The 72089-nt window shown below is 48.3% G+C and overlaps 2 protein-coding genes across 2 annotated transcripts in view; one reads left to right on the top strand and one right to left on the bottom strand.

Annotated features, from left to right (window-relative positions):
* The window catches only part of LOC135816940 (uncharacterized), a 5680-nt gene extending 271 nt beyond the window's left edge, over nt 1-5409 (top strand). Inside the window, exons 2-4 of the mRNA XM_065330045.1 lie at nt 2130-2414; nt 4308-4577; nt 5198-5409. Of these exons, the coding sequence (XP_065186117.1) occupies nt 2130-2414; nt 4308-4577; nt 5198-5409 (767 nt within the window). The remainder of the gene's footprint in view (nt 1-2129; nt 2415-4307; nt 4578-5197) is intronic.
* Nucleotides 5410-39378: 33969 nt separating this feature from the next.
* On the bottom strand, nt 39379-49380 carry LOC135816938 (uncharacterized). The gene is made up of 3 exons (XM_065330044.1): nt 47107-49380; nt 44039-46926; nt 39379-40150 (listed from the first exon to the last, which is right to left on the bottom strand). The coding sequence occupies exons 1-3, from the start codon at nt 49378-49380 to the stop codon at nt 39379-39381; spliced, it is 5934 nt and encodes a 1977-aa protein (XP_065186116.1).
* Between the last annotated feature and the right edge of the window lie 22709 nt (nt 49381-72089).

The raw sequence follows: 72089 nt of genomic DNA, 5'->3' as shown, positions 1-72089 counted from the left end.
TTTTTATAGGTATCTACAAGCCTCATTAACGGGCAAAAATTAACACAACGGATTAAAATGCAATAAAACAAACACTGGAGAAGAAATCAGAAAATGCATGTGTAAAATATAGATTTTTCAAACCCAAACCAAAAAACCTTCAACATAAAATGAAGGCTTTTATCTTTGGATTTTCGCTGTAGAGTGGTTTCACGTCTATCACGTTACCATGCAGGACAGCTACAGTGCTGGCAACTGAAATCCGATCCTCTGGGCAGTGCGTTCTCTTTCTAGCGGCCTCTATTTCGTAGTGTTACAATCCCATGCCGCGTCTTTGCGATGTTAGCGCACCGCTCAGGGGGTCGGATTTCAATTGCCAGCGCTGTATGTTGTTTTATTCAGGAAAATAATTATTCCCGTAGCTATGCAGAAGACGTTACTTCAGTAACGTCTGGCGCTAGCCAGGGTCCACACAGCTTTAATTTGGTATTTGTGTGTTTGTTTGTTTGTGTGTTTGTGTCACGCCTGGAGCTATCCCGTATCTGTCCCGTATCTGTCCCGTATCTGTGACTACAAAGGCTCTACAGGATTGTACATACCAGCTGGCCACAATAGTTGCTGGCTCTCGTATCTGTCCCGTACGGTACCGAATAGGTGATAGGATGCGTGAGCAAAAACATACTTTGGAAGAGAGATCCCGTCGTCTCCAAACTAAGCGTGAACGGGCGATTCAGTGCCGGTCACAGGAAACGTCGGAAGAGAGATCCCGTCGACTCCAGAGCGCCCGTGATTGGCAGAGTCAGCGCCAGTCCCAGGAAACGTCAGGACAGACATCCCGTCGACTCCAAAATAGTAATTTTTCTCTAATTTCGTCCACTTTTGGTTTGCTCCTTCTTTTCTTTTTCAAAACTCCAATCGGCCAAAGTGTAATGACGGTGAAAAGTTTCGTTTCGAGATCGGCCGAAGTTTCTCCTCATCCAAAATTTGTTGATTTACATTCTAAGGAGATAAAAAGAAAAGAAGGAGCAAACCAAAAGTGGATGAAATTAGAGAAAAATAACAATCCGCAGTAAATTCTGCAAATACTTTTGCCTAACTCATATTCAAACTTATTGAAACGTTTTTGCAATACAATGATGTGGCCAATCAACGGAAAAACACATTTCCATCAGTTCTATTATTAGCAGGATAATGGTGAGTCAAAATTTGTAGCAATTAGCACAGAACTGCCTGATGTTATACTGATATTCAACGACCTGATGCTCAGCAGGGTCACGTCTCGAATGCGTTAACCAGCAGCCTTCCAACTTGCAAGGCTCGAACATTAGAAACACCGTAGGAAAGGGGACGGCGAGCGCACTCAAGACGAAAACAAGCTAACCTTCACAGTGAACTAAGAATGTTAGCTATGACCATATCTTAAGAATGTTAGCTATGACCATATCTTAAGAATGGTAGCTATGACCATATCTTAAGAATGTTAGCTATGACCATATCTTAAGAATGTTAGCTATGACCATATCTTAAGAATGTTAGCTATGACCATATCTTAAGAATGTTAGCTATGACCATATCTTAAGAATGTTAGCTATGACCATATCTTAAGAATGTTAGCTATGACCATATCTTAAGAATGTTAGCTATGACCATATCTTAAGAATGTTAGCTATGACCATATCTTAAGAATGTTAGCTATGACCATATCTTAAGAATGTTAGCTATGACCATATCTTAAGAATGTTAGCTATGACCATATCTTAAGAATGTTAGCTATGACCATATCTTAAGAATGTTAGCTATGACCATATCTTAAGAATGTTAGCTATGACCATATCTTAAGAATGTTAGCTATGACCATATCTTAAGAATGTTAGCTATGACCATATCTTGCTTAAAATCGTTAGTGTTTTGACAAAACTGATAACTTTTAAAATTACTTGAACTCGGTTGGTGAGCCTTTGTAGTTATGATGAAGAAAGGAAAAGGACAAAATGTTACGAGTTATGACAAACTGTCCACAACGTAACCAGATCTTATACAGTCTGCGAGTGCGACAGAATGGCACAAAATTGCTTGCCACGAGATGATGATGCAATAAATAAATAAATAAATAATTCGATTTTCTTTTCCCGTCCTTCTATGCACTGTAGTTCTTAGGATGACAATACCGCATAACAACATCATCAACGGCTCCACCATCAATGTCACTTGTTCCAGCGACATCCCATTCACAGAACAGGTCAATTGGACCGTCCTACCAGCTCATCCCATGGAGGCCTTGTCGTTCTCTGGACCAATGGGCACCACGCTCACCATCTCTCCGATCACGGCTGACGTCGACAGAGACGTAGATGTTCGCCCCGTGTCTGTGGAGTGCAGGGCTAACGTTACGGGCAGATTAGGTCCAGGACTTGGCAATGCTACGCTCCCTATTTGTAAGTACAGTCTATTCCCGACAGTGGCTGTAGCTTAAGTGTATAGTGTCCCATCCTCAGGGTCGTCACAATGCCTTTCGAGGCCAAGGGGGTGCTCCCTGCGGAAAAGTCTCAAAAATCCAATCCTACCGCCATCGCGTCCGGACATTTTATTACTCCGATTGCTATCCCCGTTTGAAATAATGGATGCCTATATTTCTCGTGTTCAAGCACCCCAAGTAGTGTAAGGTTTAAAGCTTCACTGATGTCGATTGAGTAACAGAAACGAGAATAGGTTTAGTTCAGAGTAGAGCCTGCACGCTCTCTTCCATTAACACTGCAATAGTTCAACTCATTTCACAATAATCATTCCAACGTTTCGGCAAATTGACTTCATCAGGTTCACAAGAGAATAGTTATACTGACGTTGCGTGTTGATAGCATAGCCTGACACTCCCAGTCTCAACAAACTAGCCTTGTGCCTTTCTTGTCTCGTCCACAATGTAGTTAGGCTGATATTGGGAAACGTAAATCGTCGTGTTGAGCACTCTCCCTAAGTTGCTCTAGTGTTGCTGCATTACGCATCCTTCGCTATGTGCGTCTAGGTGGCTATGAAGTCGAGACCCCAGGTCGGCGGAGCTCCCTAAACCTCACCACCACTGCCATGATTCAGGTTGTGCGTGCTTCTCCTAGCTGCATCTCATGTTTGGCATTTAAGTGGTCATTGTAAAAAATAAAAAAATATAAAAAGTTTCGTAGCTTAGTTTACCGTCATTCCATGTTGACTTTTTTCGTACGTTCCCAGTATATTGGGGTTCTTTTGGACTCCAGGAACATTTTGCGTAGCATTCTTGCAAACTCTCCATTTTATGGATTTTTTTGGCCTGTTTTACCTTCCCATACACCAATGCTTTGACCGAATTGCATTTGTTGACAGCTCTGAAGTTTGAGAAGAGTGTGTTGCTCGCTACATGGGAGCTCGCGGTTTTCCTGCCGACTTGAATTCTCACTTGACTGACTCGCGACTGACTCACGACTGCCATCCAGAGCACACGAAAAAGTCCATCGAACCGTCCGCACTAAGCTCTGAAGTTTGTCGGGATTATTTGCAAGTTTGCAAAAAAAACACTCAAAACGTTCCTGGGGTCCAAGAGGACCCCAAATATACTGGGAACTTAGGAAAAAGGTCAACATGGAGTGAGGGATTATGGTTGCAGAAGAACATTGTCTTGTAGGGCCTCTTACTTAAGTGGATGTCATCCATGTATTCGGTAACCATGGAGATACCAAAACTATCGCAATTGTTGCATTTCCCTGTGTTCTATATTACTGGGGTCCATTTGTACCCCGCCCGCATTTTCCGTTAAATCCATCATGAACCTCTAACCCAGATTATTTATTTGAGCACGAGCGGACTGTCTCAGCTGTGCATGACGTTGGCGGATGTACATGTATGTCGAGGATCAAACTTGCAAGACCATCAGACAAAACAGTCGAGCCACAATTACAGGACGCACAGCCACATAGATGGTCTACCACTAAAGATTCGATTGGACGGGAAGGTATATGAACATGAATTGTGAGGAATCGAACGCCCCAGTACTACACTACACTAGTATAGTATTTCGATCAAGACATGGTCGTCGTGTGAAACTGCTGCTTGTTACTGTTTTCTTGTTACTGTTGCTTGTTACTGCTGCTTATTTTCCATCTAAATTGTCGCTACGCACACAGAGAAAAGGAAAGAGAGGATTTGTTCAGATTTGTTTTCTTGTTACATTCATCAGTGAATCTACGTAACAATGGACTGGGGAGTACTTGAAACTAGTTGAGGAAATTTAGGAAATGCTTATAGTGCAATTAGTCGTCCTTATAGCTATACTAATTATTTTTATTCTTGCTCTTTTTTCACAGTGTACGACGTTTGTGCTGATGCTGATGTGTGTCAACGAGTATTCTTGCATCCACCAGGCTCATCCGACTGCGTTTTTCCAACGTCTGGTACTCCGTTCTGCCAGTGTCGCCAGAACTCTGCCGGTAGAGGCTGCAGGATTGTGGATGGCTGCAGGGGTAATATTAGCTTCGCTGACGCATCGCGTTCCTCCTTACTCTTCTCATCGACCCTTTCGTCAGTAAAGGCTCTGGAGTGCATATTTGGAATGGGATGCAGCCTAAACGAAACTGGTTGGTATATTGTACAGTTTTATGAATCTCTCTCCCCGAGTGAACGAACAATATGTGTTATACATATACACAGTACGTTCTACAGCAACACACGTCATTACGATGACAACACCACCAACTTTTACACCACCACCATTTACACCACCACCAACAACACCACCACCACCACCACCACCACCACCACCACCACCACCACCACCACCACCACCACCACCACCACCACCACCACCACCACCACCACCACCACCACCACCACCACCACCACCACCACCACCACCACCACCACCACCACCACCACCACCACCACCAGCAGCACCACTACAGCCATGAATTTGTCTCCAACTCTTTCGTAAACTAACATTTCAGCATGACGATTGTTTCCTCACCTCACCCTCCTTAGCGTTTTCCTATCACAGCTTATTATGCAATTATTGTTTTTGTTTTTTTAAATAATATAAGCTTTCAATGTGTTGCTTGTACACGTGTATCCAAATGTAGCTATGGGCCACTCCATGCATTTCATGTTTTATCGGTTGCGTAGACAATCAACTGTCACCATCACTCGTATTGATATTGCTCTCTCTCTCTCTCTTCCTTTCTTTGTTCTTTTTCCTGTGCAGACCTAGTGTTCCAATGTACTGAATCGACCAGTAACACTGTCGCGCCCAACCTCACTGTCGCGCCCAACCTCACTGTCGTGCCCAGCCGCACTTCGTTGCCAGCAGGAGTGTTCCAATGTAGTGGGTCGGCCAGTAACGCTGTCGTGGTCAGCTTCAGCTCGTTGCTAATAGTGATGTTTGGCATGGTGGGCAGCAGACGACTCCTCATCTAATGCGCATCTACCCCAATTTCTCACGGTGTAAAACTTGTACTCGCCTACATTTGCAACTGACGAATCCTCACATACAACAGCATCCCTTTAGATTAGGGTTAGTTTAGGAAGCATCCCCTTTGCTTTCTTTTTTAGGGAAAAATTAGAGAAAGCCAATAAATTGTGTACTAGCACTACATGTACATGTATATGTATATAACGGGGATTAATTTTGCACTACACATTGTCCAATGCCCTTGTTCTACATGTACATATACATGTACCGGTAATTGCCTCAATTCCATTGGTTCCTGGTTCGATTTTAAGCCTAAAATGACCTGGAAGTGTACCTTTACTCTTTAGTTCAACAAAAGATTACTCGATTGTACTTGGTCCACATTACAATGTCACTATTATACATAAATATGTACATGTAAAAGAGGCCTAAAAAACAAAACAAAGAAAAAACAAAAAAACAAAAAAAACAAAAACAAAAAACAAAACATGTACATGTACATGCTTGTATTCTTTTGTTTTACTGCTGTGATTGGCTTTCACCCTTGTCTCAGTTTTACTAGCCGTCATCATGATGTGCCATGAGATAATGATATAAATACAAAAATAATGCAAACTAACTACAAATACAGACCATGGTTGTTTCCTTTTCAAATACATTTGACGATAATGCAGTCACTTCAACTTTGCTTTGTGGGTATACTTGCAAGTACATTGTATAAACCAGTACCGATCCAGATTTACTCATGACTGTTTCTAATGATCGCTAAGTGCGTGAAACTCAGACTTAAAACACTTTTCCGTCCTCTTATCGTTCATTATTTTTCCTTTTCCATGTATCAAATTGGCATTGCATTTAATTGGTCAGTGCACAAACAGTAGTCATTGTTTCTTCCCAGACGAGACTATAATGACCCTTGCAGACACTAGCACTATCACTAGCAGTTCACTAGTCCACAAGCACCACTTCACGACAGCTTCACATGTAATGTAGCTTCTCCTGAAAAGCTTGTTTCGCATTACAGATACAGTGCTGGCAACTGAAATCCGACCCCTGAGCGGTGCGCTCACATCGCAAAGACCCAACACGGGATTGAAAAACTACGAACTGGAGACCGCTAGAATGTGAATGCACCGCTCAGGGGTCGGATTTCAGTGGCCAGCAGTGTACATGTACATGTACAGTGCATACCATACTGGCGTGGGGCATGTACACGTACACGCAACACACTCACACATACATCTACATGTACATTGTAAACGTACATGTACATGTATATGCATGCCGAACCACCAGAAAGGGAATCATTTGGAATGGAGCTGTTTATGAGCACTACCAGACAGATAATATTAGAAGTGCTGATAGAATCACAAGGAGAAAGGGAGCTACCCAAAGTAGGTTACATTGTGTTGTAAAACAAACATGTCACAAACAATACTGAAGACTGAAGTGTTGAGAAAGCACACTGTGTAAATACCTGTACAGTTAACTAGGTGCAAAGTGGAAGTCAGGTGAGAGACAAAAATAACTTTTGGACGGCCATCTGAAAATTATTGCAAACGGAAGATGATGCATGGTGACTCTTGATGAGGTGCTAGAAAAGGCGAGAAGATGGGGAAGGCAGGATAGTAGACACATTTCACTCGAGCAGTACAATCATGTAAGTAAGGTTCTCCTCGCGCCTGCATCCCGAGGCAAGAGATGCGTGTAGGTAGCGTGAAACTACAGCCCTCTACTTAGAAGCTGCTCAGGCCGGTCCGCTAGGCAGGGTCTTGCATGCTGGACATACCTAGATGATGACATGTACAGTGTAAGATGTGACGAAACCGGTCACATTCAAACGTTCCAAGACGAATTTTGGGATAGGCGATATGCACCAAGTGCCTCGGAATCCTACAAATGACTATCCCCCAGCTACATGTATAATATTGATTGTTATGTAGCTGTTTTCTGATGATCGCTTAGTGCGTGAAACTCTGAGTAAAAACACTTCCTCTGTCCCCCTATTGTTTGTTATGTAGCCTATTGTAGGTGATTAAGGATGCGAACAGGGGCATCGTGTAATGTAACGTCCATTATTTTTATCGTACCGTCCTGGTTCTACTGCAGATATGGGTAGTGAGCCAATGTAAAAAGCCAATGGCCTCCAGTGAGGGATGCTGTTCATTCACTGTCTGAACAATAGTATAATTATTATGTGTCTTTTCTTGAAACAAGAAAACTGTGAACTGTATCCTATATTGTAGGATTTGATAGTTTAATAGATCTGCACTGACAGAAAGGCGGGCCACACAACAAGAGAAAGCACTTGAATGATAGATACAAATTATTAGGTTTTGACGACTGTCATTGTGAAGAGGACCATCGTCAAAACGTTACCAGAGCAGCATTAATCACTGAAGGTTTGCTTCTGTGGTGTGATTGGCCTATCTATCAGTGCAGATAGGCAGACAGGGATGGCAGACCGAACGACAGAAGGACGGAAAAGCAGACAAGCATCAAGCTAGTGCTGCACATGTGCTGGGTGTTGTCGTTGGGATATCATGCTTGTGCAAAACTATTCATCTGTCTGCCTGTCGTCTGTCTGTTTGTCTGTATCTCTCTACTTTTCGGTTTTGTGATCTTCTCTATCCACAGTGGAAGTTGCTCCTCGCAGGCTCTACACTCTTGGTTCAGGCTTCGCTAGCCTAACATGCGTCAGCAGTACTGGTAGCCCTATCGACCAAGAAGTGAACTGGCAGCTCGACGACCAACCTGCCGCTGTGACCTATGAGACTAAGGGCCAGTTCAACGAGACGATCATCCTCCAAATTAATGAAAGCTTGTTACGCCACGCATTTCAGATGCTCGATCTGGTCTGCTACATTGGTGCTTCTCCACCGGAAAATACCTTTTTTCATTCTTCTACCGTCTGCATGGGTAAGATTACTGAGGCACGTGTTTTCTTAGTACTGAAGTTTTCAACCATAGCATGCTATCATTAGGCGGCAATCAGAGGTACAATGTATTGATCTCGGTTCTGGACTGTTCAGCACCCTAGCTCACTGAAGACTATGGGGAGTCCTGCGGCTGCGCGCGATGAAATTAGAAAAGGAGAAGAGATGAAAACACTAGACAATGAATTACAGAGCAATGCAATCACAGCAAGATAAAGAATGCCTACGGCTCACCCAGTGAATAACAACGTCGTGTAGAACATGAAACCGCGAAGAACGACACTATCTCTCGGTGAACTAACCATTAATTTTAACACCTTACATGTAATCACCAAAAATAAAGACAACGGGCGAGTAACAGCGTTTTTTGATGCCAAAGCGAAGGGCGATAATTTCAAGGTTATTTTTGGGGGTTATGTTTCCAATTATGCCTGAAAGAAACAGGGAATGAGATGGGTGGGAAAGTGGGAATGAAAAATGGTGAGCAATATGTTGTTGGAATTGTATCAATGCAGACAAGGCCAGATAACAACAAGTTCGAGGAATTGTAAACAAATTTATTATCCAAAACCGATTTTTGCGTTCTGCTCGGTAGTGAATAGTATCGGAACACGGGGTAAGGTTTACGAAAAGAACATAAAATAAATTTATAGAAAAGACAAAAGACTTTTTGAAAATGGTGAACGGTACTATTTGGCCAATAAAATGTAAAGAACTCTTCCTCTCCCCTCCTTCATGCGCTCTCACAGCCGACTCACTGCTACCCTCGGTAGACATTACACACACACCAACAGCCATACATGGAAGGGTTGCAGCCTAGATACTGAAATTCCTCCTGGCAGCTGTTTCGCCTTCATAAAGCTCATCAGAGAAGGTGATATTGAATAAGATGAATTAGACAAAATACCATGGAACTAAAAGTTACGCTATATTGTCCACAAATACCTCCAGTTACTAAACAATCAGAAATTTTCGTTTCTATCAATTAATCCTTGGCTCTCGATCCGAGTCCATTCAAACATTAAAAAATTACTACCTATTTTAAGCGTGAGCAAATGGAGTGCTACAACATTACATAATAGGCGTCAGACTTGGTGCCAAAGTATAATTATTATTAAAATACTAACTTAGTCCAGCCACAAAGCATGGGGTGAGACAGTGCAAAATTACACAAAGTTTACGACTGATAACCAGCTGCTACTATAACAACTTAAACGCGACTACAATATAACATGCTTCCTTTGTTTACAAAGAACGGGATTACGCAAACGAATACGTACAGCTTCCAGACCCTACAACTACTTCTACATAACTTGCAAGGCACAAAACAGAAAAGTGAGAATCATCATAACCACTAAGACAATCTGGACGCGATAACAAAAGACAAAAATCAGTCACAAAATACAGCTCACATCGTTCTCTTTCTCCTCGTCCTGCTCCTTTTTTATTTTATGAGTTCCCGGCGCGCTTGTTAAGATGAACACGAGATAAGGAGAATGTGCTGCGATCAGGATTCTAAGACAATACTTCAAGTATTATAATTATAATTTACGTTCGAATTGTGTGTTGCTCACAACGTGGGAGCTTGCGCTATTCCTGCCGCCTTGAATTATCAATTTACTCACTCACGACTGACGAGCGGACGGTTCGATGGACTTCTTGTGTGCTCTGGGTGGCAGTCATGAGTCTGTCAAGTGAGAATTCAAGTCGGCAGGAAAAGCGCAACGTGGGGAGCAACACACAATTCCCCAAGTATCGCCGAAGTCGCACAAGCCTCTTCTTTATATCATTTATGTAGATAAAAGTTTGAGAGCCAAGGTCTAAAGTGAAAAACAAAGACCAAAGGAGAGTTTTTGTTGCACATTCTGAAACACCAATGCCTTGCTTATTGATAAATTTATTAGTGTTGGACACAAACAACGGATATAAACTGGTAAACCTTTATTTAGCCTTTATTTTTTCAATTTATGTGGAGGATCGACATTTTAGCGTTATATGGGATTATGGTGGCCAGGCATTTTGCTGTGCTTTGGCTGCTCGGGTTTGGCAAAGATGTGGCGGCATGGCTGGCCATAGTCTAGTTCAAGGTGTAGCCATTTACACGGCTGCCACTCGATGTAGAATATGGCCACAGATCCGCTTCCTGGAGCATATAATTGCCAGTATATGTCAGGCGTTGATTGGCTATTTTGTGCTGCTTAACCTTTTCCATGCACTCCATGTTGAATGTTCTTTGTCGGTTTGCCAACAACGTAGATCGGGACGAATGCAAGGATTCTCGTCGCATGTACATGTATTGCACAACCTACCACAACTATCCGGAGGGATCAGCGGCCTGCGCTGGCAGCACTTCCAATCATGAGCGTACTACTTACAACTGTACTTGTTTGACAGGCGATGCAGGCGCTCCTTGCAGGGAGGTGGTACGCGACTGTGTGCAGAGTGCGGTGACACCTATTGATGCGGCAAGGTACTGCGATCCGAGTTACCGGACTAGTAAGCCTTTTTTTTTTAATTTTACTTTTGTTTTCTCTATCGAGTTGCTTTATCGGTGGACTAACGAAAGGGGTTAGTAATGCAAAGTTGTTGCTAGGTATGGTAAACGCAAATCGCGTGAGACTACATGTACATATGCTTGCTATACTAGAATCCTCAGTCATAAGCTGAACAAGTTGCATCGCCGAAAGCTCCGCCGACTGATCAACATACACCACCCTAGCAAGATTTCGATTGCAGCATTATACCAGCGGACAAGCCGAGCATCCAGTCAGCACAGAATGCAAACTCCGTCGGCTGTTGTGGCTGGGCAATGTTGTACGCGAGGGTCCTGGAGCGGCCTCCCAAGAAGCCCTGAAATTGGCGTTTGACACATCTACGATCAAGTGGCCCAGCGGTCGTCCCCGAAAGCACTGGATTGATGTGGTCCACGACCACCTCAAGCCCTTGGGAACCTCTCTCGCCGACTGTATCTGTCTGGCAACAGACAAAGTTGTTTGGTTGGATGTTGTCAACGGATGGGTAAACCCCTATTAATTGGGTTGTATGCCAGCTGTTGTTACGCACGAGGTACACAAAAGGAAGTAAAATAGGGCTGTTTCGTTGTTACGCAGAGTTTCATAGCAAAATCCAGTCATCAGACAGCAGCTGTTGTTACTATTATTTGTTGCAGTATGTGCTACATTGTACGTCGAGATTTGTAAAGTCGCAAGTGCTCAGCGTACATACGCTGAGCACTTGCGACCTACATTATCTTACAATCATGATGGCACGACCCTTCACACACGGCGTCAGCTGTTTCATACCCATAGCGAGGCTTACTGTCTCTGCATGCAGACGATTACTGTGACGAGGGCCATCTTCTATTGTAAAAATGAAGTGAATTATCCTCTGCAGTGTAGATCGTGATTGTGACGAGTAAGGCCATCTTGCACTTAAAAAAAAGGAAAATATGGTTCGCTCATCCGCGTTACAACCTGCTATACAATTGCGTTGAGAAACACAACCAGCTTAGGAAGTTCCGCTTGTGCCAGGCCACCACCATGCCCGTGCTACCAGGGTGGCAGATGCAGCGCCTTCCGGCGAGGGCGAGGTGGTAACTCTCACAACCAATTCACATGTAATGTACTCAGTAAAAATGAAGTGTCCACGCGCAGTCGGGGTTTCGAGTTCGATGCACGTAAAGTAACAATCAAAGCATACTGACTTTACAGGCATGCTCGCGCGTGGGGCGAGAGTCGTTGCTTCCACGATAGGAGTGTAAGATGTGGCAATGAACGATTACCTCCTTCACGGAGGGCTACTGTCGTTCAGCGTCCGCACCGAAGTATAAAGGCGTTGGCTGGGACCACTACCCTTCGTTTCTGGATAGGCGAATCGACTGGGGTTAATTTTTTATTCTTTACGTTTTATAGTACTAGTCTTGTTAGTTCTTGAAAAGAGCACAATTATCTCTCTCCTGGATAAGCACACTAAAGTACAATTAGATTTTCGGATCCCTAGTTTTCACCCTCGACCGGTCCACATAGAAACTGCACTGAATTTGTCTTGATTCGTGTACGCGTGTGTTCATGTACGTGAGTGCTGCAATGGCCTTGCTGCTACTGCTGCGGGATCAGTCAACTGCCACTACTGTAAGGGGTGTAGTAGGTTGCGTGTATTGAGGCTCCCGTTTTTCCGTAGTTTTTAGGTAGCTTTTGGGGACTAGCCCCAACAGCCTGGGTGGGATGGCTAGCCCAGATCACACTGAGCAGCTGGTGAGCGCCGAACAGGTCCATACACAGCTTCGCTCATTGCCTGGCATCGAACACAATGTTGTAGAAGTGCTGAGAACTCTAGCTCGTCTTGAAAGCCAACTTCAGGACCAGGAGAAACGATATCAACGAAGGATTAGTGAATTGAGCTCCGAACTTTCCCAGCTGAGAGAGGACCTGGCCGACACTCGCCTTTGCCAAAATTTGGACATCGGCAATGTTACGTGTGCGTCTTGTAAATCAAACTCCTCCGCCATTGCAGACCAAGAGAGAGAGCAAGAAACAACCAGCCAGAGGCAGCGCCGAAATCGAAAGAAACGTAGTACAGGCACAGAAAGTCGTTCACAGTCCGCCGTACCCGTAGAGAGTTCACGACCCATTGATCCCGAGATGGACCTGACTAGCAGTGTCAGATCCGACGTTGACAGCTCAAACAACAAGCCGTCCAACTCCCGTACACATGGTACACCCGGACCCAGCTCGGAGTTGACCCCGCCACGTGTGGATCGCTTGCCGAAATTTGAAGAGATGAGTGAGGATTCGGACGCCACATGGCGACTCATCACCTCCACCAAACCCACAGCGAAGAAGAGAGTCCTGTTTGTCGGAAATCTGATGCATGCAATTACTGCAGACCAGCTGAAGGAGTTCATCGCAGCAAGAGCAGCTGAGGCTGACCACAATGTCCAAGTGTTTGACGTAAAAATATTTCAAAAAGAAAAATCCTCCACTGCGCGTATTGTTGCCAGTGCAGCGGACGAATCGTTTCTCAGCAACAAGCGCTTCTGGCCAAGGCCTGTGTACACAAGAGAGTGGAACTTCGATAAGTACACCCAGTCTGATGCCAGTGGAGATCAACAAACAGCGCAGAGCAGCACCACGACCACCAACAGCAGCAGCAGCCGAACGGACGACAGTAAGAGCGGACACGGCGTGGATTGCGATATCCTAGATGACACCTGTGGAGCACCGGCCCGGACTCCAGGCCAGAAATCACGGGGCTATCAGCGTGACTCGCCGCCCGAGACGCAAGCTGCGAAGTTTAGTGTCACTGTTGGCAACGCATTTGCATCTCTAAGTCAGGATGTGGATAATATATCTGTGCAATGACTGGAAGAAGATTAGGCAACGACCCTGCTGCTCATGAACTGAATATGCAAACGCAAACTCCAACAATTCGAATTTTACTGCTGAACATTAGGAGCCTGCGGAACAAAGTTGGAGAGCTGGCATGGCTTGCCGACCTTCACAGTCCTGACATCATCTGTGTCAACGAGACCTGGCTAGACGACACCGTGTCTGATGGAGAGATAGCTTTGGATGGCTTCAACATACTGCGCTCAGACAGAAAAGATCAGGCCGGTGGAGGAGTCTGCCTGTACTCCAAGGCATCCCTCCTGGTCAAGCCAAGAATGGACCTCACAGAATCGGCAATTGAGAGCTGCTGGGGAGAAATCCATTGCCAATCTGGAACTTGTTTGATAGGAACCATTTATCGACCTCCATCTGAGCCAGTTCGATACTGGGACTGCCTGGACGACCATCTCCATTCAGCTATAATGCCCGGGAAGAACGTGATTATTTGTGGCGACATCAACATAAACACCAATCCAACAGCACCTCCAGATCCACAGCTTCATTATCTATCTGACCTCGTGGCCAGCTACAGTTTATATCCCGGAGTTCACCAGCCGACTCGGTTCTCAGCAAACTCTGCACCAACCACACTGGATCAATTTTACAATACATTCGACCCTCTAAATATGGCTACTGTTATCCCCATCGCGTTCAGTGACCATGCAGCAGTTCTCAGTGAATTTCAACTCAGCCCAGTAAGAAGTACTGTAACTTCTGGGCTACGGCGACACTACCGAAACATAAATCATGACCAGTTCAAGGCAGATTTGGTCCAACAGGATTTTTGTGAAATTGACGGAAGCCCAACTGTCATGTGGACTGAGTGGGCCAGCCGCTTTCTACAAGTGTTAGACAGACATGCTCCTCTTGCACCAAGCCCTCGACGCAAGAAAAAATCAGTACCATGGATGAACCGCCAGTTATTACACCTCTTGACCAAGCGCAACCGGCTCCATAGGAGGTGGCTTAGTGATGGAACAGAACATTCCCACTCAGCTTTCAAGGCTGCCAGGCGGGAAGCTACCAGCTATAATAGGCAACAGAAAGAGACCTACTACCAATCCAAGTTTCGAGCTGCGTCTGGCAATACCAAACAGACATGGCACACGATCAAAGAATTGAGTGGTAAACATCGACAATCTCAGCCACCTCAATGTTCTGTTGATGCCATCCGAAACACCTTTGCAGAGATAGTAGAGGACGCCAGCCGCCCAGTGCATCTCTCATTTCCCTACGGGCCCGCCTCAAGCACTGATCTGACAGCCTTTGCGCCAGTGTCTATTGCCAGAGTGAGGAAGCTCCTCGAACGTTTAAATCCGGCCAAGTCCAGCGATGATGATGACATTTCTGCAGCCCTTCTCCGCGCACATGCAGACGTACTGGCGCCATCCCTGACTTTGATCTTTAACAAGTCCCTGAGAGAGGGCATATTTCCTGCCCAGATGAAAAGTGCTAGGATATCGCCACTCTTCAAAGGCGGAGATCCGAGCATGCCAAAGAATCATCGACCAGTGTCCTTGTTATCGATTGCATCCAAAGTGTTGGAAAGGATAGTCCACGAGCAACTCACACGATATCTAGTTCAGAGCAATTTATTCCCGCCAACTCAATTCGGCTACAGATCCCACCACTCTACATCCGACGCACTAGTGCTAGCTGTGGAAGGTATCTGTGAGGCCCGCATGAACAGACTCAACACAGGTGTAGCCTTTGTTGATATGTCAAAGGCATTCGATAAAGTGAAACATCAAACTCTTGTGCAAGATCTGTTCGAACTTGGCATCTGCGACACGGCACTCTGTTGGCTGGTGGATTACCTCTCTGATAGAGAACAGTACGTTCAGGTTGGCCAGACTAGAAGTCTCCCGTACACCAGTTACTCAGGTGTCCCCCAGGGGTCGGTACTGGGCCCACTGCTATTTATTGTCTATGCCCGCGGCATAGCAGAAGAACTATCACCGTTTAATGTGGGAGCAATCCAGTTTGCTGATGACATCTCTATACGATGTAGCAGGGAGTCTGCGGAAGCTGTTTCTGCACACCTTTCAGCTGCTGTTCAGCACCTGGCCACCTGGCTGAAGGGCCGTGGTTTAATTCTTAATGAAAGAAAGACACAGATATTGCCTATTCCCCCATCCCCATCTCAAGCACTTGAGCTGCATGTCATTTGTAATGGGCAGACGCTGCCTGTTGTGAAAACGGCCAAGTATCTTGGCCTACATTTCGACTCAGACATGAGCTGGAACACCATGACAAGCCATGTTGCACGCCGCGTTGCCGCTAAGATTGGGCTACTAAATCGAAGTGCAGCATGTTTGCCTTTTTCTTGCCGTGTTCAGTTTTTCAGGTCCTTTATACTATCAGAATTTGACTATGCATCTGCTGCCTATGCCCCTTTCTTATCGTCTTATCAGGATAAGCGCCTAAATAGTTTGTTCAAACGTGCGGCTCGCTCGGTGTGCAGGGCAGCCCCTCGCACTCACACGGCTCCCTTACTTGAACGCATGAATGCCCATACCCTCAGCATATACACCCACATGCACATCCTTGTATTCATTTGGCGCTGCCTGAACAAATCTTCAAGTACTCTGTTTGCAAGCTTTTTCACCCGTAGTCCCTCTCTCCGAACACGAGGAGGGAACAGCAAGTTACTCATCATTCCTGTCTCCCCCACTGCATCCTCAGCTAAGCGCATTAGCCATGCTGGAGCTATCCTGTGGAACCAGCTCCCAGACACAGCACGCCTCGAAAGAAAGCGCTCCACTTTCAAATCGCTAAGCCTGGCCTTTCTGTTAGGCAGTACCGTCAACTAGGATGAACTCATCTGCTTCACTACCTCTCTCTCTCTCTCTCTCTCTCTCTCTCTCTCTCTCTCTCTCTCTCTCTCTCTCTCTCTCTCTCTCTCTCTCTCTCTCTCTCACTCACTCACTCCTTTCTTCCCGGTTGCCGTGCTTGTGACTTTTTTTCCCCTGCTGCCGTGCTCATATTAGTTATCTAACTACAGCTGTATCTTCTTCTTGGTTCTGTTTGTCCGCTTATTATTATATTTTCTTTTCTCTTATTATCAGTGGGACCATTGTCATTAGGTTTAGGCCTGTTTTGGAACTCCACTTTAAATAAAGCCAAACAACAACAATCCGTACCTTCGAGCGGACACGAGCTCCACACAAAAACCTGCTTAGTGTGACCTTAGTACACTAAGTTGCTCACACCGTACGAACTTCGTTGCACTCTGCCATACGATTTTCCTTTCCCTGGCTGTGAAATCTGTCGCGGCAAAATCAAGGTGGGGCGCTCTCGCGGTACTTTACGGTATGTGCGCCTCTCTGTGTTCGGTGAATGATTTTGAATATTTGCGCACGACTTCAGGATAGTGCACATTGTGTGGATGTACCTGCGCATGTAATCCTTTCATGATTTAACCCTTTAAGAGCCACAGGAAAATTTCAAAATTCTGCATTTTTTCGTGTGCCTTGGATCATAGCTTCAGTTCTACTCACTCAATCCTCACAATCTAGGGCTTCCTGGAAAGGTCTCCGCGAGAGGAAGAGAATGAGGTCGATCTTGATCGCCAGCACACCGTCTATCCAGCGCTAGATCGCAGTGACAGTACGAAAAATGCCCCAAATGCGTCCAATTGCGTCCCGCTCCAGATATTTCATTTTGCTCGATCGTGGAGTTCCAATTTTTTCGCTGTGTACTCTTGACAATATCAACAGTGAAACCCGTGCAAATTCGAGTAAACCAGCGTGACGAAAAGTCTCAAAATTCTCAATACTAAAGTCGCACTGCGCGCTTTTGAAATTGCCGCGATCGCGGCTCAACTTACGAGTGATTTATCTCAGGAACCGTAGCTCGCTGCGCTTCGCGGATTGTTTTTCCCGACAGGTGAGAGTTTTCTCTTCGCCCTGGATATTTCGATCACTGGATTTGAGCGAGGTTGGACTGAGTTACGATCTTTTGATGTTTTGCATTTGAATGCGTCGTTTACGACGCATTCAAGTATGGGGCGGCTCTCAAAGGGTTAAAAATTAGGAGCCATGCTTCTCATCACCGTGGACAAGTAAATGTCAGCCAATTTCGTAGCGTTTGGAGACTTGCACAAGTACAGTTGCGTGTCAATTATGCGGCACCCGCGGAATAAAATGAATATTCTGGACGACTGAAGCTACAAAGCCATCTTGTGTTAACAGATCAAAAAGACAGTACTTCGAAGTACCTGTATTTATCACTAGTATTACCCTGAGACAGTCGTACTCATCTCTAGAGACTGGCTTGTATTTAACTCTACTTAATTGCAACTTTCATGATGCTGACTGTCTACATTTACTTGAAGTAGGACTATAAAATTAATACTAAATATAAGGTCTATAAGCTGTCAGTGCGATGCTGTTGGATACCCGACATGCCATGTGACTGACCGCCAGATAAACGACATGCGATTGTACCGGTCACAGTGTAGCTGGGTTTTCACGAAAAAATGAAACTTATACGATTGTGAGAAAAGTTCAGAAACCACACTTACACATACACACACGCACACACGCGCGCGCACACACACACACACACACACACACACACACACACACACATGCGCACACACGCACACACACACACACACACACACCTGTCCTGTTCTGTTGAGCCACTACCACAACTTCGCACAAGGATCGCATCGGCCCCAAAGGGGCAGTAGAGCGAAAGTGAGAGGTGTTGGCTTCGAGTTCACCTATCCCTACGGTGAACGCAACCTCGATCGAAAGTCATGCCGAACGGATTTATCTACCACGCGCGCGCGCGTGCGCGTATACAAAACGGAGGAAGGATTACTTACTCTCCCTGTATGATGTATCTGTTGTATTCGTGAACAATGTCATTGATGTTTTTCCATGCATGTTTTTGAATATGCGAGCATAACTTCCAACATCAAGCACATTCTTGCTTCTCATCAGCATGTACAAGTTTATGTTGGGCAGTTATGTAGCGTTTGTTTTACCGGCTGCGTTTGTTGGTGCTTGCAGGTCATTGGCATGCTGTCTGTTTCACAGAAGCTCGTGTAACAGGTTCACCGTACAGCTATGAATGCAATGTAGCGTGTCGAAGCCACTTCGGTATGACGTGATGCCTAATTCCCTGGTACCAAAATTGCGAGTATGCAAGTGATCGTCAAGCCTGTCCCCTGTACAGTAGCCGTCTTGCCTTGTTACGCCTGGTTCTGACTCTGCGTTCTCGTATACTCCATGCAATGTTACAAGAAATACTGCTCCCTTCTCAAACAATTCATTGGCAACAAAACGCTCGGCTATGCCGTGTAACTTTGCTGTGCGGTTTGTGCTTTGTCAATGTTGTGTACCAGTTCATGATCTGTGCTTGCTGGTCTGTTTGTTTTCTCTCGCACAATTGAGGCGCTGTAGCACAGTGTACAGTGTCGACTACCCTGCCCAGGCTCTGATCTCACGTACCACAGTACGGTTTCTCTTGTTGCTCACTGTAATGTGCATGATACAAGCTCCTTGGTACTCCATCATCACCTGGTGCTGTTGCTGCCATTGTTGGACCCTGCTGATATCCTTCTCGCAATGCCCGAACGTTGTTCCAACGAATGCACAACTCGCTCTTAGTTGTCACATTCGGTTTGGTCTCGTTCCAGTCTTTCGAATTGAGTGAGTGCGTAAACTTGTATGAAGTGGTGAAGCAAAAGCCGTGCGCCGGCAAACATTCAATGTCCGGGTGTAATGACGCACCAAGGCCCCGGGACTTGCGTCCAATTCCGGAGTGATTTTTGTGTGCCTAGCCTCTAGGTATCATACCATATTTGTTTGGTTCAACCGTTTTGGATGCCCACTGCAATACCATTCACTGTATTATGTGTGTACGTTATCGAAGAAATCTCCCATATTTTTGGGTGGACAAACCTCGCCATAAGTCAGTAACCTGGCATTTTGCACCAACAGAACTTCTAGGACATCAGCGCCGTCTCAGTACCTGGGGACAGTTGTAAAGAAAAAGAAAAAATACCCTTGGCCCACAATGCCCCACTAAATAATCCGAAGGGTGTCGCGAAGACGACAATTTCCTTACCTTTCTTTCGTGGACGAAAAAAGACACTTCGCTTCGTCCGTTGCGCATGAAACGAAACATGAGGGTAGTGTTTATCAATTAGAATGGGTATCATGCACGAAGGAATGGCGAAAAGGTACTATGCTCGAGCGCTGGTCGTCGTCTTGTTTGTCAATTTTGAGTCCCATTGAGAATTTTCTTCTCCAGACCTCTCAAATTTCCCGCGGTTGCAAACGAGAGAGCTTGGAAGCTCAGGGCCCTACGCTATGCTTTTATGCTTTTTTGCCTAGCTCATCGTACATGTTTTAAGAACTGATGGAAATGTCTTTTTCCGTTGATTGGCCACATCACTGTATTGCAAAAACGTTTCCACATTTCACGTCAAATTTGAAATCGATCGGTATTTTTGCTCTCACATGCATCCATTGCTCAATCATGCATCATTTGCCCATAATTATGACAAACTTTGGCCTGCGATTTACTTTGGCCGGTTGGTACCAAGCGGCGAAATCAGCGAAATTAAATCGCCAGCGAAAATGAGTTGATTTTAATACAGTAATCGGATTTTCTGGCCTTTTTGTAGTAACACATGTACATTGACCTGTTGAGCCAATGACGACGCCGAATGCATGGTTGCCTGTGGAGCACATTACATAACTTTACAGTCTCCTAAAATACGTATCCTGTCCGACGGCAAAAGAGGCTGCAGATTTAGTTTTTCTGCGCGTCGACGGGATGATTGCGACGCTAAAGTTCAGCTCGCGTTATTTGGCTCGCACGTCGAAAAATCAACGCGAGTGACCTGCTGCTCACGTCGAAAGTTGGACATTACATAACTTTACAGTCTCCTTAAATACGTATCCTGTCCGACGCCAAAGGAAGCTGCAGGTTTAGTTTTTCTGCGCGTCGACGGGATGTCTGTCCTGACGTTTACTGGGACCGGCGCTGACTCTGCCGATCACGGGCGTTCTGGACTCGACAGGATGTCTGTCCTGACGTTTCCTGGGACCGGCTTAGACTCTGCCGATCACGGGCGTTCTGGACTCAACGAGATGTCTGTCCTGATGTTGCCCGGGACCGGCGGACTCTGCCGATCACGGGCATTCTGGAGTCGACGGGATCTCTCTTCCGACGTTTCCTGTGACCTGCGCTGAATCGCTCGTTCACGCTTATTTTGGAGACGACGGGATCTCTCTTCCAAAGTATGTTTATGCTAACGCATCCTATCACCTATTCGGCGTCTATTCTAATTTAATTTCCTCCTCGTCTCCCTATTTCTTTCCAAATCTCCATCTACATCAGGGAGTCGTATACATAATACGACGAATATTGGTACGGTACGGGACAGATACAGGAGCCTGCAAATATTGTGGACAGCTGTAATGTACAATCCTGTAGAGCCTTTGTAGTCACAGATACGGGACAGATACGGGACAGATACGGGACAGATACGGGATAGCTCCAGCCGTGACACAAACAAACAAACAAACAAACAAACAAACAAACACCAAATTAAAGCTGTGTGGACCCTGGCTAGCGCCAGACGTTACTGAAGTAACGTCTTCTGCATAGCTACGGGAATAAAAGTGCAACTTCTAGACGACTTTTTTGAATTTGGCGCACGGACTGCATCATGACAACCGACCAAAAACTCCTTACGTGGACGTAGACGCAGCGCTTTGTACCATGGTGTGATACTTTTTAGGCGATTCACACGACAGGCAAATCCACGTTTACAGGAAAGTCGCCATGGAGATATTCCTGCGGGTGACCAAAATTTGCCCGCGGGAATCAAAAGTGTCCATGGCCTTTTTGCCCGCGGATTATTATTATTATTATTAAATTTTGAATAGGGCAGTCCCACAGCCCTAGGGCCTTTTTACAGGGTACCCTATGAATTGTTGAATAGATGAACGGAAGTTTCTGAGCAAGGAGATTGTGCGAATATCAGCAGGAAGCGCATTCCAACGATCAGAACCAAGAAAGCTAAGCGAGTATAAACCATAGCGGCGAGAAACTAAAGGAAGACTAAGTGACAAAGTGGATTGAGAGCGTGTACGGGCTGAGGTTTGTGAAGTGGCAGTGCGAGGGAGGAAGCAGGTCGAGAGTAGTGGACTGCACAACTTATGGAGGGCTCGAAATACCAGTACAAACAGGCGAAATTGATATCTAAGGGAGATAGCAGCGAGATAGTTCCTAGCTAGAACAAGAGAAGCATCGTAGTACTTCGGGTAGCCGAAGACAATCCGAACAGCACGGTTGGAGATGCGAGTAATGCGGTCCATTTGCGAGACTTGGAGGCTGTGCGCAAATGCATTAGAGCCGTATTCAAGTTGGGCTTGAATGAAGGAACAGTAGAAGACTCGTTTGGCAGCAGGTGTTAGATTGTGTTTGATTTTCCTGAACACAGCGAGTTTAGCGCCTATCTTGCGTTCCAGGAGCGTGATGTGATCTCGGTACGTAAGATGCTCATCGAACAGGAGGCCAAGGTATTTGATGGTGGCTGAAGGCGGAATGCTAGTGCTGTCAATTGACAATTGGAGATTAGCTGGGACCGCCTTGGACTTTGGGCGGAATATGATGAACTGTGTCTTTTCCGCGTTGAGTTTAAGGCGTGGTCCCGGAGGAAGTTGCGGATTGACAGAACGTCTCTGGCCAAGTCTGCAGTGAGCTTCTGTGGATCCCTTCCGGATTTGTAGACAGAAACGTCGTCAGCAAACTGACGGACCTTGGTACTAGCAACACACTCTGGCAGTTTGCGGACAGCAAGATTGAACAAGACAGGTCCAAGGATAGATCCTTGAGGTACACCTCTGGAGGCAGAATAACAGGCACCTCTGCTAGACTTGGTGACAACTCTCTGCTGCCGGTCAGTAAGGTATGATGCGAACCAACGCAGTGCGACCCCTCCCACACCAATCTCGAACAGTTCTTGGAGGAGCAAACTGTGGTTGACAGTGTCGAAGGCTTTGGACATGTCGAGGAAAGCTGCAGCTACATACTCGTTCTGGTCTAGACTTTGACTCCAATCATTTGCCACCAGAGCGAGAAGATCGTCGCAGGAGTGGTTTTTGCGGTACGCAAACTGAACTGCAGGGAGGGATTCCATGTGACTGGCGCTATCCATGTATTGCGTAAGTTGCTCTAGCGCACACCTCTCGAGAAGTTTGGACATGAGAGGAAGGAGGGAGATGGGTCTGTAGTTGCGAGGGTCGGAAGCGTCCCCACGTTTGTGGATCGGACGGACATGTGCTAGCTTGTAGGGCGTTGGGAATTCTCCAGTTTCGAGGGATAACGACAAGAGAGAGGCAAGCATTGGTGCAATTTGATCAGGCACAAGTTTGTAAACGAGCGGGGGGATGGCGTCAGGACCGCTTGCTTTGCGACTGTCCATAGCACGGAGATGGAACTTAACGTCCTCCGCTGTGATTCGGGTAAAAGAAACTAGAGTGCCGTCTGACTGGGGGCCACACGGCAGACCAGGTAGAATGTTGGATGGTTGATCAGGCACGGATGCCAGCGTCAGGGCGTCAGAAGTCTCTGTTGGCGGCAAAGGTCCAACTATTTCAGAGAATACAGATGTAATGTCTGCAATACTAGTTCCAGGCTCACGGCTGACTTTCGTTCTGCCAAGTAGGCTGTTCATAGCGCTCCACTGACGTCTAGGGTTCCGTCTGTTGTTGATGAACTCGGCCTGAAAGTAATTGGCTTTCTTACGGCGCATGGTGATTTTGCACTGTCGGCGAAGCGCCCGGAAAGACTGGATTCGCTGCTGGTCACCCGGCTGTTTCAGCAGGAGTCTATGAGCTCGTTTTCTGCGGTAGAGCAGTTTACGTAGCTCGTCGTCGACCCATGGTGCGGGTTTATACTTAGTGGAAAAGGTAACTATCCTCACGGGGCAATGGTGATCAAGTGCTTCGGTGATGGAGCCCTGAAAAAGTTCAATGTTTGCATTGAGGTCGGTTGGTTGGTTCTCGACGATTGACATCTTTGAGGTGATCTCTGCCTGGAATGCCTGTGCGTTTATGGTTCTTATTGGAGGCTTCCGGGTTCTGACTGGTGGATTCTGCGGCGCAGAGTGCGATGTAGCCAACAGCTCTAAAATTACTAGTTGGTGATCGGAAGCGTCGCATGGCTCAACGGAACAGCCATGGTAGATGATGCTCTGTCTCCCTGAGGAATGGGAGATGCGTGTTGGTGGATAAATTGTACGGGGTAGTAAGATTAAGTCTAGCACCGATTGGCTCGGAAATCTGGTTGGGGACGTAACTACGTTCTGTAAGTTGGTTGCGTGGCAGAAGCTTAGGAAGTGCCTGTACTGCTGGTGTTGGTGGTCTGCGATGTTGACGTTGAGGTCGCCTAGCACGATGGTATGAGCTTCTCTCGTGTGTGATTCGATGTCATCAACGGTGTTGAGCAACTCCTCCCAAAATGTGACGGGGGATGAAGGGGGTCTGTACGTGCATACTATGTTCAGGGGATTGTGCGGCAATAATAACTGGATAGAAACGGCTTCGATATCTTGGAGGATATGTAATTGTCTGTGCTTAAGTTTGTCATTGATGTAGATACATACACCGCCTCCTGTCTTTAGCTTGCGGTCTCTTCTGTGTACTTCGTATCCAGGCAGTTTGATTAAGCCGTCAGGGATTGCTGTTGTCAGCCATGTCTCCGAGATTGCTAGGACGTCAATCTTATGTTTGAATAGAATGTATTGAACTTCATGCAGTTTATTTAAGAGGCTACAGATATTTATGTGGGCAATTAACAAAGGAGAATCTTTTTTATAAATGCGTGCACGGGTGATACTTAGCTTTCCGTCGTTGGTGTCAGTGGGTGGTTGTATCACTGGGGATGCCCTTGGTGTGTCCTATTGGGTCGCGTCATGGTCATGTAGCATCCGTTCGATGTCCTCATCTGTGAGCACTTTGCCTCCGGAGATAATTGTATCGCGGGGCAGGTGGCACTGTATACCCTTACTGCGAAGGGCCTTCATTTTGGGCACCAGAGCCCTTCTCCGTGCTTGTTCGGGCCGTGTCAGATCGTGCTGAATGTAAACATTAGCCCCTTTGAAGGTAGCGTCGCGACGGTGCCTCATCAGGGTTGCCTTCCCGCTCTCAGTCAGGGCAACGTGGACTAACCGCGGCTTTATTTGGTGGGCAGTGGTGCTTGCATTATTTGAACCGCGCGTGCCGATACGGGATGCGGACTTCACGTCAGCGGCGGCTAAATTGGGCACCAGAGTCGGAACTAGAGTAGCGAGGTCTTCGGACGGGAGCTCTTCCAGGCCACGCAGTATGACATTGTTGGAGCGCAATCTGGACTCGGTGGCCTCCTCAATCATGTCACGCACCTTGATGTGGAGGTCATTTAAGGCAGGAGCTGCCGTACGTGGTGGGTTGGCGGTGGCGCCAGCCTGGCTGCTGTTGATGTTTGCAACCTTCTTTTCCATGTTGCTAATGGCGGATTTTGCAACATTCTCTACATTGTTTACGGATTCAGCACACTTGTCGACAAGCACCCTTAGCTTACGGTTCTCAGCAGACAGTCTGCTGAGCTCCTCTCGTTGCTGATCGTGCCGCAACTCCACTGCGCCCACACGATCCTTCAGCGGTTGTACGATGTCTTCAGCAACGCGGCGAAGATCATCACGCAGCTCTAGCTTGAACTCTGTTAGCATTCTAGAGAACTCAGACAGCTCGCTGCCAGCTGGGGTACTGTCTCTGGTTGTTAGCAGCACGCACGGGGTCTTGTCAGCTCCAGGTCGGCGGGGCGCTGCCAGAACTGGATCGGCATCCGTGGCACGCAAACTTTCTGCTGGGCTTTCCGCTTGTCTCTTCGTAGGTCTACGTTCCTTGGGCGTGGCGTCACTGTCTGAAGACCTAGAACCACTACCAAAGGGTGACTCATTCCCCCCACGGCCAGCGTGGCTTTGGGAAGTCATCTTGCGGACAAGATTCTTAACAGCTTTCGACATGGTATCTTATGCAATATGTATATCAAAATGACGCTCTTCGGATGCACTCATCTGCGGGCACTTTTACAGTTATGAGGCTGTGAGGTCGTACTATCGTACGGTAGTCTTGAACCCTGGTTGTTTGGCCTTTGTCTTTGGGTTTTTTTTTACCGGAATACCCTGCATGCAGGGTATGGTTTTTTTCTCCAAATATATAATATATTTTTTAAATGATATAATACCAATGATCAAGTCAAAGGAAAAAGAAGTGAAGAGAAGTGCAAAGCAGAGCTGGAGTGCAGCCGCCCGATAGCGGACTGAAAACTACTAGTAGTAGGATGAAAAGAGCACAGACGAAGCAAATACAGACAAAACCAGAGGCAAATGGTATCAAATGCGAATGCCCGCCTCAGCAACCGCCAAGGTGGGAGGTGAGTCCAACTGCACCGGCCGAAGATTCCGGGATCCGCGCAAACACATCACGCTGGACCGGAGTAGGGCAACACTCAATTGCATCGAACCCAAGACATAACACAGCTGTATGCTTCTCCAGTCTTCGCGGCTTGAAGAGAAGCTATCCGCTTGTAGAGCGACTCCGCGTGTTTGCCCAAACCACCAGTGGTAGAGAATATGGCCGGAACAAACGACGAATGCTCTATGTCGTGGACACGTTGCTCGTAGCAGCGCCGCTTCTCCTTCTCGTGCTTGGTGTAGCAGGAAGCAATGGAGGTGGCGCGGTTTGAGGTCGCATGAGGATTGAAAACCCTCACATCGATGAAGGTGCGCTCAAACCGGCCACCCCAGATGCCACTTGCCGCAACGTCGAGACGGGCCTGCTCAGTCTGGATAGCGGTGCGATACCGGAACTGCTCCCCAGTGACCGGCTGCAGGAGACATTGTGAGCCACTCGCTTCAGCATATGGGCAGTGAGGTCACGCACCTCATTGTGCCGCACCGACGGAAACCCCCCTGTGGGGCAAGACAAAGCGTGAGCGACTGAAAATGTGGCTCCACAGCTGCAAGATGATGGCAGTCGCTGTGGAAGCCAGCCGTAGCGCAAGTGGATTCCGTCGCGGAACTCACCCTTGGTGAGGGTCAAGCCATGCCGCTTCAAGAGTCGACAGGTCAGCCAGGAAGAAGCTCCCTTCTCCGACGCTAGCGCAATGACCCGCTGCAACTCAGTATCCACAGATGAGGAAAGGAGCACAGCATCAGCCCGAACCGAGGCGTCAACTGTGTTCTTCGCTTGCTTCTTGGCAGCGCGTACATCGTCAATGGCGGTGCCTAATTCCATATCTTGGACCAAGATACGGCTTGTCAGGGGCGCGGTGATGTCTCGAGAAGACTGATATTGGGAGGCTCGTGACGATGGGTGGGGCAGCCCGAGACCGCCGAAGCGACACGGAAGAGCAAGGAGGCTGTTTTGTCTTTGGGTACTCATTCCAAATCACCACAGTAACGCCGTATACTCACCGGATACTCGCGGGAGCTCTGGCCGCCACCCGCGGCTGTGTGAACTGCAGCCTCACGTTTCACTTCCTGCGGGCACCTGACAAACGTGGATTTGCCTGTCGTGTGAATCGCCTAATCCTCCGGATCTAAGACTGCCGTCACATCCTACTATCAGCGCCCACCAAAACAATCAACAACCCTACGAGCGGCATCAAGAACAAAATGCAAAGCCCTTTATGTGGGAAACGTCCACCCTGGATGTTCTGCGGAGAGCATTGAGAAGTGGTGTAGCGACAGGGGAGTCTCCGTAATACAATGCTCAGTTTCGGAAACGAAGTACTTCGGACTGGCTTTTGCCCACGTGGTTCTCCCGGAATCCGACTTTGAACGATCTATGTCTGCCGACTTTTGGCCAGAAACCCTGCGTGTACGAGAATGGCGATTCGCATCTGACCGCATTGCTACCTCCTACAACTAACTATGACTTCACCCACTCTCTCTCAGCCACCACCTTTTTGCCCCACTGTGGAACCCATGCAGCATGATGTTATAAGTAACCTTGTCTTCCCCAACACTACTGGAACACTGAATCCACTGGCCCGTCCCTGTTATCCTCCCATCCATACTGCCCTTACCATCCTTTCCCTCAACTGCCGCTCAGTGGTCAACAAAGTAGCGGAACTCACTGTTATGTGCAACATCTACTCTCCGGAGGTTATATGTTTGTGTGAAACATGGTTGTCCCCTGCCAACCTCTTCTCATTGGCAGGCTACACAGTTCATCGACGGGATCGTCCCACCTGTAATATTCAATCAGCCAATCCTACCAGAGGTTATGGTGTGGTAGCCATACTGGTGAAAGATGGCTCCTTTACATCGGTGAAGCCTCTGGCGAATCTTCAGCAACCGGGCTTGGAGGCCATCTGGCTTGAGCTTCGCACAGCCAACTCACCCCAACGTCCACTCATAGTCTGCGCCACCTACCGACCTCCTGGTGGTACCCTGGCGGATATCCAGGCCTATTCTGATGGTCTGGAAGACTGCCTTCTGTCAATTGATCTATCTGAATCCACACTACTCCTCACCGGTGACTTCAATGCCCATAACTCGAGCTGGTTGGCTGGTGATCGGACAACCCCGGTGGGTCAGTGCCTTGAAACTGCCTTCAGGTGCTTCGGATTAGAGCAACTGGTCAACTTCCCTACGCACTGGAGCCCAAGTGGCCGGTCATCTTGCTTGGACCTCATCGTCACAAATTCACCCCAACAGTTCCTCTCCGTTGATTCAGCCGCTCCACTGGGTAGCTCTGACCACGTGCAGCTCATCTGTCGAGTCCGTCTCCCTGCCACGTCCAAAAATCCAACCCTACACCATCACTTCCTCCCAACATCTACCCCTACACCCCCAGGTTACAATTTCAAGTTGGTGCCACGTTGCGTATGGGATGACCTGAATGCTGAACTTGCTGATGTCCACTGGAAATGTCACCTCCGCAGCTCGCACGTGGATGACGCTCTTTCGTCTTTCCACTCTATTCTTAGCAGGGCCATGGAGAAGCACCTCGGGTACTTCTCCCGGCGTCCACTCTCCCCTTCATGCCGACGTTTAGGTCAGCCACCTTGGGTTGATGCCCCCCTCCGTGCCGCCATTAAGGCAAAGCACTATTTCTACAGTGTGTGTAAGAAATACCTAACCCAGCTTAACATGCATGTATATCGATCTCAACGGAACTTGGTGAAGAGTCTGACTCGATCGAAATACCGGGGATACATTCGGTCCGTACAAGCTACGCTGCAGGACAAAAACCGCCCATCACTGTTTCAGTTCGTGAACAAATTAAAAAATCATAAAGTATCTCGTGACATCCCGACACTCACCATTAGTAGTAGTAGTAGTAGTATTTATTATTTTACTAGGGCAATCCCCACAGACTGTGAGTCTTTTTACAGGGTACCCTAGGTAAGTGCGTGAAATAGAGCTGAATTAAGAAAGCCGTAAGTGCGTGAAATAGAGTAAAGAAAAAAGAAAACGATGGCTGCATACTGTGCCATTATGTGTTGCAAAAGAGGCTGCGAAGAGTACTGTTGAACATTGCAAAGGAGGGTGCCTGGCGGCATGCTGCTGGAAGCGAATTCCACCTGTCAGCAGCCAGGTAAGGCAAAGCATAGAAACCGTACCGTGACGAAGCATTAGGCAGGGCTAAAGCCAGGGCGGACTGTCCCCTGGTCAAGGCATTGGTATGGTTGCTATTGGATCTAAGTACAAAAAGCTCGGCAAGTAGAGGGCTGCGGCGGCCATGCACACATTTATAGACAAGGCAAAATATCTTTAGGTTATAACGGATGGCGACAGGAATAATTTTGTGGCGTTGACAAATGGTGGCGGTTGGGTGGCATGGTGGGTAGCCAAATGTTATCCTGAGGCTACGTTTGAAGCATCGAATGAGTGTGTTGTATAGGGTTGCTGATATCGTGTGAACGTAGCAGTTGCTGGCGTACTCCATGGTGGATTGGATAATGCTTAGGTAAAAGGAACGTTGTGCCTGGGTGGTGATGTGATGTCGTATTCTGCGGAATGCGGCCAGCTTACGGTTGACGTCAGCAACAACTTTCCCGACCTGCTCCTTGAAGGCAAGGTGCTGGTCGACGAGCACTCCAAGGTAACGGACACACTGGGAAGGGGATACTGGGAAGTTACCACAGATGACAGTGAAGGTAGGTGGAAATGGGGTTGTCTTCCGGCGGACGATTAATAGTTGAGTTTTGTCGGGGTTCAGTAGGAGGCCCAGTTCCGTGAGGTGTGATTTAACCGCATCGAAGCTCTCTGATAGTCGGTCCTGTATCGTGTTGATGCAGCTGCTCGATGTGTAGAGTCCTATATCGTCAGCGTAGAGTATGTTAGATGTGTGAGTTGGTGTGACGTCTGTTACGTGTCTTGTGTAGATTGTGAAAAGAACGGGGCCCAGGACAGAGCCTTGAGGTACCCCTCGACTACAGGTCACGGAGTCGCCGGATGTTTTTGTGGAGGGGTTCGTCACTGTCTGTCGACGAGCGCTTAGATAGGAGGCGAACCAAGACAGTGCTGTGCCACAAATACCGCAGGAGTAGAGCTCGTTGATGAGTGGCTGGTGCTTGACCCGGTCGAACGCCTTGCTCATATCCAAGAATAACACTCCGGTGTTCTGACCGTCATCCAAGCGTTGTTGCCACTTTGATATAGCCAGTGAAAGTGCATCCTCTGTGGAATGATCAGAGCGGTAGGCGAACTGTTGGAGAGGAAGAATGTTGAGCTCTGGGTGGGTGTTGATATAGCGCTGCAGTTGATGAAGGACGATCTTTTCTAGAAGCTTGGATACGATGGGGAGTAGAGATATGGGGCGATAGTTAGAGGGACATTCTGGATTGCCTTTCTTGAAGAGGGGGAATACAGACGCTACTTTATATATGTCTGGAAAGGAACCGAGGGAGAGTGATTCATTGAAAATGAGACAGAGGCGACCGGCTAGTTCTTCTGCACAGATCTTCAGAGGAAGGGGTGGGAGTTCGTCGGATCCGGTGGATTTGAAAGGGGAGATCTTCTTGAGGAGCTTGCAGACTTCAGTGGTAGTGACAGTGGTGAAATTTGCGAAACTGGTGAGCTGTCGGGGGCCTTGGGGGATTTGCAGGGAAGGGGGTCGCTCTGGGTCAGAGACGACCGATCCAAAGAAGTTGGTGAGGCTGGAAACGTCGGCTTTGAGAGGTGTTGGAGTGGTGTTCCGACCAAGGAGTTTGTTGAGCAGTTTCCATTGGCGGCGAGGATCATTTCGGCAGTCTGAGAACTCCCTTACTAAATATTGATTCTTTAGGCGTTTGTTAAGCAGCGTGCCTTCTCTTCTTGCTGCACGGTACAGTTGCAAGAGCTGGGTGTCAGTCGGGTTTCTCATAACCGCGCGGTGAAGATGTTTGCGACGGTGGAAGAGATTTGTTAGCGCTGGTGTACACCACGGGGATGGCTTAGGTTTCCGTGATTTCTGACTGCGACAGGGCCGTAGTGGACACAGCGTGTTTACGGCCAACAGGACGCTGTCGCGAAACGCTGATGCTGATTCATCCAGCGATTGGAAGGTGCCGCTCGTCGATTCGGCCACATTCTTTGCGATTTCTGTTTTCAGCATATCAGGGCTGATTGAAGACAGAGGTGGTCGGCGGATATGTCGTATCCCTGTAGTTGCGGGTGATGAAGCTCTACCAGGGGCGCTGTAGGAGAAAGTTACAAGGTGATGATCACTGACGTCTACTACGGGATGTACAGCTTGGTTCCAGATGAAAGCTCTGGAACTGCCTGGCGCACGACCTAGCAACTGTTGATCGACCAGTACAACGTCTAGACATGATTGGCTGGGGAATCGTGTGGGAGAGGAGATTATGTTCTCAAGGTGAAGTGAGCTGCAGAACTCTTTGAAATGGTGAAGGTGGGATGTGGGTGGTGTTCGCAGTGTGTCACAGTTTAGGTCACCCAGAACAATCATCGGTGCACGTGGGTTGTAGAGATGATCGGCGGTATCTGTAAGAAGCTGCCAAAAGCCCACAGTGTTGTTTGGGGGCCTGTAGACACAGGTCAGTGTAAGCTGGTCAGTTTTTTGTGGTCTGCACCACAATGCACAAGACTTCAAGCTGGTTTGGATTTGGGAAGGTGATGGCAGTGACAGTGAGTGAGTGCCTGACATAAAAACATATTCCTCCACCTTGCTGGCTAGTCCTGTCAGATCTAAGTATAGAGTAACCAGGTATTGCAACTAGGGCATCGCTTATAGTGTCATTGAGCCAAGTTTCAGTAATGGCTAATACATCTAGGTTAAAATTATGCAAAACGTGGTGGACTTCTTCAACTTTGTTCCTGAGGCTGCAAATGTTGAGGGTTCCTACATTAAGGCTAGTGTGGGGTAACTTACAAGTGTGTGATGGAGGAGGAGGGGAGAGTGGTGGCTGCACGCCTGTGGCTGTAGACTGGTTAGAAGCTGCCCTTGCGTCTGCGGATCCGCTTGAGGAGGTTTTCGACCTCTTTCGCACTGACTTCGTTAGCCCACGTGACCTGTGGGTCTGTGTCGTTGTTCTGGCATTCCGAGGTGGCACTGTTACCTGGGCGAAAGGAGTTCTTTCCCCTCTTCACTGGAGTAAAGCCATCGTCTTCAGTGTCCGGTGATGGGTGTGTGGTTTTCCCCCTGGAGGTGGCCAGAGCAGGCGTGACTGGGGTGCAGGCGACTGTGTTGGCGGGTGGCGACGCTGCTGGCTTCGCTGGGGTCAAGCTTGTGTGCGGTACTGCGGCTGCGACCACCTCAGTGCTGGCAGGTGGTGCGCGTGCGGTTGGACTTTGCAGGGCTTGACTGTACGTGTTTGGTGGTGGTACAGCTACAACTACCTCCGTGCTGGCAGACGGGCCTTGACTGCACGCCTCCCCAGCTGGTGGCAGTGTGCATATCGTGGATGTCTCAACTACCTCCGTGCTGCCAGACGGGCCTTGACTGCACGCCTCCCCAGCTGGTGGTGGTGGGGCTCGCCCTGTACGGGGTGGTGCACGTGCGTTTATGCCCTTATTTGGGCATTGTGCTGCGAGGTGGTCAGGGTTGTTGCACACATTGCAAGTACGCACCTGGCCATCGTAGCGTACGCGTACAGTCAGCCCGCCCTGGGTTTTTATGACGGACGGGATGTGGGTGCCTTTGTTTAGCTTGAAGGTCAAATGTCGTATACCCGTAGCAACTCTCAAGCCAGATTTCGTGACAATGTGCCCATGCCGTACTCCCTGCGTGCCTGTGCATGTCCCGTACCCCGCCAAACAGACAATGAGATCTTGGTCAGAGACCCAGATTGGTGCATCCAAGACTCTGATTTCAACCAGGGGTTCCGTGAAAAAATGGACAAGAATGGCGGTTCCGTCCAACTCAATGCCGTGATCTGCCATGGCCATCGCACTCTCGTTGGACAGGAAAGTTACAATGCATCGACTATTTGCACTTATCTGTACCGATAGGAGGTCATCATAGCCGGAGGCCGCGATCGCCTCAGCCACATCCAAGATTTTGATGTTCCGGGGGCAGACAAACTTCACGGAGTTCTGCTTCAGCTGTTCAGCAGGCACATCTTTCCAGACCGGAAACGTTTCCTCGTTGTTCATTTCTTGATTCCTGATAGACTGGACTTATGACGTATGAAATTGGCAGGCAAAACGATTAAGGAAAAAAACACACTACAGAGGAGCGTCAAAAACTGCATCCGACTTGTAAACGTGTGGAACCCCAAGTGCCATTAGTTCTACGCAGCAGGCTACTCCCTCTTCAGCTAAAGCCACTGCATTGAACTCTCAGTTCGCCTCAGTGGCCGTGCCTGATGACCCTTCTCTACCCATTCCCCCCATTGCCGAGGAGTCGGGTGAGGTTGACCGCCTCACATCTGTCTTTACTACGACTGCTGCCATTCGACGTTACATTCGAAAGCTCCCGTCTGACAAGGCTCCGGGCCCAGACGGCATCACTAATCTGGTATTAAAGTCCCTTGCGCCCTCAATAGCATACCCATTATGTCTGATTATCAACCTATCATTCCGCACTGGTCGTTTTCACTCTGCATGGAAACAGCTAATGTTATACCGATCTACAAGAAAGGGTCCCGCCACGAAGCATCAAACTACCGTCCGATATCTCTACTGTCCTGTGTTTCCAAACTCTGTGATCGCGTTTTCCACGACCAATTGTACTGTCATGTCTCGTCACGTTTGAGTTCAGCTCAGTCCGGATTTCGCAGAGGCGATTCTACCACCCTCCAGCTGATGCGCCTGGTGCAATTAGTGTGTCGACATCGGGATGCTGGAGATCTAGTCGGGATTTGTTTTTCCGATCTTGCCAAGGCCTTCGATACCGTCTGGCACCGGGGGCTTTTGGCCAAGCTTCGTGGATCATTTACTGTAGACGGCAATCCCCTGCTATGGCTGACATCTTACCTAACTGGGCGAACGCAGTACGTCACGGTACATGGGACGTCCTCGGCCGACACAACAGTACTATCCGGAGTTCCCCAGGGTTCCATCCTCGGCCCCCTTCTTTTTATTTTATACGTCAATGATCTGCCCGCAGCTGCCCCGGGCACATCACTGTTCGCAGACGACACAACGCTCCTACGGGCATCTCCTAACATCACTGGCCTGATGAGTAACCTAGCTAACGGGATTCAAAGAGTAATTTCCTGGATGTCGTCTTGGCGGTTATCGCCCAATCTGTCTAAAACTAAAATAATGATCTTTCCTTCTCAGCCCGATGTTCCGCCCCTCCTCCATCCCACTTTCCCCCAGCCTATAGACATAGTCTCCAGCCATAAGCATCTTGGCATTTTCATTGACTCTAATCTTTCATGGGAGCCCCACATCGATTACATATGTGAACGATCAAGTTCATCTTTAGGAATTCTCTCTTCTCACTGTTACCATCTCCCAATCTCTTGTAAACTCCTCTTTTACTCAGCTTACGTACGCCCCATTTTTGATTATGCAGATACTGCTTGGGCTGGAATTTCCACAACCCGTGCTGCTAAGCTCAAAATTCAACACAAAAAAGTTCTCAAAATCCTCCTCCGAAAACCCCGCATGCTTCCATCTTCCACCCTTTATGCCCTTGCTGACACTTCCCCTTTGTCTAAGAGACGTAATTCACATCTTGTCACCCTTATCCATTCTCTCAAACTCAATCTGTGTCCACCTCACCTCCACTGTTTGAACTGGTTCTCTTCTCGTAGCACGAGAAACTCCCTTTCCCTTCCGAAACCCAAGTCCTCCTTTCTACTTCACTCTCCCTTTTTTTATTGCGTACTCTGCGTGGCTGGCACTTCCCCAAGAAGCTAAGGACCTTTCTTACCTCCGCCTTTTTAAGAGCCTTGTCGCGCCTTGATTTTGATTTTGTGTTTCTTATTTGGTTGCAATCACTGCTTATCCACGCCGGTTCCTTTGTCTTCTCCTCCCCTTCTCCCTGCCTTGCCGTGGTTGGCTAACGCCCTCTCTCTTTGTATTGGCCGGTGTTCTCGCTGTGCTATGAGATGCTGTAATAAATATATGAATAAATAAATAAATACAAAGAAAACGAACTGAAAATACGAGAGAGCTTGGAAGCTCAGGGCCCTACGCTATGCTTTTATGCTTTTTTGCCTAGCTCATCGTACATGTTTTAAGAACTGATGGAAATGTCTTTTTCCGTTGATTGGCCACATCACTGTATTGCAAAAACGTTTCCACATTTCACGTCAAATTTGAAATCGATCGGTATTTTTGCTCTCACATGCATCCATTGCTCAATCATGCATCATTTGCCCATAATTATGACAAACTTTGGCCTGCGATTTACTTTGGCCGGTTGGTACCAAGCGGCGAAATCAGCGAAATTAAATCGCCAGCGAAAATGAGTTGATTTTAATACAGTAATCGGATTTTCTGGCCTTTTTGTAGTAACACATGTACATTGACCTGTTGAGCCAATGACGACGCCGAATGCATGGTTGCCTGTGGAGCACATTACATAACTTTACAGTCTCCTAAAATACGTATCCTGTCCGACGGCAAAAGAGGCTGCAGATTTAGTTTTTCTGCGCGTCGACGGGATGATTGCGACGCGAAAGTTCAGCTCGCGTTATTTGGCTCGCGCGTCGAAAAATCAACGCGAGTGACCTGCTGCTCACGTCGAAAGTTGGACATTACATAACTTTACAGTCTCCTTAAATACGTATCCTGTCCGACGCCAAAGGAAGCTGCAGATTTAGTTTTTCTGCGCGTCGACGGGATGTCTGTCCTGACGTTTACTGGGACCGGCGCTGACTCTGCCGATCACGGGCGTTCTGGACTCGACAGGATGTCTGTCCTGACGTTTCCTGGGACCGGCTTAGACTCTGCCGATCACGGGCGTTCTGTACTCAACGAGATGTCTGTCCTGATGTTGCCTGGGACCGGCGGACTCTGCCGATCACGGGCATTCTGGAGTCGACGGGATCTCTCTTCCGACGTTTCCTGTGACCGGCGCTGAATCGCTCGTTCACGCTTATTTTGGAGACGACGGGATCTCTCTTCCAAAGTATGTTTATGCTGACGCATCCTATCACCTATTCGGCGTCTATTCTAATTTAATTTCCTCCTCGTCTCCCTATTTCTTTCCAAATCTCCATCTACATCAGGGAGTCGTATACATAATACGACGAATATTGGTACGGTACGGGACAGATACAGGAGCCCGCAAATATTGTGGACAGCTGTAATGTACAATCCTGTAGAGCCTTTGTAGTCACAGATACGGGACAGATACGGGACAGATACGGGATAGCTCCAGCCGTGACACAAACAAACAAACAAACAAACAAACACCAAACGAGAGAGCTTGGAAGCTCAGGGCCCTGCGCTATGCTTTGTTGCCTAGCTCATCGCGCATGTTGTTAGAACTGATGGAAATGCTTTTTCCTTTGATTAGCTACATCATTGTATTGCAAAAATGTTTCAATGAGATACTGAAGTACAAGTAACGTCTTCTGCATAGCTATGGGACCGGCGCTGACTCTGCCGATCACGGGCGTTCTTCTTCTTCTTCTTATTATTATACTGACGGCAACTAACATCCATTCTGATCGCATTTACTCGTCTCCCTACTTCGTATTTCTTTCCAGAAAATCTCCCCATACAGCAGGGAGTCGTTTACATAATATGACTCCCTGCTATACATCTACATAATTATTATGCTATCGGCCTACATGCGATTCCCGGGCTGGTCGACAGGCGGCCCATCCAGCCTGCTAGTGGGATCTCGGCCTCGCACACAAATCCACACAAAATTTAATGGTACTGCACTGAATGCATTCCCCCCATACACTTCGCATATATACTCATTCTCTTGATGGTACCGTACTCTTGATGGTACGGGACAGGTACGGGATAGCGCCAGGCATGTCGATGGCACAAACAAACAAAAATATTGTGGCCAGCTGTCTTTGCTGGTACGGTACAGTACGGGACAGATACGGGATAGCGCCAGGCGTGACACAAACAAACAAACACACAAACACCAAACGAGAGAGCTTGGAAGCTCAGGGCCCTGCGCTATGCTTTTTTGCCTTGATGACCTAGACAAAAAAAAGCATAGGGATGTTTTCTTTAAAAAAATCCTTTTTTTTATACCTGGGATTCGAACCCGCACTATCGCGCGCCCTGCATGCAGCCCCCGATACACTTCGCATACATACTAATTCTTCCAAGTTGTTTCACATCGTGATCTTGCATTTGAAAGCCCTATTTGAATATGCATTGTGGCCAGCCATCTTTGATGGCACGGTACGGTAGGGAATAGGTACGGGACAGGTACGATCGAGGGTAATACGACACCGTCTAGCTGCCCGCAATATTCAAATAGGGCTTTCAAACGCAAGATTAACGTGAAGCAACTTGGAAGAATGGGTATGAATGCGAAGTGTATGGGGGAATGCATGTAGGGCGATAGTGCGGGTTCGAATCCCAGGATATGCCTGAAAAAAAGGAGAATTGAAAAATTTATAACATCCTATGCTTTTTTGCCGTCAGATACGGATGGCGCCAGGCGTGACACAAACAAACAAACAAACAAACAAACAAACACACAAACAAACAAATACCAAATTAAAGCTGTGTGGACCCTGGCTAGCGCCAGACGTTACTGAAGTAACGTCTTCTGCATAGCTACGGGAATTAAAGCTGTGTGGACCCTGGCTAGCGCCAGACGTTACTGAAGTAACGTCTTCTGCATAGCTACGGGAATTAAAGCTGTGTGGACCCTGGCTAGCGCCAGACGTTACTGAAGTAACGTCTTCTGCATAGCTACGGGAACAAAAGTAAATGAAACACCATTACCAAAGAATCTGTACTGTATCATGTACACCGTTTATGGCACCAGGGCACATTCAGCAGCCGCCAGCACCGCCGAACCAGACAGATGTCGAGGCGGGTTCCAACGGTGACCACGTAGACTGGCAACCATTGCCCGAACAAGGCAAAAGGAGATCTTCGCCCGTACAAAAGCCATCATAGCCGTGAAAGGCTCACGACGCTTTTCACACAGCTTGCTGGCAATCCCGGCGAAGAGGGCCGAAGCAGCTTTCCCCTGGCCGCCAGTGGTTGCAAAAACCACGGGAACAAACGAGGAATGCTCCACCTCCAGGACTTGCCGTTCATACTTACGTCTCTTCTCCTGCTCATGCTTTCTGTAGACAGACGGGAGAGTAAGGTTTCGGTTGGAGGGGACAAAAAGGTTAAACACCCGAACATCAAACATTGTCCTCTCTAACCTACTCCCATACACTCCACGTGCTGCCACATCAAGACGAGCATGAGCCTCCGTGTTCGCCGACCGGATCCGGAGAGGGAATGTTTCACCAGAGAGGGGCTCCACGCTGACGTCATGCGCAACCTCACGCAACAGATTAGCGGTTAGATCCCGGAGCTCGGTGTGGCGCATCCCAGTGAATCCTCCGATGGCACATGATAGGGCATGGGTGGTGTAGAGGGCTTTCCACAGGTGCAGTGAGACGGCAACCGGGGAGGGGTCCAGCCGTAGCGCAGACATAGGGCATCCCGGAAGCCAGCCTTGTGGATGGTAAACTGGAACCGGCGAGATGGCCGACTAGTGAGCCAACTGGAGGCACCTTTCTCTGCGGCTAGATCCAGAGTCCGCCTGTAGTCGTCACTCAGGGTATCCCTGAGGGAGGAGAGGGCCATTGCCTGATCTTGGCGATTAGCTGTGCGTTGGGCCGCCTTGGCTGCCTTGGTGGCAGCAACAACTGCCTCGATGGATTCCTCCTGTCGAAGGAGCTGCTCGACTAGAGGTCTGGTGACAGACGTAGACGTGTCGTACTGCTGGGAAAGGGTCCCTGGGTTTAGAATTCCCAAACTACCATGACGACACGGAAGCGCCAGGATCGCACGTTCTTCCTCGCCGGGGGCCTGGCGACCAGTCAATGCAGGGAGGAAAACTTGGCTGATGGAGTTTTCCAGCGGTGTCAGGAGGTCCGCGATGGCTGGCATTGTCCTCGCAAGAAATGACCACTTATGGCGGAGACCATGGGTAAGGACAGCGTAAGCAGCCTGAGGTTGAGACGCCGCATGTTTGGCGAGGGTCTGCAGCTCTGTGCACCTTGTGTCAACCTTCTGGGACACTTAACCGTCGCAGAACAGGGCAGAGCCTAGGGCAGCACCAAGATGACGATAGCCGTCCGTCCGGATGTTAACCCCGGTTGTGGCAAACAATTCTGTTGCTAGTGCAAGATGTTGTGGCTTCACGAGGAGAACGGACTTTGACGGGTTGATGTCGTAACCATACCTGGTGCCTCGATCTATTAGGATGGACCACCAGGTGCGCATTCGTCGGAGAGCGCCGGCTGAAGTTGCGTCATCGGCATACCAGGACTGCATGGCCCCAGCTGCGGCGGCTTCCGGGATCAGTGGCACTGTGCCAAACGCATACATTGGCATAGCCAATGGGTCTCCTTGAGTGGTGCCCTCAGAAGACAGGATCACCTCTCCTCCAACATACAGGTGAGCTGGGGAGCGGTAGGTGTTGATAACAGCTGGCGCGAGGTCAGGACATAGCCGCTGAACATTGCGCAGGCAAACAGCTCTATTTAGGTGATTGAATGCGTTCGTTGCATCCGCGAACAGGACTCCCTCCGTGTGGTCATCATCGAAGGTGGTCTTCACCGCATGAATGGCGGCTTCCACGCCGCACTCTTGCCCACCGCATAACTGCAGACAGCCAACAGCACTCTCTACTGCCGAGCCAACAATCTGAAGTATGGCTTTGCCCAGAATGCGGCGGACGACTTCCCCGATCCCGAAAGGGCGAACACCTGGCTGCTTGTCCAAAGGCACTAGACGGCAAGCCACATAAGCTTCCAGTGAGATAGGGTCCACATACTTGGTAGCTATACGCCTGGCACAGGTAACCAGAGCATCGCAGAGTGCATCCGAGGCTGCGCGGAAGGAGGTGCAAATCTATCGCCAATTGGCTGCGTCCATGCCTGAAGGCCCGGCTGCACCATGCGTGCGCAGCACAGCTTGGCGAATAACATCCCTATTGAGTGCCGTGAAGATGACCGGATGTGGTTGGGGCAGAGGCTCTCCGTCCATAACTGCGTCTTCGTTTAGAGGTGATGCTGCTGGATGCTTCTCTCGAAGAATCTCTCGAACTGTGTGGTCACCTATGACATTGTCTTTCCATGCATGACCAAGGCGGCAAACCTCCTTGCTTCACTGTCGTCTTTTGCACGCTCTTCCCTGCTGAATTTGTTTGTAGCCTCTCGGATCTGTTGTTGGATTGTACGAGCTTCAGTCATCAACTCATCCATATCTCCAGTATCCCAGCTCGACAGTCTGCGTTGGAGGCAATCAGCATGCTCTCGGCTGTCTACCATACGATAATATTTATTATGGTTGTTGAAGCAGCACCTGTGTAGCCACAATCGCTACCTTGATGGACACACCCTCGCCTGCCGCTGCATCACCAAAGCACTGGTATAGACGAGCTATGATGTTAAAAGGAAACTGAACGCCAAAAATAAGTATGGCTTATCCGAAGGAGAATTGGGCACTGATTCCGATGAGCTATGTCTCGAGCCGATCTGAGAAGAGGAACCGTGTCAAATTTCATAAATAACACCTTCCATATTTGGAAATTGGGCTTGATGACGTGCGTACTGCTTAGCTGTCACCATGCTGCTCAGCAGTGTAATTGAATGGTAGATGCACAGCATGGTGACAGCTAAGGGCGCGCTCACACTGCGACCATGAGCACGCGTCGATGCGTCAGCAAAACGCAGAAACGTGGCAGTCGTGCTCACACTAGGCCTCGTACACACGTAGACGTGAAGTTGTCACACAAACTTTACGAATTGCAGTTCGTATCCAAAAGAGTTTGTGCGTTTCCTAATAAAGTTGTGGCCCGTTTTGGATGTAATTTTTCGCATGTTGCATGTTGGAGGAAGTGCCTCGTGGCTCGTATTCTTGAAGTCGACGAAAATAATTCATACAATCAGGTAGGTTTTTGACTCTTGAGGGACTGCCGCTGACAGCCAAGCGCTTTCGTTTTCCTGACCTCGTGTTCAGAGCAAGTGCCAGTGCAGTGGAAATTGCGGTAGTGGTTTCTTTCGTCTGTTGCCGAGATGAGAACTGTATTTTCCGATGATATGTAACTGAAATGTCTTGAGAGAAGTTGAGGTATGGCATTCCATCATCGCAGAAAAGTAGAGAAAGATGATTTCCCAAACCGAAAAGCCAGACCAAGCTGCCATCGTATTGAACGAGTACACTGTAGAAATATTAATTGGTCACCAGTACTGGTCACTGACCTGATCACAACGAAGCAACTTCAAAAACAAATACAAAATTGACATCGTCCAAAAAGGGCAAAGAATGCATATATGGCGGTGCGTGCGTGCAGGACCACAACTACAAAATTTTAAAAATGTGCAAATGTCGAGGATGACATCGACAACCGCCGAGTTTCATGAATCAACACACCGGAATTTGAGAAATTGAACATACTTCAGGCCAGGTTGTACACAAATACGCTTCACGTCTACGATCATGTTGCCGCCAAGTCGTGGCACCCCCCTCCGGAGGTCGCGGTCACGATTTGAAACGTGGCCGCCACGTTTTGGTCAAGTTCATGCCGTTGCCATGCAACTTGGCCGCATGGCCGCATGGACGCTTGTTTTGGTCGCAGTGTGAGCGCGCCCTAAGCAGTACACACGTTATCAAGCCCAATTTCCAAATATGGAAGGTGTTATTATGAAATTTGACACGGTTCCTCTTCTCTGATCGGCTCGAGACATAGCTCATCGGAATCAGAAAAATGATTTATGTATACAAAAATGCATGTACGAAGTCACTACATTACACCCCCACCAGAGATGAAGCCGAGAGCAGTTGCTGAAGAACGCCAAACGGAAAAAAAGATCTTGGAAAGGAAAGGAAAGAGTGAGTGAAGCGTACAAAGCGGAAAGACGGGAAAGAAAAATACACTGTACAAAGAGAAAGACTGTACAAAGAGAAAAAATATGCGCTGCAAGTGGAATACCGTTGTATGACGCGTGGACACAAGGTCCGAAACAAGGTAGAAAATGCAGGAAAGGGAAAGAGGAAACATGCGTGACAGAGGTGGAAGAACGTGGCAGAGGCAGGCCAGAGAAAGAAAGTAGAGAAAAGAACAAGGGAAAACGTACGCGTGACAGAGGAGGACGGATCTTGATCTTGTCAGAGGCGGCTGCGGGCTAGGAGATCGTGGCGGTTGATCGGCGGATCGGTGGATCGGCGGACCGGCGGATGGTGGGCTGGTGAGGTCGTGGGCTTGGGCACCTGCTCAATCTGGGCCGCGGAGGTCGAAGGCGCGATGGCCTGCTCCATGCCATCCATACAGCAACTCCGACTCAGCGCAGTGTCAGGGGTCACCAATTATGGTGTTTTACGTCAACCATGACGGCTACAATGGCCAACCAGACCACAACGAAGTTGGGGCCAAAGAGAAAGTTTATTTCTTTCACGAGAAAATATATACAGGGGCCATTTTTACGAAAAATGATTTATGTATACAAAAATGCATGTACGAAGTCACTACAAGCTACTTGGCTGTCCGTGACTGTGCCGTGGGTCACCTGATCCTGTACGTGAAGGAGCTCAGCCGAGTCAGCACTAGGCCCAGACAGATCCTGCCCGCAATTCTTTTGGCAAAATATCGAAGAATTGGAAGAGCGGAAATTGCCGGCAAAATCGGAGCAAAATATCGAGATGTTGGGTAAAATCGATGCTTGATACTTGGATTTCCTTGTTTCTTACCCGTTCAGCAGGATACACTGCCCAGGACGAGATTATGTCACCAAAATATCTCTGGGATTCACTGTGGATCGACTTGATTTTGGAAGAACTCAGGGATACGTGCGTTGAAACGCGTGTTGAGAAACCGACCCTGCGATTTTTTATCAAACGTTGTACGGGACTGTACGGGAAGTGGATATAATACACGTTTTTCCGGAGCAAAATGGAGCAACATATCGAGTTTCTTGTGCCAGACTCGGCAAATATCGAAGATTTCGCAGCAATATTTTGCCGCAAAATATCGAGGCGACCGGCCGGAGCAGAATCTGTCTGGGCCTAGTCAGCACTGGAGTTAGCAGGGTCTTGTACGGGGGTGCGGTGCCCCGCTAAAGTAGATCTACCTGAGAGGCTGGCTGTCTACGGTTGGAGAGCAGGCGACGGTGGGTTACTACCAGGGAGTAGTAAAATACATGTGTCACGAACGGACATAAACGAGGGAAAATAAGGGGGTCTAAAATACTATTACTACTGCACTCCAGGGCAGTTCAACGGTGGCTGTGATCACAGTCCCTCGTCTCCGTCGTGAGAACATCAAAAACTCATCATATCAAGTGCTATTATCGAAAACACTGTAACGAGAAGAAGGTCTAACCAGACACAACTTCCATACCAAAAAACCAGAAAACTAGACCAAGAAGAAAAACTGTTCTCCGCTCTAAAAACACGGTAACGATTATGACGTAAGGCGTCCAAAAGAAGCGAGAGTTTGAACTCCCGTTTGAACTTACAACAGATATGGCTGTAACTAAGTGTATTAAAGAGATAGTAGGGGTCAAAGCATGCATACGCGAAATGTGTACAATAATGCACGACGTGGGAAAAGTGGGAAATAGTAAGTTCATGACTGCGCAGTCATGACACTCCCGAGGAACAAAAGAAACAAACTATTTTACTGTGGCATTGAATATTAAAAGACAATGGAATAGATACTGTCTACATACATACATACGTAGAAACAAAGGTGAAAGCTACAGACACCAGCTCAGCCTGCATTTGTGCATTGAGCCTTTCCTTTGCCTTCTGGGCGGCCATGCGCTGAGGCCTGCTGCTAGCAACATCAGTGCTGCCGTTGTCGATGACATCAGTGTTCTCCTTCTCCTCCGTTGCGTTCACTTCTAGCGGGTAGAGGTGGTTGATCGGTCGGTTCAGGATGGAGTTGGTCGTCTGTACTGTCGCCGAACGAGTCTTGCCGTCCTGCGCGCCGTCATGCAGTTCTCTGATTCTTCCCATCTTCCACATTCCACGTGGTAGCTGGTCGTTCTTGATCATGACCATGTCGCCGATCTTGGGACCAGTGGTTCGGCTCCTCCTGAGACGATTGTTGATTGGCTGTCGGCTGCGAAGTGCAAGGATATAGTCATCTCTCCACAACTTCCAGAACGTGTCCAGTGCAGCTTGCTGCTTCTTCTGCAGTGACGTAATAGTAGCGACTGGATCTCGTTGGGGCATGTAGTCATCTGACTGGATATCGTCAGGAAGTCCCAGTGAGCGAGTTGGGGCAATGAAGTGGTTTGGCGTGATGATTCCATCTGTCGACTCTGACGGTACATACGTCAATGGGCGTGTGTTGAGCATTGCCTCAACTTCCGTTGTGATTGTGTTGAACTGCTCGTAGGTGAATCGACTGCGGCCAATGGCTTTGTGGAAAGCTCGCTTCACCAGACCAACTAGTCGCTCATAGAAACCGCCTTGCCACGGTGCAAACTCAGTGGTGAAAACCCAGGTTACCTTGTGTTCTGCAAGGTAGCAGGCCAGCTCAGGGCAGGTTAGGATATTTTTCCACTTCTGATCGAGGTACGTCTGTGCCAACTTGAACTGTGGCGCATTGTCTGAGATGATCTTGTCAGGTCGTCCTCGCCTGGCAATGAATCGTTTCAAACAGTTGACGAACTGGGCCGTTGTTAATCCCATCACTACTTCCAAATGAACCGCACGGGTTGCCATACAGGTGAAGAGGCACACCCATACCTTCTGTGTTGTACTGCTGATGTTGACGCTGAATGGGCCGAGATAGTCGAGGCCGATGTACTGAAATGGATGAGACTGCTGTACTCGTTCTGCTGGTAGCTGTGGCATCTGGGGTAGACGGAACGGTTGCCCTTCGTGTTTCTGACAAATGACACATTTACTCAGAACGGCTTTCACAGCTGCTCGCCCTTGTGGAAGCCAGTACTTCTGTCGAATCTGGGCAAGTGTGTGAGACACTCCAGCATGAATGAGACGCGCATGAACTTCCCGGATGATCAGAGTACTTAGCTTACTGTGTCGGGATATCAGCATAGGGCGAGTCGCATCTTCAGGTAGCTGAGCATTGTCTAGCCTTCCATGGCATCTTAGCAGTCCTTCAGCATCCAGGCGAAGTCCGAGCTGGTCTTGAAGGGGGTGACGAGTACCGCTGTCTATAGCTTTGAACGCATCCGTGAAGTTCTGTCGTTGGTGTTGTCTGATGATGATCTTCTCTGCGATGCTGAGATCACTGGCTGCTACGTACTTGGTGCGTGAAGCATCATCAAAGACCATTGCTGCGAGGGGAATCTTTGGCCGTAGCTTCTCTCGTGTGCTGCTACTGAACTTGCTCCAGATCTTTTTGCCAATGAAACGGAGGCAGATTGCTGTAGTCCTCAAGAGCGATCTGAGGGATGAAACACGTTGTTCTGCTGCCTGAAGCGAATACGTTTCTGTGCTGTCGTTGATGACGGCAGCTGTGTTCCCAATTGTAATGAGAGGGGAGCGTCTCTCTTTGTCTGCTTCTGCAATGTCTTCTTGCGTGACGATCAGTTTTCCTGTTGGCCAGTCCTCTTTGTCTCCTGCTAGCCATGCAGGACCCTGCCACCAGAGAGAAGACTCCTTCAACTCCTCTGGCTGAAGACCGCGTGTTGCTATGTCTGCAGGGTTGTCCTGGGACTGAACGTGACGAAACTGTAGCTGCTGATTGGATTTCACTTCCTTCACACGATTGGCAACAAATGTTGAGAGATGATGGGGCGTTGTGAGCCAGTGGAGAACACACGTGGCATCAGTCCAGAGGTATGCTGGGATGTTGTTCTGAAGTTGAAGCTGGGATTGGATGAACTTGACCATCCTGAATCCGATGACCACGCCGAGCAGTTCCATACGATGAATGGTGACTGATTGCTTCTTGGACGGTTTGTTGGCTGACGGGGTCAGTCGGGATCTGGAGAAGATGAGATTCACCGTGTACTTGTTGGAATCCGGAATCTGCACTTGGAGGTAAGCTGCTGCTGCATATGCATCCTTGGATGCATCTGTGAAGATCTGTAGACTCATCGGTTGACTTGCACTCGCAGGACCAATGAACCTTGGAATGGTGACGGTCGTCGTCTGCCGGAGTGCTGATTGGATGTTGTCCCACTCCAGGAGCATTGGTGCGGACAATGGGGCATCCCACTCCAGACCTTCCTCCCATAGCCGACGAAGGTACCGCTTCCCTTGCAGTGTAGATGGTGTCATCAATCCGAGTGGGTCAAACACGCTTGCCACTTTGTTCAGCACGCTGCGCTTTGTGACTGGACCGACTGATTTCTCATTGATGCTGTTGGACACGGCGATGTTATCTGCTTTGTTATCCCACTTGAGCCCAAGGACTTTGGTAGATGCTGATGGCAATCGGTCGATTTCCTGAATCTTGTCCAACACTTTGTCGGAGTTGGAGGTCCAGTCCCGTAGATTCATGGATGCATCTGAGAACAGCTGCTTGGCTTCCTTGTAGAGATGATTACCTTCTTCTGGGGAGTAGACCGTGGTTATTAGGTTGTCCACATACAGATCACGTGCAATAGCACCAGACACATCGGTCTGGGCCTGTGTGAGGTGCAGCTGAATGGTAGCAGCGAGCAGAAATGGGCTCGAGACTACACCGAACGGCACTCGACAGAAACGGTACGCTGTGACATTGCCGTTAACCTTCTCAGGTGTGGTACAGTCCTTGTACTAGATGAATCGGGTGACGTCCCTGTCACTTGGCTGAATAGAAATTTGAAGAAATGCTTTCTCTACGTCAGCGCTAATCACAATTGGCTTGAGACGGAAACGCATTAGCAGGCCGCAGAGGTCAGGGAGTAGCACTGGGCCACGGTAGAGGCAGTCGTTCAGGCTTGGAGATGTTGCACTCGCTTTGGCTGATGCATCATACACTATCCTGACCTTTGTTGACTTCGCTGGTGTCACAACGGGGTGGTGTGGCAAATAGTGTTGTTTACCACTGGTTCCGGAAAGTTGAACTTCTTCAATGATTCCCTTAGCGAGCTGCTGTCGGATCACCTTGTCATAACTCTCGAGCAGCTGTCCGTCTGTAGCGAGTCGTTTGGCCAGTGATTTCATTCGGCCAAGGGCTAAGCCGTAGTTGCTAGGAAGTTGATCTTTGGTGTCATCAGGCTTCCATGGCCATTGGATGGAATACCTGCCATCGGAATATTCCGTTGTCTTGCGAAATTGCGCCAGTGCGATTTCGTCATCATTCGCGTAGGGTGAATCCTTGATTCCGATATTCTCCAGTTGCCAGAATTGAGACAGTACATTGTCCTCTGTGTTACGGTTGGAGACGCTTGCAGCTCCTGAGAAAATCGAACCGCTGCTGGTAACCACCAGGGAGGTCGTGTCATCATTGCTGCATTCATCCGGTAGTGAACTGCAGCCGGTGAGCAGGTATCCAAATTCGGAGGAGACTAGCTTGAGTCCTGATGGCAGTGTGATAACATTATTGCCCACCAGTTGCCAAAAGTAGTCAGCACCAATTAGAAAGTCGATGTTGACAGTTTCCATTGCGTGAGGCACAGAATCTGCTAGCGCTGTTGGAGACAGCTGTTCAAGAAACGCCAAGTCGGTCTGTTGCACGGCTTGTTTCACAATTGGGTTGGTTATGGTAGGCAGAGTATTCACCATTATCTGTGCCATGTTACCGTCTCGGAGGTTGACAGCGAGTTGGAACGATTGCGAATTGAAGCTCTTGGACTTAGTTGCTGCCATGGTGTTCAGGTAGAGCCTCTCTTCATTCTCGACTGGTAGCTGGAGTCGTTTAGCTAGAGCTGCAGTGATGAACGATCGTTGGCTGCCACTGTCCAGTAGTGCGTTGACCATGACCTTCTTCCCACAATGGTCAGTCACGTTACACTTAGCGGTTTGCAGCATGGCTGACTGAATAACTGCTTTCAGTGTTGAGACGCTCGTGGTGGCTAGTTCCGTGGTTTCATCTGGAATTGCCGCCGGCTCTTGGCTTGGCATCTCTGCCGGTGACAAAGCTGCGATTGCTGCTGTCTGTGGACTGCCATTGGCCAGTGAATTTGTTTGCTGGTGTTTCGGAACTTCGACTGCTGGATTATATTGTTGACCCTTCTTGGGACAAATAGCACGACTGTGGCCTGTTCCGCTACAGTGGTAGCAATTTCTACTACGGTGTGCACAATTCCTTGCGATATGGCCTTCTTTGAGGCACGCAAAGCACCTACGTAGGGACAACAGTTGATCCTTCCTGGAATCCAGTGTTGAGTAGTTGGTACACTCATCACTGAAATGGCTTGACCGACAGAAGACGCAGGACGGTTCTCTTCTGGGGCTTGCCTGGCTGGATACAAATCCCATTGTTGGTGGACGATGGTGTTGTTGCTGGTGTCCCTGTATCTTAGGCTGAGGTGTCTGGCTGATGTTGTCGGTGAACTGACGAACTGTGTTCTGCATTGCTACATACTTCGCTAGCATCTCCCGTACTGTTTTGACCGTCCATGGCACAGTATGGTCGGATCTCTGCTCCTCCAGTTTGCTGACGAGCTGGAACGGGAACTTCGAGAAGAGTTGCTGAATGAGGACGCGCTGAGTATCCAGGTTCTCTCCCTGAGCTTCCAATTGACGAAGGAGTTTCTCCATTTGGTCAATGGTAGCCTTCACTTCAGTAAACCTGTTGTTACATTGTGGCAGCTGTGCCAGTTTACGATACAGTGTTGCCACTATCAGCTCAGGCTGTCCAAATTTGTCCTTCAGCATCGTAACTGCGATAGGATAGTTAGCTGCTGTTATTGGAATGCCTTCGATGGCTGCTGCGGCGACACCCGTCAGGACGCTTTTGAGGTACGTGAATTTTGATACGTCCGGCAACGATTGACGAAGACCAACAGAGGACTCAAATGTCTGCCAGAATTCTGGCCAGTCCATGATGTCTCCATTGAACTGAGACAGTTTCAGCTGAGGAAGTTTCACCACTGGACTGGAGCATGCAGCTTGCATGGCTGCTACTGCTGCCTGTGCCGCCACCTCAATGGTGGACAGACCCATAGCCATGGTCAATGGTGGACAGCGTTGTTGGTGTACTGTGGATACTGACACTTGACGATGCTCGTCGGATGCCATCTACACTGATCATAGCTGGAGACTCGTTCTGGTCTCTAGAATCTTCTTCCAGCTGCACTGCTGTTTGTTGATGCGCCTCCTCGTCAACTACTGGTATGTCCTCAGTGGCACTGGCACTATTGGTGGTGGCATCCACTGAAGTCACTGAGGCTTTCTGGTGCTGTTGCTGAGCAGCCAGAATGGCAGATTGGGACTGACGCTTCAATTTCTCCTCTTCAAATACGACTTGGTCGACAGCTATCTGGGCATCTTCAAAAATGCGCCAAGACACATTAAATTCACGCTCCCACTCCTCTTCTTCGTCGTGTAGACTACATCTTTCTAAGTCGTCCAGAACATTGAAAATCTCATCCTGGGTGAGTAGTATTTCTCGTTTCAACTGTACAGCATCGTCAATCTGGGGCTGAAGCCTCTTTGGATCGATCCATACTTTCACATAGCTTTCTGTTGTTTTTTTCCAAAATGTACGCAGTACATGCACCGATGCGCTCGTATCTTGGCATGCACCGGCGTCGACGCTTCTGCGCGTCCTTGATGGCCTGCAGGCCTTTCTTCTGGGAGTCATCTTCCTGACAAGTTGTGGCTGTAGCACAACCTTCAGTGGCTAGTACGATTAGAGTCTTCACTTGACATCATATCCTATCCTGGTCACAGCACCATGTCACGAACGGACATAAACGAGGGAAAATAAGGGGGTCTAAAATACTATTACTACTGCACTCCAGGGCAGTTCAACGGTGGCTGTGATCACAGTCCCTCGTCTCCGTCGTGAGAACATCAAAAACTCATCATATCAAGTGCTATTATCGAAAACACTGTAACGAGAAGAAGGTCTAACCAGACACAACTTCCATACCAAAAAACCAGAAAACTAGACCAAGAAGAAAAACTGTTCTCCGCTCTAAAAACACGGTAACGATTATGACGTAAGGCGTCCAAAAGGAGCGAGAGTTTGAACTCCCGTTTGAACTTACAACAGATATGGCTGTAACTAAGTGTAAGAGATAGTAGGGGTCAAAGCATGCATACGCGAAATGTGTACAATAATGCACGACGTGGGAAAAGTGGGAAATAGTAAGTTCATGACTGCGCAGTCATGACAACATGTATGTAAACGAGAGAGCTTGGAAGCTCAGGGCCCTACGCTATGCTTTTATGCCTTTTTGCCTAGCTCATCGTACATGTTATAAGAACTGATGGAAATGTCTTTTTCCGTTGATTGGCCACATCACTGTATTGCAAAAACGTTTCAATCGGTTTCAATATTATGAGTTAGGCAAAAGTATTTGCAGAATTTATTGCGGATTGTTATTTCTCTGATAATCATCTACTTTTGGTTTGTTCCTTCTTTTCTTTTTATCTCCTTATACTGTAAATCAACAAATTTTGGCCGATGAGAAATAGAAACCTCTCTATTAGAGAGGTTAAGATGCACGTTATTTCCGACGTGACGCGCAATTTCACGTCAAATTTGAAACCGATCGGTATTTTTGCTCTCTCATGCATCATTTGCCTATATGACAAACTTTGGCCTGCGATTTACTTTGGCCGGTTGGTACCAAGCGGCGAAATCAGCGAAATTAAATCGCCAGCGAAAATTAGTTGATTTTATTACAGTAATCGGATTTTCTGGCCTTTTTGTAGTAATACATGTACATTGACCTGTTGAGCCAATGACTTCGCCGAATGCTTGGTTGCCTGTGGAGCACATTACATAACTTTACAGCCTCCTATAATACGTATCCTGTCCGACGGCAAATAAGGCTGCAGATTTAGTTTTTCTGCGCGTCGACGGGATGTCTGCGACGCGAAAGTTCAGCTCGCGTTATTTGGCTCGCACGTCGAAAAATCAATGCGAGTGACCTACTGTTTACGTCGAAATTTGGACATTACATAACTTTACAGTCTCCTATAATACGTATCCTGTCCGACGGCAAAAGAGGGTGCAGATTTAGTTTTTCGGCACGTCGACGGGATGTCTGTCCTGATGTTTACTGGGACCGGCGCTGACTCTGCCGATCACGGGCGTTCTGGACTCAACGGGATGTCTGTCCTGACGTTGCCTGGGACCGACGGACTCTGCCGATCACGGGCGTTCTGGAGTGGACGGGATCTCTCTTCCGACGTTTCCTGTGACCGGCGCTGAATCGCTCGTTCACGCTTATTTTGGAGACGACGGGATCTCTCTTCCAAAGTATGTTTATGCTGACGCATCCTATCACCTATTCGGCGTCTATTCTAATTAATTTCCTCCTCGTCTCCCTATTTCTTTCCAAATCTCCCTCTACATTAGGGAGTCGTATACATAATAAAGCACCACGCAAACATTTCCCTTACCGCTATCGTCATGTCCCCTCTCACTGCTGGGACTCTCTTAATTCCGATCTCTCTCATTGTGACTGGTCATTTCTACGCCCAGGCAATTCCCCAACTGTTGACGACGCAGTCGATCGATTTTCAATCGTCCTGGAACAAACCTTCCAGCACCACCTCGCTGATTTTTCCACCCATTCTTGTCGGTCAAACACACGCACATCGTCTGTGACATCCAATCCACCCTGGGTGTCGACTGTCCTCGTATCTGCGGTGAAACGTAAACGAGACCTCTTCAGTGTCAGCCGAAAATTTCCAACACCTGTCAATATGGAGGCCTACCGAGTTCAACGCAACTTTGTCAAATACCTATCCCGTAAAACCTACCGCTCTTACATCAGCTCCCTCTCTGCAACAATCTCATCACCCAATCGTCCTTCTCTCTATCAGTTCATTCGCACCCAGCGTCCCAGTGTCTCTCGCGCCCCAATCCAGTGCTTGATTGATCCTGATGGCAACCGTCAGTCTGAGGCAAAGTCCATTGCGGACACTCTGAACAAACAGTTTGTCTCTCCCGGCCTTCCCGACGATCCGAACTGGGTTATCCCGCCCCTGCACCCAGCTCCAGAGCTGCGCGCTCCACTTCTGGAGGTCTTTACAACAACTGGTGTGGTCCGGAAACAACTGAAACGTCTTAAGAGCTGCAAGTCTCCTGGAAAAGACGGTATTCCAAATGAAGTCCTTAAACTGCTGGTGCCTTCCTTGTCGTATCCCCTGTGCTTGCTCTTCAACTTGTCATCTCGTGCAGGAGTCTTCCCATCTGCGTGGAAATCTGCTATTGTTGTCCCGATCTTTAAGAAAGGACAACGCTCCCAAGCTGTTAATTACAGGCCCATCTCCCTCCTACCAACTATATCCAAGGTCTGTGAACGCATCTTCTATGAATCTCTCTACCACCATGTCACCCCTGCCCTCTCCTCTGCACAATCCGGCTTCTGTCGTGGCGACTCAACTACTTTGCAATTGACACGCTTAATCCAGGATATTTACGGACATCGTAACCTGAAGAAGCATGTAGGTCTTGTCTTTTTTGATCTGTCAAAAGCGTTTGATACAGTCTGGCATCGAGGCCTACTTGCAAAGCTTGAGTACATTTTTCTAGTACGTGGTACAGCTCTGCAGTGGCTGTCGTCATATTTGTCGTCCCGTCATCAAACTGTCCGTGTCTCTGCTTCCTTGTCCGATCCTTTACCTGTAGTGTCTGGTGTTCCACAGGGGTCCATACTGGGTCCACTCCTTTTCCTAACTTATGTGAACGATCTGCCCTCTCTAGTTCCAGACGTCAGCCTTTTTGCTGATGATACTGCACTGTTGTGCTCTGACAGCTCGCCGTCCAACCTCGTTACCTCCATGCAGACCGGCATTAACTCCACCATAGCATGGATGGAAGCTTGGAAGCTGAGGCCCAACATCGCGAAGACCGAAGCAATGTTCATCAGCCCATCGCCGCCTACTCAGCCGTTGCACTTTCCAGGAGCCAATGCTAACGTTAAAATTGTTCATGAACACAAACACCTTGGTGTTATATTCGACAGCCATATGTCCTGGTCCCCACAGGTCCAGTCAGTATGCAAGCGAGCTAGCTCCTCCCTTGGCATGTTGCAACCTCACTGCCACCATTTAAATGACCATTGCCGAAAATTGTTCTTTACGTCGTATATTCTACCTATATTTGATTACTTTGACACAGCGTGGTGCGGTCTGTCTCAGGCCCTTGTTCAAACTCTGGAAATACACCAGCGTCTGCTTCTAAAAATCCTGTTTCGCAAAAATCAAACATTCTCCTCCCAACGTCTCCACAGTTTAGCTTCAGTATCTCCCCTCTTAGAGCGACACCAGCAACATCTTTGCATCCTTGTACACATGATCTTATTAGACCTGGCTCCAAAACACTTTGCTAAGTATAACTGGTTTGTGTCCACCAGATCAACACGTCATTCCTTCTCATTACCCCGTGCTAATACCTCCCTGTTTCTGAAATCTCCTATCTTCTCTGCGTACACTCTCTGGTCTTCCCTGCCAACTAGCCTTAAAGCATGCACAGACATTAAGGAGTTCAAGCTTCAGCTTCTTCGTCCTAAATAATCTCACCATTTTCGTCATGCCTCCCCTTGCAGTACTCTCTTTGTTTCTCTCCTTATTATAGTCCTTATGCACATTGTACAGATGTACGAAGTTCTGTACAATGGCCGTAGGTGTGTACATACCCGGTTGGGTGTTCATTGTGTGCTATACATGCGCGTTTGACCCATTTAGCCTCACAATTCATGGCAAACGATCACTTTTGAAGCCTTCTTCACTTTGGGATTGAACTAACGACTAACTAGATCTCTGCCGGAAAAATATTTCGTATGAAATGCTTTCATGGCCCATTTCATAGTGGAAATAGCAGTAAGCACAATAGGGTCCTGCACATTCAACACCCAACCGGGTCTACGGGATTCTACAAGATTATACGGGATTTCGTGCATCTGTACAATGTGCATAAGGCCTATTCAGTTCGCCGTGGTTGGCTACCACCCGACTTCTCATATATATTGGCAGTCTTCTGACGAGCCAGGAGATGTTGAATTAATAATAATAATAATAATAATAATAATAATAATAATAATAATAATACGACGAATATTGGTACGGTACGGGACAGATACAGGAGCCCGCAAATATTGTGGACAGCTGTTACCGGTATGTACAATCCTGTAGAGCCTTTGTAGTCACAGATACGGGACAGATACGGGACAGATACGGGATAGCTCCAGCCGTGACACAAACAAACAAACACCAAATTAAAGCTGTGTGGACCCTGGCTAGCGCCAGACGTTACTGAAGTAACGTCTTCTGCATAGCTACGGGAATAAATGTATTTTACTACTCCCTGGTTACTACTATCCTCTCCTGTGGGGGACCCGATTGCAATGCCTCTCTATGCTCTCGGTGTTCTTCCTTTGCTGCAGTCAGTCTCTACTGCAAATACTGTGCAAGCCTGGTTTGCTGATGACTCAGGAGCAGGTGGCAAGCTGATGCCTTTGCGTGCATGGTGGCATAGCCTAACAGAGCAAGGTCCTGCCTACGGCTATCATCTCAACCCGTCCAAGTCGGTTCTCCTGGTTAAACCGAAGCATTATGATCGAGCAGTGGAGATGTTCGCCGACACTGGAGTTGACATCCGCGTCGATGGTTGCCGGTACCTGGGTTCGGCTATTGGTACGCCTGCGTTCCTGGATAGCTTTGTTGAGCAGAAGGCAACAAGATGGCTCAACCTCGTGGAGAAGTTGTCCTCGTATGCGGAAACGCAACCACAAGCTGCATACGCTGCACTCACCCAAGGCCTGCAGAATAAGTGGTCTTTCCTCTGCCGCACCACACCAACAGCTGCAGCTGCTCTGACGCCTGTGGAGAAGCTGCTAATGGAGAGGCTCATCCCCGCTCTTACCGGCCATATTGTCAACTCGGAGGAAAGGTCAATTCTTGCGCTTCCATGTCGTCACGGAGGGCTCGGGCTGGGCAATCCCGTGGATCTCGCATCCCAGTATGATGCATCGCGAAGGGTGACTGAGTCCTTGCAGACCAACATCAAGCTGCAGACTATGGCGCTCGGCTCTGCAACCAGTCTCGTTCGTACTGCCAAGGCGGAGGTGAGGATAACAGCACGGAATGCTGTCAAAGCCCAAGCCCTGCTGCTCCGCTCCAGTGTGCCGGAGGCCAAGCAGCGTGTAATCGACCTGGCTTCGGAGAAGGGCTCTTCCAGTTGGCTGACCTGCAGGCCCTTGAAGCGCCATGGATTTGCCCTCTCCAAAGCGGAGTTTCGCGATGGAGTGCACCTAAGGTACAACTGGCAACCACAGCGCATGCCATCAGGGTGCGTTTGTGGAAGCCAGTTTACTGTGGCCCATGCCCTCTCGTGCCCCACCGGCGGTTACCCTACCATCAGGCATAACGAGATCCGCGATGTGACCGCTGGTTTCTTGAAGCGTGTTGCCACCAACGTATCTGTAGAGCCTCATCTGGAGCCCCTGAGTGGGGAGCAGCTGCGCTATCTCACCGCCATCCGCGACGACCAGGCTCGCTTGGACGTAGCAGCAAATGGAGTGTGGGGAGGGCGGTTCGAACGCACCTTCTTCGACGTCCGGGTGTTCAACCCTTTTGCGTCTTCGAACCAGTCCTCCTCCATTTCTGCCACCTACGTTCGCCACAAGAAAGCGAAGAAGAGATCGTATGAAGAGAGGCTGCGGGAGATCGAGCATGCTTCATTTGTCCCGTTGGTCTTCTCGACAACCGGTGGCATGGGCAAGCAATCTGCCTCGCTTTACAAGCGAATTGCATCTCTCATTGCTGAGAAAAGCGGCGAACCGTATTCGGTTGTTATGTCATTCATCCGCTGCCGCCTTAGCTTTGCGTTGCTCAGAGCGAGTGTCATGTGCCTGCGTGGTAGCCGCTCTGTTTTCGCTGTACATGCACCTGTCTCTTCTTCTGCCTCCCTAGTTGCTGCCGAAGCTGGCACTTCCCGTCATTAATTTTATAGTCTTTAGTTCTTTAATATTATTATTTGCCATGGCGACCCCCGTAAGCCCAAATAGCTGGCAGGGCAGGGTTGGGCCTTTTTTTCTTTTACTTCACAGGTGTAGCATTCTGTTTTTTGTCGACACGAGAGACGACATTGTTAGAGAGGTTTTGCATTCCGAATTTCAAAAAACTATCCTCTCCTGTCGGTCGAGTAGCTGGTTCGAAAACTGGTACGGTACGGGTCACTGACGCTGTGGGCGGTGGTTGTTGAGATGACGGATGAGATGGTTGGGATGTCGGGCCGGGTGAGCTGTTGTTTCGGCATCGATTTTTCTTGGACGGGAGACAATTCCTGCATCCTCGACCCCCCTTGTGGCATTCGCACCGGACGCAGGTGCCGCTGCCATTACACCGGCAGCAAGTGGCACTCTGCATCAGCTGGTTTGCCGGCCTATGCCGGAGCCGCGCTGGAGCCGGAAAATCCACCGAAAAACTACAGCTACAAAAACGCGTGCCTACCCTGCAAAAGCCGAAAAGCTAGGCAGTTTACTACGTTTAGGCCAGTTTAGTCCTACATAACGTAAACCTCGGCATAACGCACCCTATGGCGCCGTCCCCGACGTGCGCACACTCGATACAATGTGGAATCACGTGCGCGGTACGATCAAGCTGTAGCCGTAGCTAGCCAGTTTAGTCCTATTGTGCATAATATTCTGCGGCATTGATGGTACATGTATTTGATGTCGATGGTTAGGCCCCGGCGGATAATGCTAGTTATTCCCGTAGCTATGCAGAAGACGTTACTTCAGTAACGTCTGGCGCTAGCCAGGGTCCACACAGCTTTAATTTGGTATTAATGTGTGTGTTTGTTTGTTTGTGTCACGCCTGGCGCTATCCGTATCTGACGGCAAAAAATCATAGGGATATTATAAATTTTTCAATTCTCCTATTTTTTCAGGCATATCCTGGGATTCGAACCCGCACTATCGCCCTACATGCATTCCTCCATACACTTCGCATTCATACCCATTCTTCCAAGTTGCTTCACGTTATTGGAAAGGCTTCCTGTCTGAAGCCTTTCCATACTGGTACTCGATGTTCCAGTTTTGTGACACGAGAATGGCACGAGAATTAGTGTACCGCTGAGTGTACCGCTATACACGTGGTCGACACTTAGTCGACACGTTGTTGATACTTTTTTAACACTTGACCCCGTCAACGGTCTGCTTTGTGCCAATGACACTCGGTAAACGCCGATGTCGCGTACGACAAAGACGACTATCCCGTACGCGAAATAGTTGAGAACTGCATGATATGGACCTGACGGCAAGGACAACTGCGAGGAGGCCCCTTTCGGTACCCCTGACGGGAAGGAGAACTGCAGAAGTCGATGAAGTCGAACGAGGAGGCCCCTTTCCGTACCCCGTACTGCAAAGTGCCATTGATGGATGCCGTTTGCACCTGGAACGACCCCTTAAACGCTGGTGCGCATGCGGCGACTATCCCGTACGCGAAATAGTTGAGAACTGCTGACGTGGACCTTTTGCACCTGGAACGGCTCCGTAAACGCTGTCGTGTCGGCGGAGTGAATGTGCAGGGTGAAAAGAATTGCTGCAAAGACGTCCCCTAGGCCTTTGGAGACATCGTCGGCGGACTGAATGCGAAAAAGGCGAAAAGAATTGCTGCAAAGACGTCCGCTCTAGGCCTTTGAAGACATCGTGGGAACTCCTTCCGGTACTATACAAACTGCTGACGTGGCCGTGGACATGTACATGGAGACATGGTGGGACTTCATGTACATGGATACATGGTGGGAATTCCTTCCGGCACCCCCGTACCGCAAAGCCAACGGTGGGGAAGGAGAAGTGCAGACGTGCAGGAAGACAAACGAGGAGGATCCAGGACGAGCGAGCAATGGCAGGACTAGCTGGACCGTAAGTAATAGCTGAATTGTGCATGACAACTTGACATCCATACGGCACTCGCCATTTGCCACTGCATATTTCTTGTCCACTAACAATGTCTCTCCTCTGCCCCCTGTGTGTCCAAGGCCCTGTTGCTGAATTGGCCCGATGAATCGAATGTCTTCCGCAACTGGAACGGCCCAGTAAACGCTGTCGCGTCGGCGACTGAATGCGCAGGAGGGAAAATATTGCTGCGAAGACGTCTCCTCTAGACCACGGTGAGGCAACTCATTGATATGTTGCCAGTTACCTTCTACTAACACGTTATCAGGTGGAGAGTGTCTTGTACTCACGTTATCAGGTCGAGAGCGTATTGTAGTCACTCTCTCTCAATTCCTGTACTTCATTACGTTTAAGGTGTACGTATAATTTCTCCAAAAAATGTAATGGTCTACAGTCGACTAGTCGTGTCGGAAGGGTACGGTGGGACTGTAGACCTGTTACCTTCTAACACGTTATCACTATATCAGGTCGAGAGCGTATTGTAGTAACTCTCTCTATTCCTGTACTTCATTACGTTTCAGGTGTACGCATAACTTTTCCAAATAATTTAATGGTTCACGTCTTCAGATAGAGAGCGTATTGCACCCACTGTCTAGTCTCTGTAGTGCATTGAGTTTTTGTTGATCGCACATGAAAATGGATACACAGACAAAGCAGGCCAAGTACATGGCGAGATGTCGCCAGAAGAACGTCTTCAGATAGAGAGCGTGTCCATAACCCAAGAGTATGCAACTGTGATCTCTTTTCTATGGGCCAGATGCGCGGCGCGCTGCCTTCATTACATCATTCAGCTGCAGTCCGCGCACTGCGGAAAATCAAACACCGCACTTTCCCTCCAGTTTGAAATGAACTTTCGTAAGGAACTGGAGTTCACGCGCCAGAATTCAGAGATTGTGTAGGTACTGGAACGAATCGAGCAAAAACGGATGGGCTCGTGCGAGAAATTGAGAGTTTGAATGCATGCTTTCAGAGCGTGATGAAGGCAAGTTACGTAATGAAGGCAGCGCGCCACGCATGCACCCATAATCACAGTTGCATACTCTTGGGTTATGGACTCTTGACGGTAGTTATGATAATTACGGTATGTGCATTCCCTTTTCCGTGCACTGTAATGATGTACATGTACATGTAGGATACATGCAACAGGCTACTGGCAATGTGTAAAGTGGTGGTTCACAGCAGGAATGGGGTGTACGAGTTTGCTGTCGCAGCATCGCTGCATTTCTGCTATTTCTGCTCCCTGTTTTGTAGGTTTTGCATGAGAACTCTCCAATTTTGAGTTGCGATATTGGCAACTTTTGAGCTTTTTCTGAAAATATGGATGCTATTTCAGCAACTACCACTTGTTTTGGCACGGTTGCGAAAAGCGTAAGTTGCGAAAAACTATGGCATCTTTGGGAAAGGGCTACTCATAGCCTACCTGACGACCTTCTGCTTTCTTTCGTCATCACTTGTATCTTGCAGGTATATCATCCCGTGACGACCACATTGAAGTCTGAATTTGAAGTGTGAAGATGCTTCAGCAACCACATCGTACTTTTCCATTGCTTTCATTGTGCTTCTACTGTGCATGTGTGTAACTTGTGGGGTAAACATGTGATGACATTGTATGCTGGCGACACGGTCAGATGTTGTCCATGCGTCTAACGTACACCTGCATGTTATGCATTGAAAAGAATTTGCCACTTGCGATCCTGGGACGAGTATCAGGTCAGCTGTGTCCTGTGTGGGCTGTATCAGATTGCTGTTCACTTCTCTACCTCTTGGATGTGTGACTTTCTGCAAGTTTCTGGTGTATGATGGCCACTTCCTTGTTTGTCACTTTGTATGATAATAATTATTACATTCTGTATTCGCTGCTTCCATGGCGTGGTATGCAAACTGCAATCATTGGGCAAATGTCATGTTTGCTATGTTGTGCTTTGGCCGTCAGCTTGTCTACACGCTGTAGTTGAATTATTTTTGTTTCACAACTGACTTCCTCAAGTACGGTGGCCACTGCTTTGCATGGCATTATATATGAAGAATTTCCTGTTTGTGTTGTGTGCATGTGCGTGGCCACGTGTGTGTGCCGTGTGCATACACATGTTTGTGTATCTGTGTGCGGGGTAGCGAGGTGGGGGGGGGGGGGGCTGGTATGTATCAGTGTGTTATTGCAGTCTCATGGCTACATACAGTACATCGCACGCGTGGTCATCATGTTTACCTTCGGGGTTGTCGTGGGGAGGGAACAGAAAAAGAACTGAAATTATCCATGTAAAAACCGCTCTGTGAGCGGTTCTGAAAAACCTTTACTGGTACTGCCCCGTCGTAAAAGTAAGAAATTAGAACTGGCCCATTGTCCCCCCAAATGCGAACTGATCCACCTAAATCGCGAATGACGGGACCCGAACGCACCAGTAGCACGAGGTTCCTACCTGTGCCTGTGGACGTGGATGCAGATGGGGACGTTGGGTCCGGACTATAGGCCACGTACTGTACTAGCGGTAGGTGGTGTTAGGGCGCGTTCAGACTACTGATAAAAAGTGACCGATTGGGAAAGTCGACAAGGTGATTTGATCACGTGACGTTACTGGCACGTTACCGGTGGGAAAGTTTTACTGCCGCGGCTGCTGCGGCAGTAAACTTTTACCGGCAGTAAAAAAGTGCTCAGGCTGCGCTGCGAAAAAAAGGGAAAATCCCTTGTCAGTGCCGCGGTGAGAGCTGAAAACTTCACGGTAACGTTAGTTTGTTATCGGTAGTGTGAATGTCCTTCACGGTTTATCGGCATTCACGGTTTGACGGGGTTCACGGAAGTCTGAACACGCCCTTACCCTATGAATAATTGCTGTCCTGTGCCCTCCCGACCTCGTGCTACTGGTGCGTTCGGGTCCCGTCATTCGCGATTTAGGTGGATCAGTTCGCATTTGGGGGGACAATGGGCCAGTTCTAATTTCTTACTTTTACGACGGGGCAGTACCAGTAAAGGTTTTTCAGAACCGCTCACAGAGCGGGTTTTACATGGATAATGATCTTGCGTTTGAAATCCCTATTTGAATATTGCGGGCAGCTGTACTACTAGTGAAGCCTGCACATCTCGAGCGTGCCACTGAATTGTTCGCTGACACACGTATCCAAGTCCGCTCAGATGGGTACCGACATCTAGGTGCAGCACTCGGCACCCCGGAATTTGTAGCGGCTTATGTCACGGGCAAGGTGAACACATGGTGCAAGGAGGTTGACAAGCTGTCTACATTTGCCCACTCCCAGCCGCATGCAGCGTATTCCACCTTTACACACGGTCTACGGCATCGCTGGGCGTTTGTTGCCAGGACAGTACCCAACACAGCTACCCTGCTGGAGCCCTTGGAGCAGGCGGTTGTACACCTGCTACTCCCAGCCCTCCTCGGTCGCCCCTCTCCAGGCTCTGCCGAACGGAAGATCCTGGCTCTACCATGTCGCTTGGGTGGCCTGGGACTAATCATTGTCTCTTCGTTAGCAGAACAGTTCCATTCATCCTGCCACATCACCCAAACGCTGGTTGAGGGAATCTTCTCTGGCATATCCTACCTGCCCGACGTCACGCAGCTTACGCTGCACAGGAAGTCCGAAGTCCGCAGCCGACAGCGGAATAAGGAGTCAACCATCGCCAAGGATGTCGTCTCAGCCGCTTCACAGGAATTGCAGCGTTGTGTGGAGCTTTCTTCGCTGAAGGGGGGCCTCCAATTGGCTCACGTGCCGGCCACTGAAAGTCCACGGCTTTTCCCTCAGCAAGGCTGGCTTTCGCGACGCCATCCATGTTCGCTATGGCTGGGTCCCCCCAATGCTGCCGTCCGCCTGCGTCTGTGGTCAGGCATTCAGCACCGCGCATGCCCTGTCGTGCCCTATTGGAGGGTATCCGTCACTCCGGCATAACGAGCTGCGAGACATCACCGCCTCACTGCTTTCACGCGTCGCACATGACGTAAGTGTGGAGCCGTCTCTCCAGCCACTTTCCGGGGAACGGATGAGGTATCGTACTGCAATCAGCGAGGATGGCGCCCGCCTAGATGTTGCTGCCAGCGGGGTGTGGGGCGGCCGTTTCGAGAGGACATTCTTTGATGTCCGGGTATTTAACCCTTTTGTCCGATCGAACACCGCTCCCTCCCTCAACAGCACGTTCACTAAGCACGAGAAGGAGAAACGGCGAAACTATGAAGAGCGTGTTAGGGAAGTAGAGAAGACATCGTTCGTCCCCTTGGTGTTTTGTGCCTCCGGTGGTCAAGGCAAGGCTGCCTCTGCTTTCCTCAAGCGCATAGCATCAATGCTGGCCGAGAAGCGGAAGGAACCGTTCTCCATGGTGATGGCTCACCTCCGTTGCCGCCTAGGGTTTGCCTTCATCAGATCGGCGATTGCAAGCTTAAGAGGTCATCGATCCAGGCGAGCACCTTTGGATCAGCAGCTGGAGTGCCCCTCAGCTCTAGTGAATGCTGAGTGTCGTCTGGGTTAACCCTCACCTCTTGTTATATGGCTGTATTGTTTTCGCTATTAGTAAGTTTTCTTTGTTATGATTTTTTTCTTTTTCTTTTTTTTCTTTTTACCAGGCGTGGGCCATCCCCTGAATTCATAGGTGCCAAACATTCTTTTTTCTTTAGTTTTCTTTGTTATGATTTCTTTTTTTCTTTTTCTTTTTACCAGGCGTGGGCCGGCCATCCCCTGAATACATAGGTGCCAGACATTCTTTTTGCTTTCCTTTTCTTTTTACCAGGCGTGGGCCATCCCCTGAATTCATAGGTGCCAACTCAAATTTTTTCGCTGTGTACTCTTGACAATATCAACAGTGAAAAAAAAAAAGTTCCTTCCAGTACATTAAAAAAAAAAAAAAAAAAAAGCTGTATGTGGCCAGCTGTGTTTGATGGTACGGTACGGGAGACGGTGTCGTATTACCCTCGATCGTACCTGTCCCGTACCTATCCCTACCGTACCGTACCATCAAAGACGGCTGGCCACGATGCATACAGTCGATGCGCCAGATTTGAAAAATCACTTCGGAACACCGAGTTCTATTTTTCAGATGCACCTTTTTGTGCACATTTCTCAAGGCATTCTCAACATTTGATCGTTTCATGCAAATACACTGCTTGCCAGTCTCACGCTTTCTCTGAGTTAAGCGGGATTCACAGAAGCTTTTTTGCGATGCGACACGCGATGCGACAGACGCGAAACCTGGAAAACCCCAAATCGCAGCCATGTCGCACCCCACGCAACTGCCGCAACTGGGCCATCGCAGGCCATGGCAGAAGTTGAGCTTGGCTCAACTTTTGCGATGCGATGCGATGCGACAAGCGATTTGGTGTACGATTTTGACCTTTTCTACAGCAAAGTTGTACAAAGGTGCAAGAGTTGCCTATAAATTTTTACAAGTTGTGTCAAACCGCGCGAATATCATGGTGACGTACCCAAATCAGCAAAACTTTGTCGCATCGCTGACTTCTTCTGTGAATGGTATTTCGGGAGTTCGCATCGCACGCATCCATCGCAGATCGCGTCGCATCGCGTGTCGCATCGCAAAAAAGCTTCTGTGAATCCCGCTTTAGTCGTCGCACTCGAGGATTCAGTAGTCGCCTTTCACCTTTTTCTGTTATGAGTTCTTCAAGAACGGCGAAATTCTGTAGTTTGGTGTCGCTGCACGTCGGTTTGTCTCTTTTCCTTTTTTCGTCGAAATTTCGTCGCCCGACCTATAATTTCGTGCCACCGAATTAACCAGGCATTTCGCTGCTTCTATGCTGGACGTATAGAAAGAGTAAGTCTTTGTGACATTGGAGTGGAAGTTATGTTCTGGACGAAAAAAGGGCATGCCTCTGGTGACGTTATTTCTAACTAGTGTTTTTACGGGTATTTTCCATGGATGTGTGCACAGATATGTCAGCGGCAGGAAGACCCAGCAATGCCACAAGCATACATACTTGACGACCATGTGGCCCAGAATGCAGCATTTGGGCCAAAGTGCCATCTGACAAGCGATTTACACGTGGCTCAATGCTGTCAGATTGGCAAAAGCTACACACATGCACATCCATCACGTCAGAACAATGCATTTGTTGGAAGTGCGTCAAAGCACTACGACGCCAAGTATGCACAGCAGCGAAAGAAAATAAGCCACCAGTCTGCCAAAGTACATGCAATGTACATGATTGCAGCGCAGCGGCATCCGTACACTGTCCTGCAGACAAACTGCACGTGCACAGTCTGACAGAACAGTGCGAACCGGTTCAGTGCCCGGACCATAAGTTACCAGCAGTGTGTGGGCCATACAACATGTGCTTGGTGTAAGTCGAGGCTCACACCAGAACACAGGACAGGTGGAAGTCACCAAACTTTCAACTTGCACAGCATGTGTTGCGCAGCATGCACAACGTCAGGATTTCAGACGAGAGTCGATTTTGTAGACGCTGCTACCAAAAGCAAATTGACATGCTCCCTGCCGACAGTGCACCAAGCACAGACCACCAATTGCGAAGCATCATCTCTCAATACAGCACGGAAGGTGCCGAGAGTGATCTTCCCAATATAGTCATTGCCGCTGAAGCACATGAATTGCTGGACAAGGGTGCGATATTGAGGACGACAGTGCACGATTTGTATACAGAGACTGTGCACCCAACTGCTGACCCCAAGCCAGCGGCATACGTGCTCGGCAAATTGAAGTTGGCCCTGGAGCACCACTTGCACGTCATTCCACCCAAGTCGCGGAAGGATGGCACATTGCTGCTACGCAATGGATGTAATGCTAAGCAGGCACTACATATGATGATCCTTTCTGCAGAGCGTAAACACAAGATAGAGCAAACACCAACAAAGCTGGAAGACCTCACTCTGCCATGCTCACAGCACAATTGATAGCCAGCAACCGAATAATGCAGTTATGTACTTCACAAGTACACAACATGAGAACCCATTTACACCAAGGTCTAATATCGGGCAATGCCATTATGCTCCCAGCACGCGGCACAAGAAAATGATAGAGCTTCGCCGGCATTGCCTTGATTTTGTCGTAATGTGATGGTGTGTGCGTGTGTGGTGTGTGTGTGTGTTCACTTCAAGGTACCAGTGCATCTATTGTCTGCTTCTATCAAAGCAGCGTGCTGTCTATACTGGTTACCCCAGCAAGTGTAGGATGTGCATGGATAACTGCCTTGGCCGTTTTATACCGATGTACTCCGTGTGGTGTAGATCAGGTGTGCATTGGTGGTCGATTCACGTGGCTTCGCCAGTTGTGTGGATTAGACAGTTATCTGGCGCAAGTCTTGATCTGTCTCATTCAGATATTGTTCGCTATCGTTTCTACAAGAGAAAATCTGTGGGTGTACATCCAGTGCATTTGCAGATTTGCGTGCTTCTCTTGCGACGGGCGTATACATGGTGGTACATGGTGTGTGTGTGTGTGTGTGTGTGTGTGTGTGTGTGTTTGTGTCGGCCGTTGGGCGGTTCAATAGCCAATTGAGTTATCTTTCCAAGATTCCTTTTGAGTCTCTCTCCTCTCTCCCGGGGAGACCCACGTGACCAGTTTTGGCAGTGAGCAACAAGTACAAGCACAAGTGTGTGTGTGTGTGTGTGTGTGTGTGTGTGTGTGTACATTACATATTGCCCTATCAAAAATATATAAATAATATGGTGAGCCAATGTAAGGCATGGATAAAAAGAATAAGGACAAAATGTTACGAGTTATGACTAACTGTCCACCATGTACCAATGTAGCTAGATTATATACAGTCGGCGAGTACGACAAAAAGGCACAAACTGACAGGGAATACTAAGACATACAACGACCAAATAATATTCAAGTTAATTTTGACCTGGAAAGAAATGTCTATAATTTCGTGCCGTCGGATTAACCAAGCATGCAACGAAAGGAAAGGTATACACGCTGAGACATATAATATTAGGCAATTATCTGCACCAACCGGCATTCCTGCCGAAGCATCATGTCGGGTGTGGTGAGTCGGCATTCCAACGTATCTCCACACACAAGGAAAATCGTGAAGCGAGAATTCCCTCGTCCGCAACTGGCAAAGTCTTCACTTGACACTGAAGTTGAGATTTCTAGATACCTAGCTAATAGGAGCAGACTTCAGGACATTTGTGGCACTCGGGAATCGTCAGTTCGATCCGTACAGGGTTGGTTAGACACAAGAAATATAGCCACGGCAAATTTCATTGACTGACATCTTCATCTTTACCAACACAGTTCACCACATAAACTTTCGCGCGAAAAAAATAAAAAGACCCACTCAGCTGGCTTGGCGCATCGACTGCATATTCAAATAGGGCTTTCAAATGCAAGATCATAACTATAATGCCAGCCATAATGCTAGCATTACCCGCCCCTCGAATGGTTTACAATCTGTATCACAATTATTTGTGGGTTCAGCAATAAGGGATAAGTTAGCATTACCCGCCCATGCCTATGGTCTGCACGTCTTCCGGTAGAAGGTTCCACAAAACAGCACTTGCCACCGTGGGCCGGGATTTGCCGGCGCGAGTGAGGCTTTGCTGGCTGAGAAGCCCTCCGGTTTGTTGGGCCATGTTGGCGACGTGTTCTTCTGTCGGTTGGAGGACGAGAGATGAGGGTAGGCATTTGGCGGATAATGCTCGAGAAGGTGGCAGATTCTGCTCGAAAAGCAGTGAAATTGGCAGAACCATGCAAACCTTATGGCGGGCAATTCCTCGAATTCTGCTCCATTTCTTTATCCACATACCAAACATGCATGACACTTACCAGAAAAAGTACCGAATTCTGCCAATTTTTCTGCCGGCATTATCCGCATATGCCTAGATGAGGGTAGTTAGGGAGGGGCTGATCCGTGCTCGGAGTTGCCTCCACACGAGCAGCTTATGCTTGAAGAGTTCCGTGAAGCGGAGTAGACTGTTCTTGGTCAGCAGAAGTTGGATGGCTGGGTGGGTTCCCGCAAAGGGCCGATTCCCACTACGGTACCATGAGTGCCTATAGTATCTGAGTCGTAGAAACGTGGTCACATTTGGCCGTAGTCTGAAGGGCCGATTTCCAAAAATAAGGGCTTAGGGCGCGCTCACACTGCGACCATGAGCAATGGGCCATACTCTCGGTGGCAAGTCGCCGTTGAATTCGGTGCTGCAATAAATCATAATGTGCCACTTTTACTAGCAGTGCTAGTAGCATAATTGCCGAAAACGAGAGAGCTTGGAAGCTCACCCTACGCTATGCTTTTTTGCCTTGATGACCTAGACAAAAAAAAAGCATAGGGATGTTATAAATTTTTTTTTTAAATCCTCTTTTTTAAGACATAACCTGGGATTCGAAGCCGCACTATCGCGCGCCCTGCATGCATCCCCCGATACACTTCGCATACGTACTAATTCTTCCAAGTAGTTGTTTCACAATGTGATCTGATGGCAAAAAAGCATATAATGTTATAAATTTTTCAATTCTCCTATTTCTTCAGGCATATCCTGGGATTCGGACCCGCCACTATCGCCCTACATGCATTCCCCCATACACTTCGCATTCACACCCATTCTTCCAAGTTGTTTCTCATTGTGATCTTGCATTTGAAAGCCCTATTTGAATATGCATTGTGGCCAGCCGTCTTTGATGGCACGGTACGGTAGGGGATAGGATAGGTACGGGACAGGTACGATCGAGGGTAATACGACACCGTCTCCCGTACCGTACCGTACCATCAAACACAGCTGGCCACATACAGCTGCCCGCAATATTCAAATAGGGCTTTCAAACGCAAGATAATAACGTGAAGCAACTTGGAAGAATGGGTATGAATGCGAAGTGCATGGGGGAATGCATGTAGGGCGATAGTGCGGGTTCGAATCCCAGGATATGCCTGAAAAAAAAATAGGAGAATTGAAAAATTTATAACATCCTATGCTTTTTTTGCCGTCAGATACGGATAGCGCCAGGCGTGACACAAACAAACAAACAAACACACACACAAATACCAAACGAGAGAGCTTGGAAGCTCAGGGCCCTACGCTGTGCTTTTTTGCCTTGATGACCTACATGTACATGTAGACAAAAAAAATAGGGATGTTATAAATTCTTTAAAAAAATCCTTTTTTTTAAGACATAACCTGGGATTCGAACCCGCACTATCGCGCGCCCTGCATGCATCCCCCGATACACTTCGCACACATACTAATTCTTCCAAGTTGTTTCACATTGTGATCTTGCATTTGAAAGCCCTATTTGATTATGCATTGTGGCCAGCCGTCTTTGAGGGTAATACGACACCGTCTCCCGTACCGTACCGTACCATCAAACACAGCTGGCCACATACAGCTGCCCGCAATCTTCAAATAGGGCTTTCAAACGCAAGTTAATAACGTGAAGCAACTTGGAAGAATGGGTATGAATGCGAAGTGTATGGGGGAATGCATGTAGGACGATAGTCCGGGTTCGAATCCCAGGATTAGCCTGAAAAAAGTAGGAAAAATCGAAAAATTTATAACATCCTATGCTTTTTGCCGTCAGATACGGATAGCGCCAGGCGTGACAGAAACAAACAAACAAACAAACAAACAAACACAAATACCAAACGAGAGAGCTTGGAAGCTCAGGGCCCTACGCTATGCTTTTTCGCCTTGATGACCTAGACAAAAAAAGCATAGGGATGTTATAAATTCTTTCAAAAATTCCTTTTTTTAAAACATACCCTGGGATTCGAACCCGCACTGTACTATCGCGCCCTGCATGCATCCACCGGTCTTTAAAAAAATCCTTTTTTAAGACATAACCTGAGATTCGAACCCGCACTATCGCGCCCTGCATGCATCCCCCGATATACACTTCGCATACATACTAATTCTTCCAAGTTGCTTCACATTATTCGAGGGTAATACGACACCGTCTCCCGTACCGTACCGTACCATCAAACACAGCTGGCCACATACAGCTGCCCGCAATCTTCAAATAGGGCTTTCAAACGCAAGTTAATAACGTGAAGCAACTTGGAAGAATGGGTATGAATGCGAAGTGTATGGGGGAATGCATGTAGGGCGATAGTCCGGGTTCGAATCCCAGGATTAGCCTGAAAAAAAAGTAGGAAAAATCGAAAAATTTATAACATCCTATGCTTTTTGCCGTCAGATACGGATAGCGCCAGGCGTGACAGAAACAAACAAACAAACAAACAAACACAAATACCAAACGAGAGAGCTTGGAAGCTCAGGGCTCTACGCTATGCTTTTTCGCCTTAATGACCTAGACAAAAAAAGCATAGGGATGTTATAAATTCTTTCAAAAATTCCTTTTTTTAAACATACGGTACCCTGGGATTCGAACCCGCACTGTACTATCGCGCCCTGCATGCATCCACCGGTCTTTAAAAAAATCCTTTTTTAAGACATAACCTGAGATTCGAACCCGCACTATCGCGCCCTGCATGCATCCCCCGATATACACTTCGCATACATACTAATTCTTCCAAGTTGCTTCACATTATTATAGTGCCTTTTTTTCAGGTGGCATAAAGCTGGCATTATATCACCATTTCGCATGCAAAATTGGCATTACAAGTATAATTACCGGTCGACAACGGTGTCATGCATGAAGCTGGCTAGGTCCAGTTCCGAAAATCGTGCATTATTATTATTATTATTTGGAAAGGATGGGAGAACTTCAAATTCAAAGGATCAGTCGGGGAAGTGAACTGCCTGAAAAGAGAAAAAACGCCAGACCCACCAGGACTCGAACCCGGGACCGTTTTTTTCTCTTTTCAGGCAGTTCACTTCCCCGACTGATCCTTTGAATTTGAAGTTCTCCCATCCTTTCCAAATTTAATCACTTTCTTTCACCTCTGGTAGTTTCCAGAAACTGACCGTGGTTGGTCCCCTGGGGGAGGGAAAAAAAGACCCAAGTGCCATCAGTATGTGTGGCACGTGTTGTGGGTTGCCTTTGGAGTGAAAAACTTGTCAGCGCCTTCTAGGTTCAGCCTGGTCCCATAGCTCAGTGGTTAGAGCATTGCTCATGACAAGCATGGTCCCAGGTTCGAGTCCTGGTGGGTCTGGCGTTTTTTCTCTTTTCAGGCAGTTCACTTCCCCGACTGATCCTTTGAATTTGAAGTTCTCCCATCCTTTCCAAATTTAATCACTTTCTTTCACCTCTGGTAGTTTCCAGAAACTGACCGTGGTTGGTCCCCTGGGGGAGGGAAAAAAAGACCCAAGTGCCATCAGTATGTGTGGCACGTGTTGTGGGTTGCCTTTGGAGTGAAAAACTTGTCAGCGCCTTCTAGGTTCAGCCTGGTCCCATAGCTCAGTGGTTAGAGCATTGCTCATGACAAGCAGGGTCCCAGGTTCGAGTCCTGGTGGGTCTGGCGTTTTTTTTCTCTTTTCAGGCAGTTCACTTCCCCGACTGATCCTTTGAATTTGAAGTTCTCCCATCCTTTCCAAATTTAATCACTTTCTTTCACCTCTGGTAGTTTCCAGAAACTGACCGTGGTTGGTCCCCTGGGGGAGGGAAAAAAAGACCCAAGTGCCATCAGTATGTGTGGCACGTGTTGTGCGTTGCCTTTGGAGTGAAAAACTTGTCAGCGCCTTCTAGGTTCAGCCTGGTCCCATAGCTCAGTGGTTAGAGCATTGCTCATGACAAGCAGGGTCCCAGGTTCGAGTCCTGGTGGGTCTGGCGTTTTTTTCTCTTTTCAGGCAGTTCACTTCCCCGACTGATCCTTTGAATTATTATTATTATTATTAAGTAGTGGTTGCGACTTCGGCGATGATTTGTAAGAAAGGTTTGCTCCCCACACCGGAGCTCGCGCTATTCCGCCGACTTTACTTGACACTTGACTGACTCACGACTGCCATCCAGAGCACACGAGAAGTCCATCGAACCTTCGACTCGGCAAACCTGCAAGAAAGCACCACTCCCTGCTCAATACACAGTGTTTCGGGGAATTCACCCCTCATCAGTTGAGCTTGAGTAGGCTGAGGAAGATTGTGCCTGAAGAGCACCACTTATATAGTGCTCTCCAGGCACAAACATCACCAGGGATACAAACTTACAGAGACGCTCCGCTTCCAGCGCGACAAACACCTCGTGAACACCAGATAGCAGCGTGAGTCAGTGTCGCTCCTGGACGGTGAGACAGACGTCGAGGACCCTCGGTCATTCGCAACGCTGTCACCTCCAAACCAACTAGTCGCAAGCCCGCGCTGGGCACAACAGTACGAAGTAGTGGTTGCGACTTCGGCGATGATTTGTAAGAAAGGTTTGCTCCCCACACCGGAGCTCGCGCTATTCCGCCGACTTTACTTGACACTTGACTGACTCACCGTCCAGGAGCGACACTGACTCACGCTGCTATCTGGTGTTCACGAGGTGTTTGTCGCGCTGGAAGCGGAGCGTCTCTGTAAGTTTGTATCCCTGGTGATGTTTGTGCCTGGAGAGCACTATATAAGTGGTGCTCTTCAGGCACAATCTTCCTCAGCCTACTCAAGCTCAACTGATGAGGGGTGAATTCCCCGAAACACTGTGTATTGAGCAGGGAGTGGTGCTTTCTTGCAGGTTTGCCGAGTCGAAGGTTCGATGGACTTCTCGTGTGCTCTGGATGGCAGTCGTGAGTCAGTCAAGTGTCAAGTAAAGTCGGCGGAATAGCGCGAGCTCCGGTGTGGGGAGCAAACCTTTATTATTATTATTATTATTATTATTATTATAGACAACACTAGGTGTTGGCGGATAATGCCGGCATTATATCGAGCATTATACACCACCCAGAGCAATACGAGCATTGTAAAGCATTACGAGGACAAAAATGGCATTATACGACGTTCTACATGACTGCATAGATATTG

The sequence above is a fragment of the Sycon ciliatum genome, chromosome 5 (genome assembly GCF_964019385.1).
Source record: "Sycon ciliatum chromosome 5, ocSycCili1.1, whole genome shotgun sequence".
In the NCBI taxonomy this organism is placed as follows: domain Eukaryota; kingdom Metazoa; phylum Porifera; class Calcarea; order Leucosolenida; family Sycettidae; genus Sycon; species Sycon ciliatum.
This window is presented reverse-complemented; position numbering and strand designations above follow the sequence as displayed.

Coding starts and splice junctions, on each gene's coding strand:
- LOC135816938 (XM_065330044.1), bottom strand. CDS start 49,380: ATGGCTATGGGTCTGTCCACCATTGAGGTGGCGGCACAGGCAGCAGTA. Junction 46,927..47,106: donor CAATTGTGATTAGCGCTGAC/GTAGAGAAAGCA, acceptor GCTACCATTCAG/CTGCACCTCACACAGGCCCA. Junction 40,151..44,038: donor GCTTTCACCTTTGTTTCTAC/GTATGTATGTAT, acceptor TACCTGTGCCAG/GCGTATAGCTACCAAGTATG.